The 72089-nt window shown below is 34.6% G+C and overlaps 5 protein-coding genes, 1 long non-coding RNA gene and 1 pseudogene across 6 annotated transcripts in view; 4 read left to right on the top strand and 3 right to left on the bottom strand.

Moving 5' to 3' along the window:
- Window positions 1-195, bottom strand: part of LOC115957088 — a 3129-nt gene extending 2934 nt beyond the window's left edge. Inside the window, exon 1 of the long non-coding RNA XR_004084320.1 lies at window positions 1-195. This exon is cut by the window's left edge and continues 84 nt beyond it. This is a non-coding gene — a long non-coding RNA (uncharacterized LOC115957088).
- Window positions 196-23007: 22812 nt separating this feature from the next.
- LOC115978065 (pathogen-related protein-like) lies at window positions 23008-24355 on the top strand. The gene is made up of 4 exons (XM_031100090.1): window positions 23008-23205; window positions 23285-23417; window positions 23541-23842; window positions 23955-24355. The coding sequence occupies exons 1-4, from the start codon at window positions 23083-23085 to the stop codon at window positions 24096-24098; spliced, it is 702 nt and encodes a 233-aa protein (XP_030955950.1). The 5' UTR covers window positions 23008-23082; the 3' UTR covers window positions 24099-24355.
- Window positions 24356-35676: 11321 nt separating this feature from the next.
- On the top strand, window positions 35677-37040 carry LOC115978082 (pathogen-related protein-like). The gene is made up of 4 exons (XM_031100106.1): window positions 35677-35868; window positions 35948-36080; window positions 36214-36515; window positions 36628-37040. The coding sequence occupies exons 1-4, from the start codon at window positions 35746-35748 to the stop codon at window positions 36769-36771; spliced, it is 702 nt and encodes a 233-aa protein (XP_030955966.1). The 5' UTR covers window positions 35677-35745; the 3' UTR covers window positions 36772-37040.
- A 1049-nt stretch (window positions 37041-38089) lies between these two features.
- Window positions 38090-43429, bottom strand: LOC115975060 (uncharacterized protein C57A10.07). The gene is made up of 3 exons (XM_031095699.1): window positions 42270-43429; window positions 39842-39966; window positions 38090-38707 (listed from the first exon to the last, which is right to left on the bottom strand). The coding sequence occupies exons 1-3, from the start codon at window positions 42874-42876 to the stop codon at window positions 38378-38380; spliced, it is 1062 nt and encodes a 353-aa protein (XP_030951559.1). The 5' UTR covers window positions 42877-43429; the 3' UTR covers window positions 38090-38377.
- Window positions 43430-45951: 2522 nt separating this feature from the next.
- On the top strand, window positions 45952-48281 carry LOC115961895 (annotated as a pseudogene).
- A 5763-nt stretch (window positions 48282-54044) lies between these two features.
- LOC115977885 (glycolipid transfer protein 3) lies at window positions 54045-57186 on the bottom strand. The gene is made up of 6 exons (XM_031099913.1): window positions 56783-57186; window positions 56626-56681; window positions 56238-56368; window positions 54800-54935; window positions 54368-54511; window positions 54045-54276 (listed from the first exon to the last, which is right to left on the bottom strand). The coding sequence occupies exons 1-6, from the start codon at window positions 56943-56945 to the stop codon at window positions 54241-54243; spliced, it is 666 nt and encodes a 221-aa protein (XP_030955773.1). The 5' UTR covers window positions 56946-57186; the 3' UTR covers window positions 54045-54240.
- Window positions 57187-63933: 6747 nt separating this feature from the next.
- On the top strand, window positions 63934-65973 carry LOC115961886. Its single transcript, XM_031080790.1, has 3 exons — window positions 63934-64245; window positions 64721-65194; window positions 65281-65973. Exons 1-3 carry the CDS (start codon window positions 63934-63936, stop codon window positions 65971-65973), a joined length of 1479 nt encoding a protein of 492 aa, XP_030936650.1.
- Window positions 65974-72089: the final 6116 nt, after the last annotated feature.

Raw genomic sequence — 72089 nt, 5'->3', positions numbered from 1 at the left:
ATATTTCTTGCCATGAAAAGTAAGAAAATAAGATCCATTGGAAGAAGAAGACATGTTGGTGCAAAGAAAAGATGGATTTGAAAATGGGTTTCACCAAAAATGGGTGTGTGGCAAAAGTGCTCAAGAACACAAGGATCTAAAGAAATATTGAGGGAGATGAGTGAAGAAAGGTTGAGAAGCTTAGAAAAGTTTTTTTTTTCGGAGAAGAAATGGTGAGGTGAAGAAGAAAAATCAAGATGAAGATGAGGTGAATAGTGTTAATGGTGGAAGAAAAGATTATGGAGGAAGAGAAAGCAAAGAGAGAGAGAGAGAGAGAGAGAGAGAAGGAAAGTGGGGGGTCAAAATTCGGTCCCCACACTTAAACTCAGCAAGTTGCTGAGTCAAATCAGTCAAAAAGAGAGAGAGAGAGAGAGAGAGAGAATATTCTTGGAGCAGATTAAGGATAAAAGATTCAAGTTCAAATTCCAAAATATTCAAATCCCAAACCCCAAATTTTTAATTCAAAATATTCCTTCCCAAGTTTAAAATTCAAATTTTCAAAATCTCAAGTTTCAATTTTCAGAATCGCAAGTTGCAAATTTTCAAAATCTCAAATTTCCAAAATCTCTAGTTTCAAAATTTCAAAATTCAATTTCAAAATCTCATGTTCAAAATTTCAAGTCACAAATTTTCAAAAATTTCAAAATCTCAAATTTCAATCCAAAGTTTCGAGTCTTAAAATTCCGAAGTTTCAATTTTTAAAGTTTCAAAATTCATAATTTGTAGTTTCCAATTCCAAGCTTTCAAGCTTCAAAAATCAAATCTTTTTCAAAGAACCACAAAAAATCAATCAAAGTTTTCTTGATAAAAGTGAAATCAAGAAGGGACAAATGAAAATCACACATTTCAAAAACAAGGGAGCAACAAAGCACTCATCATTTAAAGTCTAATCCCAATTTTTTACTTTTTGCAGGCGGTAATTCAGATCAAAGTTGAAAAGCTCTTTGATCGACAATTTAGCAACCTAGGTCAAAGTTAAAAAGCCCTTTGATCAACATGCCAGAAACTCAGATCAAAGTTGAAAATCCCTTTGATCAACATTCTAGCAATCCAGCAATTTGATCAACATTCCAGCAATCCAGATCGAGGTTGAAAATCCCCTTGGTCGCCACAGCTTCGGTTTCAAGGTTGAAAAGACCCTAGGTTCCCTTTCATCAAGATTGAGGTTGAAAAGTCCCTTGGTTGCCACAGCTCTGATTCTAAGGTTGAAAAACCCCTTGGTTGCCTTTCATCAAGATCGAGGTTGAAAAGCCACTTGGTCGCCATAGCTTCAGTTTCAAGGTTGAAAATCCCTTTGGTTTCCTTTCATCAAGATTGAGGTTGAAAAGCCCCTTGGTCGTCACAACTCCGATTCCAAGGTTGAAAAGCCCCTTGGTCATTACAGCTCCGGTTCCAAGGTTGAAAAGCCCCTTGGTTACCCTTCATCAAGATCGAGGTTAAGAAGCCCCTTGGTCACCACAACTCTGGTTCTGAGATTGAAGAGCCCCTTGGTTCTCTTTTGTCAAGATCGAGGTTGAAAAGCCCCTTGGTCACCACAATTCAAGATCAGGATTGAAGAGCCTCTTGGTCACCTCAATTACCACCCATTCAAGATCAGGATTGAAAAGCCTCTTGGTCACCTCAATTACCTTTCATTCAAGATCAGGATTGAAAAGCCTCTTGGTCACAACAATTATCAAGAATCATTTCAAAGTTCATCAGCTATCAGCTCGGCCAAGATTTCTTTTTTTTTTTTTTTTTTTTTTTTTTTTTTTTTTTTTTTTTTTGTCAAAGGCAAGACACTAGTTCTATGTTCCAAAGTTTTAGGTTCAAGGGCCAGGTAATCTTTGAAAATTCAACCTCAATTAAATCATGGCTGCCAAAATCAATGTTTTTGTTTTACATTGACATTCGTTTTCCAAACTCCGTCAATAAGGGGCATTCTGTAGACACTCGATTTTACTCCCATAATTTAATCAAAGAGAATGACTAGAATGACCATTCATATACTCCAAAAAACATGATTTCATTACATGCATTAACTTGTTCATTGCATATCATAAAAATGATCTTGAGATTCTAATGGTCACGACAGTATGCTTGGTTTCCAAATCAGACTGTCGGATTGAAAGATATTGCATGATCAAGTTTGCATGGTCAGCATGCATGGTGTTTAGGTAGAGTCAACCACACATGATTAATTTAAATTAATTCCGATTGGTCAAACAATTAAAATTAATTTAATAATTTTGTGATTGGTTGATAATTAGTGTATAAAATAGGATTGCTTGCATGGGAATAAAGGGGATAATTGGATAACAATAAAATTGTGGATAATCTAAACTTTATCAAGATTTATTTTAGAATATTTATCTACAAGATAATTGTTGCTGAAAAGACCTAAATTATCCAGAAAAGAGATAAAAATCTTAGAATACAGATTGAAAACACGTCTAAGTGCAAGGCCCGACTCAAGAAAACCCAAAAAAGGAGTCTAAAACACACCCAAACACGAAAGTGTGATTGGCATCCAAGAGTGCCATTCAGCACTTTTGGAGTGCCGAATGTCACCTATAAGGGCTTTGGCCCGACGCTCTTCGAGTGACGATAAAACACATCTTTTTCGCAAAAGGACGCGTCCTGTTTCACATTCTAATTGTCGTTGCTTATTTTTTAAGCATTCCAGCCTCTATAAATAGAGACTGGATCTCAAAATTCAGGACTCTTTTACACTCTAGGGGAGACATTTTCTCACACTCTCAAATTTCTCATATTTCTAATCTCCCTTTCTGATATTCTCTCTTAAGCTAGGATTTTTAGGTTTCAAAGATAATTGCATAAATTTCTTTGAACCCTAAATTGTCCCCTCAAGAAGAAGAGTGCTCCATGCAAGAGGCTGTTTCTTATTAACCTTTTTTTTTTTTTAATTTTTTTTTTTTATGTTTCTCTTGTTGTGATGATGCATGTTTATTTATTTTTTCAGTTAGTTGTTTCAAATATTTATATCATGAATTGTTGATTTATTTTGTTGAAACATGTTCTTGATTCTTTTTATTACTGTTATGATCTATTTCTTAGTTTCAAAAATCTACATGTTATTACTTCTTTTTCTTAAATCAAAAATAGATCTGCATCTTCATTAGATGTAGATATGAATTTTTCTCAAAATAAAAACGGATCTGCATCTTCATTAGATGCAGACCTGAATTTTTCTCAAAATAAAAATGGATTTGCATCTTCATTAGATGCAGATTTGAATTTTTATCAAATCAAAAACTGATTTGCATCTTCCTTAGATGTAGGTCTAAATTCTTCTCAAATAAAAAATTGATCTGCATCTTCATTATATGTAGATCTGAATTTCTCCTAGATTAAAAACAGATCTGCATCTTCATTAAATGCAGATTTGAATTTTTCTCAAAATCAAAATGGATTTGCATCTTCATTAGATGCAGATTTGAATTTTTCTTGAATAAAAAACGGATTTGCATCTTCATTAGATGCAGATCTGAAATTTTTGTAAATAAAAACTGATTTGTATCTTTCTTAGATACATATTTGATTTTTCTTAACATAGCAGATTTTGAAATAAAAAAGATAATGAATGGTTGTGTTTGTTTTATTTAGTGCATGTAGCACAAATTTATTTTATGAATGTGTTAGGACATATGTGATTCACTTGTTAGGAAAATATGTCATTATTTTATGTAATTGGCTAATCATTTGATAAAACGCACTTTACTTGTATTTGGGTAGATCTAGGATGTGTTTAATACTTCAAGAAACCTTGTTTCAAGATCAAATGTTAAAGCCATGCAAGTCTGTTTAAGATTCAAGTGTGAAAAGTGTTGTTCATTAAAGCTCGACAGCTAGCTATCTATCAAGACCTGAAGAGTTGTTGAAGCCCATGGCTCGACAGCAGCTCAACAGATAGGGTATTTGTCGAGGTTTATGAAGTGCAGTTTTTCAGGACTGTTTTGACTGCAATCTGTGATTGCATGTTTGGGCTTTCTTTTCTTACAACCCTAGACATATAAAAGGATTATTTTAAGGGCCGTCAAAGGTGACATAAGTTGCACAAGTGTTGAGTAAGTTTGTTCAAGCAAATTGTGACCGGAGACAGAATTTGCCCTAGTTCATCATTCTTGTGAAGAAGTTACTGTGTTTGTGCATCGTTGGGTTTTGTGACCAAGCATCTTCTTGATCTTCATCGTTTGGATGAACTGAAGAACTTTGCAGCCAACAACCTTCTTTAGTTGGTGATTGAAGTCGCGTACTGGGATTCGCGTAATTGGTTAGTCACGTACTGGGAGTCGTGCATTACAAGGAGAGATTGTCACTACAAAATAAGTCCAATTGGGTATTGGGGTAAGGGTTCAACTGTAGGTTGGTATAAGGTACTAGGATTCCTTTACTTGTAATCGCTTATTTTGATAATAGTGGATTCTTAGGAGTGGTGACCTTAAAATTACTCGATGGGGTTTTTGCTGTGTTGATTTTCCCCATTCGTAAACAAATCACCATGTCAATTTATTTTCCTTTGCATACTTAGTTTAATTGGTGATTTGTTTGTGCTACCATGCGTTTGCATGTTAATTTGATTAATTATTAAACTAGGCTAATTAATCAATTAATTCATCACAAGGGGTCAATACATTTTTGGCCTATCAGAATAAAATCCTCTTCTCAAGAAATCTTTTTCATATTTTTTTGTACTTATAAAAAAATAGATCTTATTTTTCTTTCATGAAAACACCAATTTTTCTATTTCCTAAAAACAGATCTGATTTTCTTTCATCAAAAAACCACTTTTTTTAGTTCTTAAAAACGTATATGATTTTTCTAAACCCAATTCAATTTTTTTATCACAACAACATATATGAATTTTTTTTAACAAAGAGGAGGATGCATTCATAAACAAACTTGTGTGATTTTTTTTTTTTTTTTTTTTTTTTTTTTCATGTGTGTAACATATCATTCATGTCATACATAAAGGGGTACATTGGTCATAAGAGTCTAGAAGACCAGACTTTGTTTGAGCGAAATGGATGTCTAACACCTTCCCATTCCGTAACCTAGCCTCCGAATTTAGTGTCTTTGGATAGGTAGACCTAGGCTTTATCTTTATTTTTATTTTTGGTAGATTGTAACTAGGACAAAAAGCCATGTAATTATTTGGTAGTTTATAACTAGGACCCAAAGCCATGTAATGCTCAATTTATCAAATATGTATTCTTTTTTATTCAAGCAATGAGAATGGAACAATTTAGTCATGTATTCTGTATTTGGTTTTTTCTTTTTTCTTTTTGTATAAAAAATAAGTGGCGACTCCACACCACTTACCCAAAAAGAGAGATATCTTTCAAAGCACTCAAAACTCTCTCTTTTTTTGAGCGGCACTTTTGCGGTCTCTCACAACGAACTGGGATCCATGCAAAAGGGTGGCGTTCATATATTGAAGAGTTCAGAGATTCTAAAGTGGTAGAAAGTTTCTGTTGTAAGTTCATCTATGGGGATTGTAGAATCTAGGGACAAAGGTTTTGTACTAGATCTGAAACTTCTCTTTACTATAGTAAATTGCTTTTCGAGAAGGTTTTCCCCTAGGTTTTTTTTACTGTGGAACTAGTTTGTTTCATTGGTTTTCCTGAGTCATCATATCTTGTCTTATTTACTATTCTGTTGTGTATGATATTGACATGATATTGATGTTTTTTTTTCAAGGTTTGTTCATAATAAATCTAATTAACAACTTGGGTTTAAAACTTGTTAATTCTTTCAATTGGAGTCTAAATTTCCCAACAATATTATTATATTTTTATGGTTTATTTATATTGGACTCCTTATTTTCTACACTAAATTAACTCATTTGGCACCAAAAGGACACGTGATACAAAATTAAATTTTAATTGAAATCCAATTTCTACACTGAATTAACTCACTTGACACAAAAATTTAAAACTTAGATTAGATGGAACACATAGTGCAAAATTAGACTCTAATTGAATTCTAATTTGAAACCTAATTGGATTTTCTCTCAGCTTTGCCTATTAATATACACTAGTATGTAGCCCATGCATATGCACGGGTACAATTAAAAACAATCACAATTATATGGTTCAAATTAAACATTTTTTTAGAAGAGTTTCAAATTATATATGATATTAGTTTACACATTTTTTAAACCATACATTTAAAAAATATATAATGGTTTCTCATATTATATAAATATTATATAATTATATAATTATATAAATATTATATAATTATATAATTTAAAATTTAATTGGTTTTAGACTCTTTGGTTTTTGCACCCAATAATTCACTTGCCATAAGAATTAAAAACTTAGATGAACACGTTGCGAAAAATTGGACTCTAATTGAAATCTAATTTAGAATCTAATTGGATATGGACTTTTTGATTTTTACACTCAATAATTCACTTGGCACAAAATTAAAAATTAAATGGGACACATGGAGCAAAATTGAGAATCCAATTAAAATCTAATTGGATCTTCTCTGAGCTTTGACTATTAATGTATAAATATAGATTACGATTTTTCCCTTATGAGAATTCCTAATTATAAAATCGGTTGTTTACAAAATGCCCCTCATTGGGGGTAGCATGGAAAGTGAATGCCAATGTTTGATAAAGGACAACGCAATTTGCGACTGGTTTGGCTAGTAAATGTACAATTACATCTCATATACTCTTTTGCCCTATCCATTGTCTTGTCAAAAGTGGTTAGTAAAGTTTTGTTTGGAGAGATTTCTTAAGGTTAACAAAACACTAATCCAAACTTGAACAACCAAGTTAGCAAAAACAATTGTTAGAAAGAATCACACTTTGTGATTTGAGATTATCTTAGTTGTTATGACCATAAATTCCTTTGAATATTATATAAGCAAGAATCCCGTGTGTGACAAAATGAGATTATGCCATGTAGGATATTCTTTTATAATTCCATTATTTAGCCTTCCACCTCATCTTTTAATCATTATCATGTCTCACTTTTCTTTGAATGGAAATAGGTACTATTCGTTGAACCTTTTAGATAAACAAAAATTTTAACGAATTGATTCATTGAAAATTCCACCTTTACTAGAGTTTTAATGAATTGCTTATTTATATTAAACATTAAATAATTTTATTTCCTAGAGCTTAAATTGTAATAAAATTTTGAGCAGCCACTTGGTAGGATTTATATAAATTTCAACTACAAAGTTACCAAAAAGACATAATTAGAAAGGACAGTGCTTTGTGATTGAGATTACCTTACTTGTTATGACCACAAATACATTTTGCTACTATACTATTTTTCTGACTTTTAGGGTATGTTTGGTAGACTGTAATAGGTACTGTAATATAAAAGTGATTCCTATGGTTTAGTTATTCAATAATTTGGTTATGTTTTTATTACAGAGAATGGTCATTCCTTATAAATAGGTATTCTTTAAAATGAGGAATAAGTATTCCTCTCTAAAAATGTTGTAATAGCTATTCTTTAGTAGGTGTGATAATTTCTAATATTAATATGTTTCCAAATAAACAAACTTTAAATTTTCATATCCATGTAACAATTATGGAAATAAAAAATTATCAAAAAATAAATCATCTCTCTCAAATTTAAACTATGTTATTTTCTAAGAAATATAATTGTATGAGTGAAATATTTTCTAAAATAAATCTTGAGTATATTCTAATGTTACAACTTATGACCAAACTAATTAATATGTTTAGTTATTCCATTACAACATATTTTATTCCCAGTAATATAGATTACCATTCTTGTTGTAATCCACATTTAATGTACCAAACGTATCTTTATTAAATAATAAAATCATGTTTTCTATGTTAAATTTTTTTAAGACATAACATTGGTCATGAGAACAATTATGATATTATAGTTTGATAGTACATGGATATACACTAATGTCAATCTAACAATAACAAGGAAAAAAAATGCTAGATTTGCAACAATAAACTTACCTTTAAAATCAACTTTTTGAATTGAATAAATAAAGTTACCTTTAATATTTAAATTTAGGGCTTATAAATAAGGTTTTTTTAACAAAGTTGTGCACTTCAATCCAACAACCACTTCGTTAAATCAACAATATGTTTGACTCGACAATTAAAAAGATGTTTGTTGTCATGTTATTTTTTGCCTTCACGCTTTTTTTCATAAGCTCAAATGCTAGAATAACTCAAGGGGGACTAGATCCTTTGCACAACGTCCAGTTATCAGAGGATAGTTCAAAACGCGCAGTACCGACAGGACCAAATCCTCTACATAATGACTACCCCCCACTACCAGGACCACCCAATCTTAAACAAAATCTAGTCTCTAGAATAACTCAAGGGAGACTAGATCCTCTGCACAACATCCAGTTATCAGAGGATAGTTCAAAACGTGCGGTACCGACAGGACCGAATCCTCTACATAATGACTACCTACCACTACCAGGACCACCCCATCTTAAACAAAATCTAGTCTCTAGAATAACTCAACGGGGACTAGATCCTTTGCCCAACGTCCAGTTGTCAGAGGAAAGTTTAAAACGCGCGGTACCGACAGGACCGAATCCTTTACATAATGACTACCCACCACTACCAGGACCACCCCATCTTAAACAAAATCTAGTCTCTAGAATAACTCAACGGGGACTAGGTCCTTTGCACATCATCCAATTATCAGAAGAAGGTTCAAAACGTGCGGTACCGACAGGACCCAATCATCTACATAATTAATGAGCAAGAATCAACAAGAAGGAGTTGATCTTATAAATAATCTAGTCTCTGGAAAATTATGTTGCCAAATAAAATATTTTTTTTTGAAACCAAACGATAGAACCAAATAAAATATTTTGGTTAAAGTAACTTTGCGAGACTTTATATTCAGTTTCCAATAATCCTATCATCTCTTTCGTAATTATGTTCAATTTTTATTTTAGGTGTGTTTGGATAGAATTTATTTTGCTAAAATTGAAAACTGAAAACTGAAAACACTGTAGCAAAATAATTTTTAAATGTGTGAATAGTATCATGGGACCCATTTTTAATGAAAAAGTTGCTGAAAAGTGTAATTTGTGGGTCCATGAACAGTGCACAAATACACTGTTCACGGACAAAAAGTCAACAAGTGCGGCTAAAAAAAAAAAAAAAAAAATTGAAACGCAGGAAATGCAAAACGTAGACGCAAAAGCTCAATACAAACACACACTTTATTTTGGGTAAATTTCACGAACTTACCATGAAATTTGTCATAATACCATCTAGGTCCAAAACATTTTAAAACTCACCAATTTAATCCTCAAAAGACAACTTTGCCCCTAAACATACAAACACTCTTCTCTCTCTCACTCTCAGAACATTTTAAAACTCACCGTGTGTTACTTAACTTAAATATATTTAGTTTTTATGTTTATTAACATATTCTTTGTGTTGGTGTTAGTTTAATTATTCATGTGTTATATTTAAGTTAAGAATCAACCACTTGGCTAAGCTAAGCTTTGCTATTCATGTGTTATATTCATTTGACGTATGTTAATCTAACCATGATGTAATTATTCATTAATTGTAATAATGGTGGAGAAGGATTAGACACTGTAGCATGCCTAACCGTAAATATGACAAATAGTTGATGAATGGTGTAAGAGCCCCTGGTTGTAATTATGGTGGGTGAGTTAATCTAAACAATCTTGATATGTTACATTCAACAATATAATATTTATTTAAAAAAAATAAGCGCGATAACATTTTTTTTTTTTTTTTTTGAGAATGAATAAGCGTGATAACTTTATAGATAATATTCAACAACAGAGCCCTTAAAATAAATAGAATAACTAGACAAGAAATACGATATCCATTAATAATATCGTTACACAACGCAAAACATTATTCTTTAAAACAAGAGACATTTGGAAATCGTCATGTAGCAAGTATAATTCTTTCTCAAAAAAACAAAAAAACAAAAATCCTAAGATTCTTCCAATTTAACCTGAAACCATAGTAAATTCAAAATGATATTTAATGTAAGCAGCTAGATTAATAGTTGTATAAAACATGATGTTTAATGCAAAAAGAGAGAAATAAAATATAAAGGTTTTTCATGCTTGTGTTACCATGGCTATTGAATAATCTTTGTTGTTAAGTCATCGTTTGTGTTAAGAAGCTTTCCACAATAACCTATAATTGGTAATATTACCATATACTAAATTGAAAATCTCTCTCTCTCTCTCTCTCTCTCTCTCTCTCTCTCTCTCTCTCTCTCTCTCTTCTCTCTCTCTCTTCTCTCTCTCTCTCTCTCTCTCTCTCTCTCTCTCTCTCTCTCTCTCTCTCTCTCTCTCTCTCTCTCTCTCAAAGTCGTCCTAATGCGAAAGTGTTCATGCATGTTTGATAGTATATGTTTTCGAAGTTCTATTTTACTAGTTATTTTGACCACACTAGGAAAATAGATATAAGATGTAATTTTAATTTTAATTTATGAAGACTTTCTTGAGCTATTTGAAAAAATAAGATCAATGGAAATTTAAGCTGATTATGTGTAATCATCAAGATTCCTTAGTCTTAGAAGATTCACATTTATAATTGTATTTCTCTTACCCATTCAACTATATATATATATATATTCATATTGTGAAATACAAAGGTTATCAAAATATTGTCAGAAATGAGACGATTTTTGTAAAAGCGCCCTGATGTTAGTAATAATATGAGGCAAAACTCTTTTAAACCTATTTGCCACAACATGGAATGTTTTTACGATAATCAAAGCACAGCTGAAGAGAAAAGAGATACTAAAGTTGAAGAAATTTTTTTTTTTTTTTTTTTTTTTTTGGGGCGAAAGGTGACTGGCTGGCCGCTGGTGAGCTTTGATTTGTTTGCCTTTACCTTTATGGAGTTCCTTTCGGTCAGACTCCAAGTCCAACTTTTGATCCTAAGTAGTAGAAGGCGGCTATACCATGACAAAATAAAAAGTCGAAGCATAAAGACACGCTACAAAAACGTGAAATTATTAAACGCCGTCTATGGGCCCACATGTCACTAAAACATAAGTATTATATATTAGGTGTATGAGATACCATCTCAAATCACATAAATTTTTTGGCCTCATGCATGAATTATTGGAAATAAATTTAGGGTTGTGTTAACGGGTAACTTACTAGTACCCATTAATACCTAGCTTTTTTGCGGTCTTTATGTAGTTTTATGTTGTCTTTTTACCATGTGTGGGTCAGCTTTATAGGAAAAAAAGAAAAATAAATAAAGAGACCAAAATACCATTTTTTACGTCCCTCACCAACTCAAGCCTTAGTCAAGTGTCTCACACAAAAATTTGAAAATTCATGTGTCTCTCACAGGAAAACAACATCAAATATCTTACAAAAGAAAAAAAAAAATGAAATCACAATCCTCTCAGAGGAAACAACACATAAAAAAATAAAACTAAAATCACAGTCATTAAGAAACAACCAACATTAGTAGATCCCCCCACAAAAAAAAAAAAAAAAAAAAAAAAAAAAAAAAAAAAAAAAACCATCTCACAAGAAACAATTAACATCAATACATCCAAAAAAAAAACCATCTCACAGAAAAACAACCAACACTAGTACATAAAAAATAAATAAAATAAAATAAGAACATATGGGAGAACATAAAATTTTTTTGAGGGAGACAAACTGGGTTGATGGTGGGGAAATCAAGGAGGAGCTAGACGAACTGAGTTAGAAAAGAAAGCTATGAAAAAAAAAATAGAAGATAGGGAAGTTGAGCCAAGAGTTTCATATGCGAGAACATAAAAATTTAAAAAAAAAAAAGAAAAAGAAAGAAAAGAGAAGCAGGTGGATGGGAGAAGATAAATGTAAGGGTGAAACAAAAAGTGTGGTTGAGAAAAAAAAAAGAAAAAAAGAGAAGTAAAAATAAATTAAAGTAAAATGTGGTTTGATGGGATACGTGTCTATCATAGAAGGAATTTTACAAAATAAAAATTACAAATTGTATTACAACACAACAAATTTTCACAAAAGTTGAGGTATCAAATCTTTCACATGTGAAAAAAAAAAAATTAATTAATAAAATATTAGATTAGGATTGACCACAACTAAAAACAAAAAATATTATGAAAATATTGTCACATTTTATTGTAAGACAAAGTTTAGTTACAAAATTAGTTGTAACTTTAGACTACAACCTTACTCAATATCTTTTTATTGGAGATGAATTTTGACAAATCTACTATTGGATTACATCTTCTTCTTGTATCCTTCATAGTTAATAATTTCTAGAAAATTAAAAATCAATAACTATGTCATCAATAAATTTTTTAAATTACAAGTTTTTGTGGTTTAAAATTATGCATAATATATGCACTTTATTTCATCAAAAACAATTATGCATAATATATAAGTTTATAGATCATATAATAAATAATATCTAATTAACACAAAATTTGGCATGTGTATTAAAAGCACGTAGCACATGCAATTCAACGATTAGATTTTCAAAATGTATAGTAATGCTTCTTTTACTGAGTAAAGTTGTTGCCTTAAACTACAATCAGTTTTTCAGCTAAACTTTGTCCTTTATTGTATCTCCAAACTTTTTAAATTAGTACTATTTTTCTTTAGGAAAAAAAAATAGTGCTATTTACACAGTATTATTTTCATAACAATTTCATAATAAAGTTTACACAATAAGTTGTTATTGGTTCTCATCTGGACCTACTAGTGACATTAATATTTTTTTATCTACCATTAATGAAAAAGAAAAACTAATGAAAACTAATGAGAAAAAGAGAGGAAGATCAATTAAGAAATTAAAAGATGAAAAAAGAAGACGAAGATTTGTAACTAAACAAATAAGGAAGGATAAGAGAACATAAATTCACAAGTGCATTAGAGGAAACTCAAATCTTAAATTTTCTTTTTCAACTCTTTACCCTTCATTTATTCTACAATAAGAGGCTAGGGGTGTGCAACCAATTCATTAATCCGCCAAAACCGATCCTACCCAACCTAACCTATCAGTTTAAGTCAATTTTTAGAGGTTGGTGGGTCAGCAAATTCGCCTAACCCAATCCACCTATATTTAATATATTTTTTTTAAAAATATTATATAATTTTATTATTTATTCTTTTATTTATCAACCGTGTTAGGATAGAGTTATACGATATCCTACTAACTTTGAAGCACTAATAAAATAGTTTGTGTTAGTTTGGTAGTAGGCTCAGGTTTATTAGGTTATAAATTTGCTCTTATTTGTATCGGTGTTGTTTGTATTGGTATTGTTTAAATGCTTAATTAATTTATTTATTTTAATTCCAACTTGATCTAGGTGGGTAGAATTGAAAATACTCCTCAACCCAAAGAAAAATATTAATTTTGATTGAATTGTTTATGCTATGGGTACACCAAAAAAGAAAGTTAAAACAATAACAAATACATTAAGTTGTCAAAGTTGATACTTTAAAGACCAATAACATTCACTTGATGCTTTAGGGACTAAAGCACTGGTAGATAAATATTAGGGACTAAGAATGTAATATCACCATGGATTAGAGTTTAGGTTTGAATCCCTTATAAATGGGAAATTTAAGCATGATTTAAATTTCTTCAAGAATATTTAATTTAAATTAGTATCTATTGAGTCCCTTATAAAAATTTAAGTAAATTCATTATAAAAATAAAAATAAAAAAAGGTAGGAAGAAGTGTTTTAGTACAATGACATAATATTGAAAATAATAATGTGAATATTCACTAGCATATGTCAAAATGGAAATGTAAAATAAATAAATTAAAAAAAAAAGTGTCAAAATTAACAAAGGCATTATATTGTCAAAATTAACAAACACAATATTATCATAATTTTTTTCTTTTACAAGCTCAAGAGTTTATGCCTAACATTTCAAAGAAAATATTGGATTCAATCCAATTTCACTTGAAGTACATTTTTTTCTTTTTTCCGCACCATTTGAGGAAGTACAATTATCTTTCTCCGAACATATTGAAATGTTATGGTCAACATGCTTGCAAAAGCCACAAGGCTTCTTTTTCTTTCCAAATTCTCTTCTACCTTTCATTCGTTTTTGCTTTGGATGAACTTTTATCTTTGAGAGCAAAGGACAATTAATGAAGCAATCTCCAACAATCATATCATTAACATTAGCATCAACCATATTTTCCTTGTCCACTAAATTTTCATCATCCACCACTAGCAATTCTTTTTCACTTAATGATGCTTCATGACACCAACGTGGTGGTAAATACAAGGATGGAATTTGGTAACAATCTTTATGAAGGAATACACTAAGTACATGACGACAAAATATACCCACAAATTCAAAATTCTTGAAACTACGATATGTCATCTTACCATCCCATAATACTTTGAGCCTTTGACCAGTTTCATCTTTATAATATTGTAGCACAAATTGAATACCATTTTCTTGAAGCACCGAATATTGTGTTGCTCTTCTAAATTCCTCTTGAAAAATCTTGAAAGCATAGGGCATCAAAACACTATGTGCTTGGTCTTCCAACGATGACATTGATCTTAAAGAAGAACCTCTATATGTCTCTAATATCATATCATGTGATTGTGTTTGCTCAATATCTTCAATGGCAAGATCAACCTAAAATTACAAATAGTAAAATAATTTAAAAACTTTTGTATGACACATGAAGACTACAAATATTAACAAAAAAAAAACAAAAATTATACAACAAAAGAAATCAATGGTAAATAATGACTTACTTGTTTGATGAGTTGGATCAAGTTTGTGTGAGAACTAACAAACCATTTAATAAATGCATTTATACTTTCTGATCTTCCGATTGTTGTCATTCCACCAAAAAAATGCCCACAGAGGTAACATGATACCCAAAAGTGCTTGATTTGATATAAACCAATTACATGTTTGTTAGAGAGCATGTTATATTTTGTCATAACTTGAAGCCATTGATTGTCAAAATCTTCACATGACTCTAACTTGAATAACTTATAGAAGTCCATACACCAATTTGAATATTGATTACAAAGAATTGATGAAAACCAACCGCTAAATTTAGCGGTAATATGCCATATACAAAAGGCATGCTTTGTAGCCGGCAATTCTTTTGATATTGCCTCTGTAATCCATGGATCTTGGTTCGTTAAAATTGCCTTGGGTTGATTCTTCATTAAGCATGCAAAAGTCTGCTAATCAAATACAAATTTACTAAAGCATGAAAATATTTCAAAAGATATATGTTATTATTCTACTAATTAATCCAATAAAATTTAAAAAATAATTGTACAAATTTATAAGACAAAGAACGTACCTTCATTAACCATCTAAAGGTAGTTGTTGTTTCATTTTGAAGAGGTGCATAATCAAAGAGAATTTTCTTTCGATGATTATTGACACCAACAAAAATACTAAAAGACATATCATAAGCATTCACCTTATAAGTAGTATAAAAAACAACCACATCTCCATATTTTTTATACCAATCAAAACAATGAGTAGGTGACCAAAAATATGCTCCAATCTATTTTCTTCATCGATTGTAAATGCATATTGGAATCTAGAGTTCTCTTCTAACAACTTTACAAAATTGTAAAAGATCCATGACATCATTCTTTGCATTCTTCCTTCTCATAATCACATAAAGATTACGAATATCCCTTTGAAAAAATGGAAATTGTCCATGTTTCAAATGCCTCTCAAGTTCCATAACATGCATTACCCCTCTAATTGAAAGTCCAACTTCTTTCAATAAGAAAATGTGTATTTCATCATGTATAGTGATAACTTGATTGGCTGGAAGAAATTGCACTTCTGAAAGGGAGAACAAATCATGATTGTGGTCTACAACAAACTTAGTGACATGCCATTCTCGAGGAAAAATATCAAATGACTTTTGCAAAATGATACTTAAATGAGCTTTACATCCACATTTTAAAGACTTCCTATTTCGTTGCTCCTTAGATGGATCCACTATTTTTAGTGGTTGTTTACCTTGTCGATGACGAAAGAAATCACATCTTACTATTTTTCCTTTTTTTTTCCTTAGTATGACCTTTTTGAATAGTAAAACCATAACGATTTGCATAATTTTTATAGAAAATGAAAGCTTCTTCTTCACTAGGGAAACATTGACCAACAAAAGGCTCAAATTCATTTTCTATTGAATTTATATCTTCATGTTCTTCAATAACTCCCATTTTATCTATTGGACATTCATTCCAATCAATTATTTCATCTCCATAAGTATTATGATTTTTTCCATCATTTGGAAGCTCATTTAATTCAACACAATTCTTTGAAACACTTCTATGAACCTCACTTGCAATCAAATCATCATCAACTTGTGCTATATTAAAACAAAAATTTAAAAAACAATCAACATCATATTATATGATATATGAATTATATATTACAAATAAAATGAAAATAATGATACCTTCTTGAGACAATTCATTTAAGTCAAAACAATCCATTGGAACAAATTGATGAGTCTCACTTGCATCTACATTGTCATCCATTGGTGCTATATTAAAACAAGAGTTTAAAATATAAACATCATATTCTATGATAAATGAAACGTAAATTTACAAATAAAACAGAATTATAATACCTTCTTGAAGGGGTTCATTTAAGTCAAAACAATTTTTTGGAGTAAAGTAGTGACTCTCACTTGCAACTACATTCCCATCCATTGATGCTATAATACATGTATTAGAAATAAAAATTAACATCATATTAATTTTGGTGCTATATAAAAACAAGAATTTAAAAATATTCTATGATAAATGAGATGTAAATCACAAATAAAATAAAATTATAATACCTTCTTGAAGTGGTTCATTTAGGTCAAAGCAACCTTTTGCAACTACATCCCCATCCATTAGTGCTACAGTATATATGTATCAATAATAAAAACTAACATATTAATTTTAACCTATTTTTTAAAAAAATAACTATGAATCAAATGAAATACAATAGTGGTACCTTGTTTAATTATTCCTCAATCCTTTATTGACATTTCTTCATCTCTTCTTCTCTTTGATATTGGTAAAGGGGAAGAAATTGAGTTTGATATTGGTAAAGTGAAAGAAAGTGGACAGTAAAAAAAAAAAAGATTTGGTGGGAAACAAAAAGTGAAAGAGAGGGAAATGTGTTAAGAAGGCAATTTTGTAGAAAGGAAAAAAATGCCCCCTGCCAGTGCCAACCGTGTCCCACATTAAGAGGGCAAATTTGTCCGATTTTTACTTACAAGCCATGTCATGCTTTTTCTTTAATTTACTCAATTTTTTTATTAATGTGGGACCCACATTGGTAAACCTTAACAAGCACCGTCTGGTGCTTGTTAACATTCTCCATAAATTTATAATGCAGGAACCAAATTTAGTAAAGAAATAAGGCAAATATTATTTGGTTGTAAAAGAAACTCAAACTAGGGGTTGGAATAAAATTATGAACACAAAATTTTTACAAAAATTCCATAACAAAACTTAGGTGGCAAACTGTTAATGGTAGACTAGGAAACATGGACATGGATACGAGCACAGGTATAATACAAAGATATGACAATTTTTGAAAAATTAGGACACGGGTATGGCAAAATATATAAATTAATTAATTATATATATATATATATATATATATATATATATACACACTAGCCACATCACACGTGCTTTGCGCGTGCAATGAGGCTTTTTTTTTTAATTAATTTTTTGGTCTAGTGTCATAATTTCCCTTTTTTTTTTTAAATTTAAAAAAAAAAAAAAACAGGTTTTTTGAATAAGTTTGTTTTGAAGACATGGATTAGTAGGAGAATGTCCTATTTTGTAGGCATTTTAAGTAGAGTTGGATATATATTTTTAGGTTGTCCTCAAGTTATTTTCTCGGTTAAACGTAATGTTTAGGGGTATTTCTGAACCACATAAAAATCCAGTCTAAAGAGGGGAATGCTTTATATATATATATATATATATATTTCAAAGCTTATGAATTTTTTTATAAAAAAATTATTACATGTTTTTATATAACTATTAAAAATTCTTTTAAAGGCATATTAAAGCCTAGCCACTGATAATATATATAGGTGTCTACTGTCTACCTAGATAATGAAAAAGTATTGTAAAAAGTCGATTACTTGGCTTGATAGATAGTGGACTTTAACTTATAAACATATCTGTTGTTAACATGGGTGGTTAGAGATAAAAGAGCTCTTCATGTGTGAGTGTGTGATAATGTGAGGCAGAAAAAACAATTAAAAGGCAAACACAGACAAAAGAAGGAAAAAGGGCAAAGGGGTAAAATTGTAGAAGAGAAATAGATCTAAGAGCAACAAAAGAAGAAGAAGTGATCAACATGGGAGGAGAAGAAGAAAAAGATTGGTGGGGGAGGAGATTGGCGTGAGAGGTAGTGTGTTTAACTTTTGTTTGTTTTTTGTTTTTGTTTTTTTTTTTTTTTTGGGGGGGGGGGGGGGCGGGTGTGGGGCACAAGCTCTTTCTAGCCATGTCAATCTTATAAAAATAAAATAAATAAATAAATAAAACACAACTGGGACATGCATGCAACCATGTTCAATGTGTTTCCTGTGTTCTGTACATGCCATACATACACATGATAGCCTAAGTGTTGTGTTCGTTCTTTTGCAAAAACGTGATGTTAGTGGTGGGTTTAAATGAGAACTAGTAATAAATTGCCACCTAAACCTTGTTGTAAAATTATTGTGAAAATGTTGTAAATATAGTACTCCTAAGGATTTTGATAAAATAGCAGCTACATATCTTTAAACCTACCTCGCAACCAAAATCACATGCCCAATTGACAACATGTCAACTGGATTTTTTTTTTTTTTTTTTTTTTTAACTAAGACTAGATATTGCTAACATGCTGAGCTTTTGCATTTCCCTTTGCTTTTAATAGTGCAAAACACATGACCCTTTTATTCCTTGGGGATATTGGGCTTTTGCCCTTATTTTGTAAAAATAACAGCAATATGGTCCTGTTTTGAAACTATTTAGGTTTATGTTCCTGTTTTTGAAACTCGATTTTAATAAAATCGAATTCGGTATAAAACTCGATATTCTCAAAATCGAGTTATATGTAAATTTTTAATTAAAACTCGACTTTAGCAAAGTTGAGTTTCACTTAAATTTTTTTAAAAAAATTAAGTGGCATAATATGCATAAGACTCGACATTGCAAATGTCGAGTTCCACTTGTAACTCAAATTTTTTTTTAAATTGAGTACTAAAACAAGGACGTGGACCTAAATAGTTTCAAAATAGGGATATTGTGCTAGAATTTTTATAAAATAAGGGCAAAAGCCCAATATCCTCTTTATTCCTTCATAATCTCTATACACCTTGTGTTGTCTGAAAGGGCCCAATCAAATCCGCACTCACAATAAAACCCAACCATAACTCAGCATTGATTTGATATTACCAAAAAATAAATGAGTAATATATAATGGACACAATAGTTTCACAACAAAGTTTAGGTGATAAGATGTTATTAGTTCTCATTTTCATAATGATATAATGTGATCAACATATTTGTATGATCATGTTCATAATCTGTCACTAATTCTCGTTTTTCTAACTTACCAAAATAATAATAATAATAATAATAATAACTAGTCGCTAACCCGTGCGATGCACGAAATAGTTATATAAAATATGCAATATCAATAACTGTTCTAAATTCATAAAAACGAAAATTAAACTAAAATGTAAGTTAAGATATTACTTCCCCATATATATATTTAACTATTAATAAGACCACACATTACATATGCTAACTTATCATTATTAGCAATTATGCTGCAAAGAAAGCATGCATGATAGGAATAACAATTAGATCAATATAAATTCAAAATATGAAGATGCACCAACAGGGGGTGGTTGAATGAAAATTTTAAAAAATGTCTCTCTTCACTTGAGACAATCATAATCCTAATGCATTTGGAATTCAAGAAAGTATTCAACATTGACGAAAATAACTACAAGTGAAAAAATCAAATCAAATCAAATCACATGCAAGCCTATTTCAGCTATATAGTAAAATTAAATTTAATGCGATTACCTATGTTGGGTAACTTTTCTTTCCTTTCTCAACTAAGAATAATATCAACACAAATTATAAATAAGAAGAACCATTAGGTGAGGTGGTTATGATCACATATGTGGGTTTTGAAGGTGCTAAAAGCTTCTGCCAATCAATGTAATCCACAAATCCACCGAAGTACTTGTAAATTCCAATTGCAAAAACAAAAACAGTTTTATAAATAAGCAAGGGAGCCATAGTTACTACATTAAAGTAGAATTCCAATTAACAATTATTAACAAAAATTAAAAATTATTAAGAAAGTTGCTATGGAGGCGTAGTTGCAACCAAATTCATACAGTATGTTATAATTGTTGACATCACCTCATAAGATTGATTCCGTCCCCCACGCTACCAATAACTAAGCCTTCACTCAGCAAACGAAAATCCATAGTAAAAAGGTCATTGGTGAAATCCATAGAGATTTGCAAAATTGAATCTATAACAAAGGGCACAAATCAATGATTAATAAAAATGAATTATCGATTTATAATCACAGAAATTTTCATCATGTAACGATATTAATATAATCAAGTCATGGTAAACAAGTATCTAAACTTGATTGCAAGATTTAGAACTGTACGCTATCATTGAAGGTTGAAAAATCAGCAATCAAGTATTATTCAACACGTGCACCACTCATAAACATGTATTGTCGGTTGCACAGATTTGTAAAAATCAGCAATCAAATATTAGTCAACACGTGCACCACTTATAAATATGTATTGTCGGTTGCACAGATTTGTAAATTGCTAATGTTTATTGAACTAAACCCTAGAAATCAATATAAAAAAAATTTAATAAATAGAAAAAGCCTAACCTTGATTTGACTTTTCAGATGTAGCAACTGGAAAGGGAGTGCTAAAGAAGGAGAAAAGTATGAATGGCTGAAACCCTAGCTCAAGAAGGAGAAACATGGCTAGTTAGGTTTTTGTTTTGAAAAAGGAACGTGTGTTATTTATTTTTAAAAAGTCAAATAATTTTATTTAAATATTGTACTGACGTGGAAAATTATGAGAGATTTAGAAGTTTCGGTTATATATATATATATATATATATATAGATAATAATAATAATAACTGGCAGAAATATATAACGCCTCCTAAACAATGAGTTCATGTTCTTAAAAATTTTCCCCCCTGCATTTCATGTGTACATATTCACTTATTCATGCATTTTAATGATGCTAATGCATATTAAGGTAAGATGCGTTGTATGTTTTCATTTATTTTACTTTTCCTTCAGATATTTTATTGTGAGTCTTGTGACTAGTCTCCATTTTGTTTATTTTCCAAAAGAAAAAAAGAAAAAAAAAGGATCATATACTCATACGCTTCTTTTTGTTTTATTTTATTTATATGATCAAAACCTTGACTCATGGTTGCGGGAAGATTGGAGTCTCAGACTATTCTAAGCGTGTTAGGTAACTATTTTTTTTTTTTAATTTTATATTATTACTATTATTATTATTATTATTATTATCCAGGGGCGGACTCACTTGGCTCCTTGGCCCCCCAAAATTTTTCAAATTTCCATTAGAGTATATAAAAAATGACATGACCCCCCCAAAAATAAATATCTCCCCAGACTATTTCAACAATTCTTCTAGAGTCCTAGTCCAATACAACTTGAAATAAAATAAAAATCTTGGCCCACATCCAGCCCCACCAACCACCCCCAAATCCCTAATAAAACAAAAAAATTTCTCCTCTAAATTAAACACACTTCCAGCCTAGCCCAACCCCAAATCTAAAATGCCTAATCAAACAAAACAAAAGCATCTTCAATCCTCACCGTTAGAAAAAAGGAGAAAACAATCTGACTGTCACGCCTATGTGTGCATTTGGATTGAAATAAAAAATTAAAATTATTTCACTATTCAGCTTATTTTTGCTACTATTCATAAGTCCCACTGCACTTTTCGGTACTATTCATGAGTCTCATTGTATTATTTCAACTAACTTTTACCTTTATTTATAATACTTTCAATAATAATTTTTTAGTTTCATCAAAATAAGCGGTATCCAAACACACCATATGCCTTGAATTTTTTCCCTTCTCAGTTCTCAATTCACGCCTCCATAGTGTCATGCCTCCATCAATAAGCAATTTATGCTTATTTGACTTTGTCTTTTTGTGTTTATTGTTATTGTATTCTTTATTCTTGATCCACTAATTCTATGACTTAGCATTTTGGCTTTTGTGTTTGTTTGTCTCTTCAGTGGGGCTTGCATTGTGTAGTTGGGTAATAAACTATGTAAATTATAAATAAATAAATAATCATCTATGAAAGGCAATTGGGGTGAGGGTCGTGAGTCTATGTATTTTGTTTATGTTGTTTGTTTATACTTTTGATTGATTTGTTTATTTAATTTTTTTATCCTAAAAGGTCATTACTTAACTATAGGTGTATTTATATTATAATTCATGTAAGAATGAATTTTATATGATAATTTATTATAATGGATGATAATTTATTATAATGAATTTTATATGATAATTCATTGCAGGGAATTTCACTATAGAGATGATAATGAATGAATTTTATTTCATGAAAAAGCGTCGTCAGGTATGATTTGATGTGAATTTTCTTTTTTGTATGTCTACATTAAACTAGACATTTTTTCATGTTCATTAATGTACAAGAATATGATGATATATGAAAGTTGATAATTTTCTATTTAATAAACTTATGAATTATATTTAGTATATCTCTACTACAACCCGGCCCCCTAAGTAATTATTAATGGCTACGCCCCTGCTGTTGTTGTTATTGTTGTTGTTGTTGTTATTATTATTATTATTATTATTATTACTTTTCTAAAGGTATTAGGTATTCATCAAAAATAACTAAAGGTCTTAGGTAAATTTTTGCCCATATAAAGTCTTCTCAAACACAAAATTCTAGTTCAAGGTTAAGCAAAACTTAAATCTTCTTGTTCACTAAAGGTGTAAGTAGAAATGGATCACGACAAATATCGTTCCCACTTAAATGATGAAGGGGAGAAGAACACCATATGGAGGTTTGGTGCTCCTCCTAATTATGATGCTGTTAACAAGCTTTTTGAAGAAGGCAGAACTAAGGTCTCTCTCTTGTATATTAAGAGATACGATAATTATATTTGTATGATCTATCTGATAACCAATAATTGATTAATGGCAGGTATGGCCTCCTGGCTCACTTGAAGAAAAAGTGCAAAACCTTGTAAAGACATGGGAAATGGAGATATTCCACAAGAAAAGCTTTGATGACAATAAATCAATTGATCCAAAAAAGTATACTGTCAGTCTAAATGGTAACAGTTTTAACTCCACACACACACACACACATATATATATATAGATTTACTTCATTGTTGTTTTGTGTATAAGCATCTCTAATCTCTTTGACCATATGTATACTGATGCAAAACATGCAGGAAGGCAGGCAGTGAATTTGGAAGAAAAGCGTAAGCTTGGGGGAGGCTACAACTTCTTGCTACAAACCTCTTTGCCACAGAAGCTTCGTGTGTACAACCCAGCAGAAGAAACAGCTGATTCATCTCATATAGCTTTCACAACAGCTTTCCCTCGTGGGTTTGCTGTGGAGATTCTCCAAGTTTATTCAGGGCCACCAGTGATTGTTTACAAGTTCAGGCACTGGGGTTACATGGAGGGTCCTTTCAAAGGCCATGCACCAACTGGGGAAATGGTTGAACTCTTTGGGATTGGAATTTTCGAGGTATCCTCCTGCAATTTTTTATTTTTTATTTTTTAATCAGGAGCTTAGCATCATCATGATTCATGATCATCTGTCCTTTTCCATATGGAATTTATTCTCTTGTTTGAAACAGTTGGATGAACAAGAGAAAATCATCAAGATTGAGTTCTTCTATGACCGTGGAGAACTGCTAGGAGGTCTTCTGCGAGGTGCTAGTCTTGATAGTTCCACTGAAGCGGCGGTTTCAACCTGCCCTATCTTGAGGAGCACAGGGTAGCTTTATAGCTTACCAAGTACTTAATGAATAAGGTGCCCAGCGTTTTGTAACTCAATTGGCAAATTCTGAAATTACTAAGGGAAACTTTTAAGTCGGTATGTTCAGTTGAAAGAAGCAGGGTCTTTTGTTTTCATTTTCAAAATTTAGTGGTTCCACCACTAAAAAATTGGTTTGATTTTAGCATTTGTATTCAGTTTTCATTTTCAATACCTTAAAATTTGGATTTGAATACAAAAAATAAATATAACTTTTCAGCATTTTCGTTTCCTATGAATATGAATACAATGGCATATTCGTCAATATTGTGAAAACAAAATGTTGCTTTTTTTATTTTATTTTATTTTTTTTTTAGTGATGTACGTGAGTGAGAAAAATTACTTTTTTTTTAAATAAAAAATAATGACCAAATCCGGGTATGATATATTCTATACCCAAATTGTGTATTCAAAACAACTTACCAAACACTATTAAATGTGAAAATAGGTGTTTTTATCTATATTCAAATTCAGGTTCTGAATATAAAATAAAGAAAATGAAAAGTGGATACACTACCTTTTTGAAACCAAGCAAGCCAAAGTTCAAATTCCCTCGAATTATATATTATGAATAAAGCATTGTACTCTTGTTTCCATCACTAGTTTTATCTACACAATAATAGGATTTTTAAACTTTGAAAAACTTTTTCCTTTGTTAATTTCAATACATCCACTTGAGTTTGATTAAATTCTCCGCAAATGTGTACATCATTGCCCAACAGAAAATTATTGGGTACTTAGTACTCTCATAATATAACGATATAATATTATTTCCTCTCACATAAATAATGGATCCTGTCATAAATCTCATTAACGAGACTCATTATTGTGTGAAAGAAGCAAGTACCGTCACTGTACTCCCATATTACAAAATTATTACTCACGTCCAACATGCTTTGCCCTACAACAATATAGGACACTTGCAGAATCAAAAAATTGACTGACGCCAAAATCTTCCGCCACTAACTTTATGTGCAAAAGGATTCCTTCAAAATTGGGAACCATTGAAATTTAAGAATTTCCATGCTTCCCAAAACGAGAATTTGTTCCTCTCTTTTCGTTCATATTCTGAGTCTATTTGTTCCACTCCTTTCATGTATAAATAAATTCTTTAGTGCGAATGTATAATTCTTTTGTATTCAGAGTGAAGTTTGCTAGAAGATATCCTTCCTTCAATTCTTAATCTAACGAAATGTTTTGAGAATTTGATTAGGACAGTTACTGCAAGGGCAGTAAGAAGATTAATGACCGGTTTTATTTCAAGGACAAAGGTCATTTTGTTGTTAACATATAGTTTTTGACAGATTTAAAGGTATACAAGTAATCGATTTAAAATGAAAGTGATACCATATAAACCTTTCAACATGCGAAAATTAATATCACAATAAAATGATATTTGTCAATTTCAAGAGCAAATACAATGCACACCATGGAGGCAATGAATATAATTAGTGTCTTGAGATCCACAACCAAACAGAGCATACACTTACCCAACATACTTTTACATATTTTCTCCAAGCAACCACAATAATTTTCTCTTTTCATTTTTCAACAAATTGATTATAATACGTTTATTACAAAGAATTACATTATTGTCAGGCTAAGCACCTCTTTCTGGCTGTATTGGTGGATTCATCCTATGTTACATATCAAGGTAGAAAAAAATTCTAACTAATTTCACTAACCCGAGGAAGGGAACCTGGAAAGGGACCTGAACCAATTTGAATATTGATTACAAAGAATTGATGCAAACCAACCTCTAAATTTAGCGGTAATATGCCATATACAAAAGGCATGCTTTGTAGCCGGCAATTCTTTTGATATTGTCTCTATAATCCATGGATCTTGGTTCGTCAAAATTGCCTTGGGTTGATTCTTCATTAAGCATGCAAAAGTCTGCTAATCAAATACAAATTTACTAAAGCATGAAAATATTTCAAACGATATACGTTATTATTCTACGAATTAATCAAATAAAATTTAAAAAATAATTGTACAAATTTATAAGACAAAGAACGTACCTTCATTAACCATCTAAAGGCAGTTGTTGTTTCATTTTGAAGAGGTGCACAATCAAAGAGAATTTTCTTTCGATGATTATTGACACCAACAAAAATACTGAAAGACATATCATAAGCATTCACCTTATAAGCAGTATAAAAAACAACCACATCTCCATATTTTTTATACCAATCAAAACAATGAGTAGGTGACCAAAAATATGCTCCAATCTATTTTCTTCATCGATTGTAAATGCATATTGGAATCTAGAGTTCTCTTCTAACAACTTTACAAAATTGTAAAATGTTAGGTTCTAAATGTTTAGAACAATTGGCAAATCGTGAACACAAACTTGTCTAGATATAGATCTTAGAGTCTATAAGTATTGTTAGACAACGCTCAAGATAATTCAAGTCAAGATTCAAGAACACACAAGCTGTAGGAAGAAGATTTCATAATCTGTCTGATTCAATCGATCAAAAGACAGGCTCGATCGATCGAAAGTCGTATTTGCAGAATTTTAATTAAGCCCAAACAGCAGTTCAAGCCCATTTAGGATTAAGGTTTCTAATCTACTTCTCCCAATATATAAAGGAAACCCTAAGCACGTTTTTATAAGGCTTTTCAGAGAGAAAAGAGTGTGCCTCTTTTGTATTTAGGGTTTTATTCCTAAAAAGCTCTCTTATGTCTTCTACCGGTGCTATTCCTTGAAGAATCTCAAGATCCGATATTGTAGAAGTTGCTGCCTTCTCTTGTCTTCAAAGGTGTTGATGATCTAAACCATCAAGGGTGGTCTTGGAGTCACAAACAAGAGAGTTTGTGTTGCTAAACCTTTGAGTGGGATCTCAAAGTCACAAACAAGGGTGTTTGTGTTTTGCAAAGGCCAAAGAAAGAAGGAGTCCGTGGATTCAGAGTTTACACGTGGTTGTGTCAGTAAGTTCTACTAGTGGGTAGCAATAAGAAGTCGAGCGTGGGGGCTTGTAAGTCTTATTGTATGAATTTCGATTCTTTCTAGTGGATTTGCTTTTTACCTTGAGGATAGCTAGGTTAAATCCTCCCTAGGTTTTTTTACCGGTTTGGTTTTCCCGGGTTATCATATCGTTGTGTTATTTATCTTTCCGCTTCTATGCATGATGTGATTATTTGATTGTGATAACCTAGACTTGTAATTTGGACTAAGTAATCACTTAGCTAATTACCTAGGTTAATCGGATTGTGGTTTTAAGGGGTCTAAAAACTAACACAAAAGATCCATGACATCATTCTTTGCATTCTTCCTCCTCATAATCACATAAAGATTACGAATATCCCTTTGAAAAAATGGAAGTTGTCCATGTTTCAAATGCCTCTCAAATTCCATAACATGCATTACCTTTCTAATTGAAAGTCCAGCTTCTTTCAATAAGAAAATGTGTTTTTCACCATATATAGTGATAACTTGATTGGCTGGAAGAAATTGCACTTCTGAAAGGGAAAACAAATCATGATTGTGGACTACAACAAACTTAGTGACATGCCATTCTTGAGGAAAAATATCAAATGACTTTTGCAAAATGATACTTAAATGAGCTTTACATCCACATTTTAAAGACTTCCTATTTCGTTGCTCCTTAGATGGATCCACTATTTTTAGTGGTTGTTTACCTTGTCGATGACGAAAGAAATCACATCTTACTATTTCTCCTTTTTTTTTTTTTTTTCCTTATTATGACCTTTTCGAATAGTAAAACCATATCAATTTGCATAATTTTTATAGAAAATGAAAGCTTCTTCTTCACTAGGGAAACATTGACCAACAAAAGGCTCAAATTCATTTTCTATTGAATTTATATCTTCATGTTCTTCAATAACTCCCACTTTATCTATTGGACATTCATTCCAATCAATTATTTCATCTCCATAAGTATTATGATTTTTTCCGTCATTTGGAAGCTCATTTAATTCAACACAATTCTTTGAAACACTTCTATGAACCTCACTTGCAATCAAATCATCATCAACTTGTGCTATATTAAAACAAAAATTAAAAAAACAATCAACATCATATTATATGATATATGAATTATATATTACAAATAAAATGAAAATAATTATACCTTCTTGAGACAATTCATTTAAGTCAAAACAACCCATTGGAACAAATTGATGAGTCTCACTTGCATCTACATTGTCATCCATTGGTGCTATATTAAAACAAGAGTTTAAAATATAAACATCATATTCTATGATAAATGAAATGTAAATTTACAAATAAAATAGAATTATAATACCTTCTTGAAGGGGTTCATTTAAGTCAAAACAATTTTTTGGAGTAAAGTAGTGACTCTCACTTGCACCTAGATTCCCATCCATTGATGCTATAATACATGTATTAGAAATAAAAATTAACATCATATTAATTTTGGTGCTATATAAAAACAAGAGTTTAAAAATATTCTATGATGAATGAAATGTAAATCACAAATAAAATAAAATTATAATACCTTCTTGAAGTGGTTCATTTAGGTCAAAGCAACCTTTTGCAACTACATCCCCATCCATTAGTGCTATAGTATACATGTATCAAAAATAAAAACTAACAACATATTAATTTTAACCTATTTTTTTTAAAAAATAACTATGAATCAAATGAAATACAATAGTGGTACCTTGTTTAATTATTCCTCAATCCTTTATTGACATTTCTTCATCTCTTCTTCTCTTTGATATTGGTAAAGGGGAAGAAATTGAGTTTGATATTGGTAAAGTGAAAGAATGTGGATAGTAAAATAATGGTAAAATAAGATTTGGTGGGAAACAAAAAGTGAAAGAAAGGGAAATGTGTTAAGACGGCAATTTTGTCGAAGGAAAAAAATGCCCTCTGCTAGTGCCAACAGTGTCCCACATTAAGAGGCCAAATTTGTCTGATTTTTTCTTACAAGCCATGTCATGCTTTTTCTCTAATTTACTCAATTTTTTTATTAATGTGGGACCCACATTGGCAAACCTTAACAAGCACTCTCTGGTGCTTGTTAACATTCTCCATAAATTTATAATGTAGGAACCAAATTTAGTGAAGAAATAAGGCAAATATTATTTGGTTGTAAAAGAAACTCAAACTAGGGGTTGGAATAAAATTATAAACACAAAATTTTTACAAAAATTTCATAACAAAACTTAGGTGGCAAACTATTAATGGTAGACTAGGAAACATGGACATGGATACGGGCACAGGTATAATACAAAGATATGACAATTTTTGAAAAATTAGGACATGGGTATGGCAAAATATATAAATATATATAAAAATTAATTAATTAATTTTTTATATATATATATATATATATATATATACTAGCCACATCACACGTGCTTTGCGCGTGCAATGAGGCTTTTTTTTTAATTAATTTTTTGGTCTAGTGTCATAATTTCCTTTTTTTAAAAAAATTAAAAAAAAAAAGGTTTTTTGTATAAGTTTTTTTTGAAGACATGGATTAGTAGGAGAATGTCCTATTTTGTAGGCATTTTAAGTGGAGTTGGATATATATTTTTAGGTTATCCTCAAGTTTTTTCCCGGTTAAACGTAATGTTTAGGGGTAATTCTGAACCACATAAAAATCCAGTCTAAGGAGGGGAATGCTTTATATATATATATATATATATATATATATATTTGAAAGCTTATGAATTTTTTTATAAAAAAATTATTACATGTTTTTATATAACTATTAAAAATTCTTTTAAAGGCATATTAAAGCCTAGCCACTGATAATATATACAGGTGTCTACTGTCTACCTAGATAATGAAAAAGTATTGTAAAAAGTCGATTACTTGGCTTGATAGATAGTGGACTTTAACTTATAAACATATTTGTTGTTAACATGGGTGGCTAGAGATAAAAGAGCTCTTCATGTGTGAGTGTGTGATAATGTGAGGCAGAAAAAACAATTGAAAGGCACACACAAACAAAAGAAGGAAAAAGGGCAAAGGGGTAAAATTGTAGAAGAGAAATAGATCTAAGAGCAACAAAAGAAGAAGAAGTGATCGACATGGGAGGAGAAGAAGAAAAAGATTGGTGGGGGAGGAGATTGGCATGAGAGGTAGTGTGTTTAACTTTTGTTTGTTTGTTTGTTTTTGTTTTTTTTTTTTTTTTTTTTTTTTTTTTTTTTTTTGTGTGTGTGGGGGGGGAGGGGCACATGCTCTTTCTAGCCATGTCAATCATATAAAAATAAAATAAATAAATAAATAAAACACAACTGGGACATACATGCAACCATGTTCAATGTGTTTCCTATGTTCTGTACATGCCATACATAGACATGACAGCCTAAGTGTTGTGTTCGTTCTTTTGCAAAAACGTGATGTTAGTGGTGGGTTTAAACGAGAACTAGTAATAAATTGCCACCTAAACCTTGTTGTAAAATTATTATGAAAATGTTGTAAATATAGTACTCCTAAGGATTTTGATAAAATAGTAGCTGCATATCTTTAAACCTACCTTGCAACCAAAATCACATGCCCAACTGGCAACATGTCTACTGGATTTTTTTTTTTTTTTTTTTTTTTTTTTTTTTTTTTTTTTTAACTAAGACTAGATATTGCTAACATGCTGAGCTTTTGCATTTCCCTTTGCTTTTAATAGTGCAAAACACATGACCCTTTTATTCCTTGGGGATATTGGGCTTTTGCCCTTATTTTGTAAAAATAACAGCAATATGGTCCTGTTTTGAAACTATTTAGGTTTATGTTCCTGTTTTTGAAACTCGATTTTAACAAAATCGAGTTCGGTATAAAACTCGATATCCTCAAAATCGAGTTATATGTAAATTTTTAATTAAAACTCGACTTTAGCAAAGTTGAGATTCACTTAAATTTTTTTAAAAAAATTAAGTGGCATAATATGCATAAAACTCGACACTGCTAATGTCGAGTTCCGCTTGTAACTCAAATTTTTTTTTTTTTTTTAAATCGAGTACTAAAACAAGGATGTGGACCTAAATAGTTTCAAAATAGGGATATTGTGCTAGATTTTTTTACAAAATAAGGGCAAAAGCCCAATATCCTCTTTATTTCTTCATAATCTCTATACACCTTGTGTTATCTGAAAGGGCCCAATCAAATCCGCACTCACAATAAAACCCAACCATAACTCAGCATTGATTTGATATTACCAAAAAATAAATGAGTAATATATAATGGACACAACAGTTTCACAATAAAGTTTAGGTGATAAGATGTTATTTGTTCTCATTTTCTTAATGATATAATGTGATCAACATATTTGTATGATCATGTTCATAATCTGTCACTAATTCTCGTTTTTCTAACATACCAAAATAATAATAATAATAATAATAATAACTAGTCGCTAACCCGTGTGATGCACGGAATAGTTATATAAAATATGCAATATCAATAACTGTTCTAAATTCATAAAAACGAAAATTAAACTAAAATGTAAGTTAAGATATATACTTCCCCATATATATTTAACTATTAATAAGAGCACACATTACATATGCTAACTTATCATTATTAGCAATTATGCTGCAAAGAAAGCGTGCATGATAGGAATAACAATTAGATCAATATAAATTCAAAATATGAAGATGCACCAACAGGGGGTGGTTGAATGAAAATTTTAAAAAATGTCTCTCTTCACTTGAGACAATCATAATCCTAATGCATTTGGAATTCAAGAAAGTATTCAATGTTGACGAAAATAACTACAAGTGAAAAAATCAAATCAAATGCAAACCTATTTCAGCTATATAGTAAAATTAAATTTAATGCGATTACCTATGTTGGGTAACTTTTCTTTCCTTTCTCAACTAACACAAATTATAAATAAGAAGAACCATTAGGTGAGGTGGCTATGATCGCATATGTGGGTTTTGAAGGTGCTAAAAGTTTCTGCCAATCAATGTAATCCACAAATCCACCAAAGTACTTGTAAATTCCAATTGCAAAAACAAAAATAGTTTTATAAATAAGCAAGGGAGCCATAGTTACTAGATTAAAGTTGAATTCCAATTAACAATTATTAACAGAAATTAAAAATGATTAAGAAAGTTGCTATGGAGGTGAAGTTGTACCAAAATTCATACAGTATGTTATAATTGTTGACATCACCTCATAAGATTGATTCCCTCCCCCACGCTACCAATAACTAAGCCTTCACTCAGCAAACGAAAATTCATAGTAAAAAGGTCATTGGTGAAATCCATAGAGATTTGCAAAATTGAATCTATAACAAAGGGCACAAATCAATGATTAATAAAAATGAATTATTGATTTATAATCACAGAAATTTTCATCATGTAACGATATTAATATAATCAGGTCATGGTAAACAAATATCTAAACTTGATTGCAAGATTTAGAACTGTACGCTATCATTGAAGGTTGAAAAATCAGCAATCAAGTATTATTCAACATGTGCACCACTCATAAACATGTATTGTCAGTTGCACAGATTTGTAAAAATCAGCAATCAAATAATACTCAACACTTGCACCACTTATAAATATGTATTGTCGGTTGCACAGATTTGTAAATTGCTAATGTTTATTGAACTAAACCCTAGAAATCAATATATAAAAAATTTAGCAAATAGAAAAAGCCTAACCTTGATTTGATTTTTCGGATGTAGCAACTAGAAAGGGAGTGCTAAAGAAGGAGAAAAGTATGAATGGCTGAAACCCTAGCTCAAGAAGGAGAAGCATGGCTAGTTAGGTTTTTGTTTTGAAAAAGGAACGTGTGTTATTTATTTTTAAAAAGTCAAATAATTTTATTTAAATATTGTGCTGACGTGAAAAATTGTTAGAGCTTTAGAGGTTTCGGTTATATATATATATATATATATATATATATATATAGATAATAATAATAACTGGCAGAAATATATAACGCCTCCTGAACAACGTGTTCATGTTCTTAAAAATTTTCCCCCCTGCATTTCATGTGTACATATTCACTTATTCATGCATTTTAATGATGCTAATGCATATTAAGGTAAGATGCCTTGTATGTTTTCATTTATTTTACTTTTCCTTCAGATATTTTATTGTGAGTCTTGTGACTAGTCTCCATTTTGTTTATTTTCCAAAAAATAAAAATAAAAAAGGATCATATACTCATACGCTTCTTTTTGTTTTATTTCATTTATATGATCAAAACCTTGACTCATGGTTGCGGGAAGATTGGAGTCTCAGACTATTCTAAGCGTGTTAGGTAACTATTTTCTTTTTCTTTTTTTTTTTATATTATTACTATTGTTAGAGATATATTAGCCCATTAGTATAGGTCCAAGCCTAATTCTATTTTGTGTACAAGTCAAGTCTCGTACTTGTACTAGAAGTCTATTAGTCTAAGGTTTAGTCTACTATATATACACATGTTATAATTCATTGCAACAAAGGATTTGTACTACACTTTATTATATTATTGATGTAGCCCTTTAGGGTTTCCTTCGTAGATGTAGGCCGTTAGGCTAAACCATGTAACCCTCATGTGTTATTTTGCTTTCATTTCTGCATCTATACTAGCATATTCAACATAGTGTATGAATGCTAATATTTAACATGGTATCAGAGCCACCTTCCTGTAGCCATGATTTTCTGTCTTTACGGTATATTTAAGAGCAATCTTTGTCTTCCTCGGTGTTTTTCTTTGTTGCATTCATCTTCTTTGGCTTCGTACTGCTGCCGTTAAAACTCTCTGGTATAGTCAAGCCATCATTAAAAGTCGCATCAACACTGCAAGACCATTGCCTTCCTCAAACTACCGTCACAGAGCCAAATTTTATTCAAGGGATTTTCTCAACCTTATCAAATCTCAAGATTTCATCAAACTTCCATCTTGAGTTTGTGAGGGGGTGTTAGAGATATATTAGCCTATTAGTATAGGCCCAAGCCTAATTCTACTTTGTGTGCAAGCCAAGTCTCCTACTTGTACTAGAAGTCTATTAGTCTAGGGTTTAGTCTACTTTATATAAACATGTTATAATTCATTGTAACACAGGATTTGTACTACACTTTAATATATTATTGATGTAGCCCTTTAAGGTTTTCTCCGTGGATGTAAGCCGTTAGGCTAAACCACGTAACTCTCGTGTATTATTTTATTTTATATTTTATACTTTCGCTTCCACATCTATACTAGCATATTCAACATGGTGCATGAATGCTAATATTTAACAACTATTATTATTATTATTATTATTATTATTATCCAGAGGCGGAGCCACTTGGCTCCTTGGCCCCCCAAAATTTTTCATATTCCATTAGAGTATATAAAAAATGACATGGGCCCCCACAAAAATAAATATCCCCCCAGACTATTTCAACAATTCTTCTAGAGACCTAGTCCAATACAACTTCAAATAAAAGAAAAATCTTGGCCCACATCCAGCCCCACCAACCACCCCCAAATCCCTAATATAACAAAAAAATTTCTCCTCTAAATTAAACACACTTCCAGCCTAGCCCAACCCCAAATCTAAAATGCCTAATCAAACAAAACAAAAGCATCTTCAATCCTCACCCTTAGAGAAAAGGAGAAAACAATCTGACTGTCACGCCTATGTGTGCATTTGGATTGAAATAAAAAATTAAAATTATTTCACTATTCAGCTTATTTTTGCTAGCTCCACTACACTTTTTGGTACATTTTATGAGCCTCATTGTATTATTTCAACTAATTTTTACCTTTATTTATAGTACTTTCAATAATAATTTTTTTGTTTCATCAAAATAAGCGGTATCCAAACACACCATATGTCTTGGATTTTTTCCCTTCTCAGTTCTCAATTCACACCTCCATAGTGTCATGCCTCCATCAATAAGCAATTTATGCTTATTTGACTTTGTCTTTTTGTGTTTATTGTTATTGTATTCTTTATTCTTGACCCACTAACTCTGTGACTTAGCATTTTGGCTTTTGTGTTGTTTGTCTCTTCAGTAGGGCTTGTATTGTGTTGTTGGGTAGTAAGCTAAGTAAATTATAAATAAATAAATAATAATCTATGAAAGGAAATTGGGGTGAGGGTCGTGAGTCTGTGTATTTTGTTTATGTTGTTTGTTTATACTTTTGATTGATTTGTTTATTTAATTTTTTTATACTAAAAGGTGGATGATAATTTATTATAATGAATTTTATATGATAATTCATTGCAGGGAATTTCACTATAGAGATGATAATGGATGAATTTTATTCCATGAAAAATCGTCGTCAGGTATGATTTGATGTGAATTTTCTTTTTTGTATGTCTACATTAAACTAGACATTTTTTCATGTTCATTAATGTACAAGAATATGATGATATATGAAAGTTGATAATTTTGTATTCAATAAACTTATGAATTATATTTAGTATATCTCTACTATAACCCGGCCCCCTAAGTAATTATTAATGGCTACGCCCTTGTTGTTGTTGTTGTTGTTGTTATTATTATTATTATTATTATTATTATTATTACTACTTTTCTAAAGGTATTAGGTATTCATCAAAAATAAATAAATAAAGGTGTTAGGTAAAATTTTGCCCATATAAAGTCTTCTCAAACACAAAATTCTAGTTCAAGGTTAAGCAAAACTTAAATCTTCTTGTTTACTAAAGGTGTAAGTAGAAATGGATCACGACAAATATCGTTCCCACTTATATGATGAAGGGGAGAAGAACACCATATGGAGGTTTGGTGCTCCTCCTAATTATGATGCTGTTAACAAGCTTTTTGAAGAAGGCAGAACTAAGGTCTCTCTCTTGTATATTAAGAGATACGATAATTATATTTGTATGATCTGTCTGATAACCAATAATTGATTAATGGCAGGTATGGCCTCCTGGCTCACTTGAAGAAAAAGTGCAAAACCTTGTAAAGACATGGGAAATGGAGATATTCCACAAGAAAAGCTTTGATGACAATAAATCAATTGATCCAAAAAAGTATACTGTCAGTCTAAATGGTAACAGTTTTAACTCCACACACACACACACACATATATATATATATATATATATAGATTTACTTCATTGTTGTTTTGTGTATAAGCATCTCTAATCTCTTTGACCATATGTATACTGACGCAAAACATGCAGGAAGGCAGGCAGTGAATTTGGAAGGAAAGCGTAAGCTTGGGGGAGGCTACAACTTCTTCCTACAAACCTCTTTGCCAGAGAAGCTTCGTGTGTACAACCCAGCAGAAGAAACAGCTGATTCATCTCATATAGCTTTCACAACAGCTTTCCCTCGTGGGTTTGCTGTGGAGATTCTCCAAGTTTATTCAGGACCACCAGTGATTGTATACAAGTTCAGGCACTGGGGTTACATGGAGGGTCCTTTCAAAGGCCATGCACCAACTGGGGAAATGGTTGAACTCTTTGGGATTGGAATTTTCGAGGTATCCTCCTGCAATTTTTTATTTTTTATTTTTTAATCAGGAGCTTAGCATCATCATGATTCATGATCATCTGTCCTTTTCCATATGGAATTTATTCTCTTGTTTGAAACAGTTGGATGAACAAGAGAAAATCATCAAGATTGAGTTCTTCTTTGACCGTGGAGAACTGCTAGGAGGTCTTCTGCGAGGTGCTAGTCTTGATAGTTCCACTGGAGCGGCGGTTTCAACCTGCCCTATCTTGAGGAGCACAGGGTAGCTTTATAGCTTACCAAGTACTTAATGAATAAGGTGCCTAGCGTTTTGTAACTCAGTTGGCAAATTCTGAAATTACTAAGGGAAACTTTTAAGTCGGTATCTTCAACTGAAAGAAGCACGGTCTTTTGTTTTCATTTTCAAAATTTAGTGGTTCCACCACTAAAAAACTGGTTTAATTTTAGCATTTGTATTCAGTTTCATTTTCAATGCCTTAAATTTTGTATTTGAATACAAAAAATAAATATGACTTTTCAGCATTTTCGTTTTCTATGAATACGAATACTGTGGCATATTCGTAAATATTGTGAAAATAAAAGTTGCTTTTTTATTTATTTATTAGTGATGTGATGTATGTGAGTGAGAAAAATTACTTTTTTTTTAATAGAAAATAATGACCAAATTCGGATATGATGTATTCTATACCCAAATTGTATATTCAAAACAACTTACCAAATACTATTAAATGTAAAAATAAGTGTTTTTATCTATGTTCAAATTCAGGTTTCAAATTCCCTCAAATTATATATTATGAATAAAGCATTATACTCTTGTTTCCATCGCTAGTTTAATTTACATAATAATAGGATTTTTAAACTTTGAAAAACTTTTTCCTTTATTAATTTCAATACATCCACTTGAGTTGATTAAATTCTCTGCAAATGTGTACATCATTGCCCAACAGAAAATTATTGGGTATAACGATATAGTATTCCTTCTTCTCACATAAATAATAGATCATGTCATGAATCTCATTAACGAGACTCATTATTGTCTGAAAAGAGCGAGTACCGTCACTATACTCCCATAATACAAAATTATTACTCACATCCAACATGCTTTGCCCAACAACAATATAGGACACTTGCAGTATCAAAAATTTGACTGACGCCAAAATCTTCCGCCACTAACTTTATGTGCAAAAGGATTCCTTCAAAATTGGGAATCATTGAAATTTAAGAATTTCCATGCTTCTCAAAACGAGACTTTGTTCCTCTCTTTTTGTTCATATTCTGAGTCTATTTGTTCCACTCCTTTCATGTATATAAATTCTTTAGTGCGAATGTATAATTCTTTTGTATTCAGAGTGAAATTTGCTATAAGATATCCTTCCTTCAATTCTTAATCTAACGAAATGTTTTGAGAATTTGATTAAGACAGTTACTGCAAGGTCAGTAAGAAGATTAATGACCGGTTTTATTTCAAGGACAAAGGTCATTTTGTTGTTAACATATAGTTTTTGACAGATTTAAAGGTATACAAGTAATCGATTTAAAATGAAAGTGACACCATATAAACCTTTCAACATGTGAAAATTAATATCACAATAAAAAGATATTTGTCAATTTCAAGAGCAAATACAATGCACATCATGGAGGCAATGAATATAATTAGTGTCTTGAGATCCACAACCAAACAGAGCATACACTTACCCAACATACTTCTACATATTTTCTCCAAGCAACCACACTAATTTTCTCTTTTCATTTTTCAACAAATTGATTATAATACGTTTATTACAAAGAATTACATTATTGTCAGGCTAAGCACCTCTTTCTGGCTGTATTGGTGGATTCATCCTATGTTACATATCAAAGTAGAAAAAAATTCTAACTAATTTTACTAACCCATGGAAGGGAACCTGGAAAGGGACCTGCCCCACAATATCTGAACAGATCTTTAATCTCAGGGCACCCATTAGGATAAGGTATCGACCGGTGAAAAGGATCACGACCAAGTCTTTTCCGATGGAGTGAACCTTGACAGCCATATGGATCTCCTAGGAATTGAGCCCGCACCAATGCCTCACCTTTCAGAGCTGCTTCTTTTGAAGTAGATGAAGCTGGGGTGCCTAAGTAGAAGAATCTTGACTCTGGAAATCCAATTGCAGTCCGATGTAGATGTGCAAATCTCTCTTCCTTAAAATCATAACTTACAACCTGATCCCAATGTACAAAGAAATCAATATGAAAGTCAGAACCCTGAAAGGTGAAAAGGGGTGGTGGGGGGTATAAAGCTGCTGTGGTGAAAAAGACTGAGTTGGGAGTCTTTACTAAAGTATCATAATGGAAGACAAATGTCTTTCATCTCTCTGCAGTCTGCACTCACATCTGATATTATCAAGATCATGTGCATTACTTTGGCGAACAGACAAGGTTGTCGCATCACTCAAGGAGAAAAAAGTTGTTTCAATTCAAATATAACTTGCAGAAATTTTCAAGCAACAATTAAAAATTAATAAAATACCTAACTTGTAGTAGGCATGATTTGAATAAGAAAAAAAATAATAATAATAAAGGACATGATACATTATCGAGAAAAGTGGTTGTACATGGCTGAATGCATCAACGAGGTCATAATTTTGACAAGTAAATTGGGTATAAACTTCAGAGGAAAAAAAAAAAAAGCGTGTTCTCTTACAGTATGACAGAACTTTTACACAATAAATATCAGCATTTTAGACACTTATTTAGTAACCTTTACCACCAATTTAAAAAATGTTCTGAAGAATGAGTCTCACTTCGTTGACACAATGTGTACATTTCAGCAACTGATACCCAGTGATACAAGTCAAAAGTATTTACAATATTAGTGTACATTTGATTTGATGATCATGGGGAACTCCAATCACACAAAAACAAAGTAAAAAACTTGAATAATTGACTTTATTATAGTTTTCATAGAATCATAAGTTATTTATATTTCATAATCCCCTAAATCTAAATTTGGGGGAATGATCATGCCCCCTCTCAACCCCCTGCCCCTCCTCTCTTTTTTCTTTTCTTCTTCTGGCCCAAAGGAAATGCTTATGTTATGTCTGAAACCTTTATTGATGTACAGAAATTATACGGATTTATAGTCACTATTCTCTACTGTGATCCCATCTATTATAAGAGGGAATGAAAACTTAGACAAAAGTGTCTAATGATTCTTTTTTTTTTTTTTTTTGGTTTTTTTTTTTCTCAACTTTATCCAATCTCATGTACATACACATATTTAGCCCCAAAAGAAAACACTAGAAAAGAGAATAAATAAAAATAATAATAATAAAGCTTCCAGTAGAAGGGGCTTACGGTTATGTTGTAAGGATATGTCCCAGTAAGCTCTCGGAAACGACACACACTAAAGAGAAGATTCTCGAAACTGTCCCTTGCATGCTCTTCTGTGAGTGCCCTCCATCTCACATTTTCTTCACTGCCTATAAAAGCAGTCATAGCATAAGTTGCATATCAATAGCTTAAGAATCAGATAGTTTACAGCTTTCATGTACCAGAAAAAACTCTACCATACAAATAAACAATGTTTAATCTATCGAGTTTCCATTGTTATAAAACAACAATCAACAACTCAAGGCTAACAGAAAACCATTCAATGGAGATGTTGTTCTGTCATCCATTGCAGTTATCCAGACTATTTATTAGCAACATGAAAATTCAGCTTAACCCAATTTAGCAAGAACTACACCCGTAACAAACATGAAATTTTGCTGGCAATCCAAAGCTCAAACCCATTTGACAGGTATGTTGCCCCACTTGAAGGGGCGTGTTGGTAGTAAAACAAAGAGCACAATGGTACAAGCACCATTAGTTATGGCTTCAAATAGTACTTACAAGAAGCAACAAAAGCAAACTAATTGTCTTTCTGATCTTCACTGTAAGAAATGAAGGAAAAACATCCTCACTTCCTAGCAAAAGGAAAAGAAGCCATTTAAGCAAATTATCACTCAAAAACTAATGCAATAGTATTTCTAGATTTGGACCAAAGATTTTGATGACCACAGCACTGGGAGTGGTGGTACAGTGGTAAACACTGTAGGGGGTTGCTAACATTACTAGCAATGAGGGTAATTATGGTAGGAGTGATTAGGGTAGATTTGGAAACATTAGATGGAAATACTGGAGGTGACAGTGGCAGTAGGGTCAGCAAAAATAATATCCGTAGAGGTGTTGGTGATTTTAGATATAGTGGAGGTGGCAGAGCAGCAGTGTTCACCATGTTATGTTCATCTGAAATCAACTCAAATACCAACTTTGATGCTGAATTTGATTATTCATTTGAGCTATATGCTAAATTTGACGACACAACCAGATCATATGCAACAGCTCCAATTGTAACAAGAAGTTGCTAACCAGATTCTCTAGTGCACACAGATTGTTATAAGGATCCACAGGAATGCATGACATATGCGACCCTATCGCAACTAAACTAAAGGAATTTGTATATACTTTATGGAATATCAAGCTATTGAACACCTATTTAGATCTGCGCTGAGGATGGACTTAAAGAGCTTTAAGGACCCTTAAAGCTCTTTAGCAAAATTTACCACATTTATGGGAATTTTACTGAAGAGCTATAAGGACCCCCTTAAACTTGAAAAGAGAGAGAGAGATGATAATAATAATAAAAATAAAAAACAATAATATCAATATTAATAAAAGAAATGTTGTACCCAATGCACAAAGCTCACACTTCTGCAGGATTTAGAAGAAGTGATTGGTAGTTTGCCAATTGAACTAATTGGGTTCAAGAATACAGAACACTTTTATTATGTCCTCTTTTGCTATTTTCTCAAATTTAAAAGCTCTTTATCAATTTGCTTACCAAACAAAGTAACAACTTTATAGGCTAGAGCACTTTATCATTGTAGTTTGCTTAGCTATAAATGCTATAACTCGTTTCTGTTAAAGATCTTTATTACAAAAGCTCTACTAAAACACTATAGCTAAAGCTCTACTTCCTTCAGCAATACCAAACAAGCACTTATTCAACAGTTACATCAGTTTATACCCAAAATACACTTAAGCCGATCTCATATCAGATATCCAACAACTGCTTACTTATTCACAGATGGAAACTGAGATCAATGGTCAATAAGACAGCATTCTCAAATTACTCCAGGAGGTGCAATTTTTTCCTAATCTTCATTTATCACCGTTGTAAAATATATTAGTACTACATAAATTTGGTTAATTTCATAACATAATAGTTATTAAATACATTATGATTATACTTCTTTATTTTTTTTATAGATAATGAAATTTTATTGAAAAAAAAGAGTCACTCAAGTATAAAGGATGTATACAATTGGGGACAATACAATCAAACACACAAATTACATTATGATGATACTAAGCAACTGCAAATTAATACAATCAAATCAAATGCCATGGAAGTTTTACTTTGCTTTGTACTGTATGCACTTTGTTCTTGATTAATACTATATTGATCAAAATTCGAGCATCTTTTTTCAGCAGATCATTACAGCCATTCCACTAAAAGGTAAGAAACTTTTTTGAACATAACCATGAACTCTGGTACGTCTAACTCTAAATTTAGGCAAATATGTATATAGATAAATGAGCAGGTATAATCTATATTCTATCCAACAGACAAAAATTAGAAACATTTCTTTAGCAATCAACAATAAATAAGTTCTTAGTTTATAAATATTTTCTATTTAAGATCAGGCATGCCAAGTACTAAGATAACACATGCACTCACCAAACCATCCTTCTGATTCAGCAACACTCCAATAACTTTGTGCCTCACTACGAGGACCGGCATCTTTCCGAGTCTCCCCACCACTAAACAAAAGCAAAGCTGCATCATCTTTGGCTGCAATATCAACTCCCTCTTTTATATGTCTCACAAAGGTAGAAGCTTGGCCTGGATTCTTCTGATAAGACTCCAAAAACCATGAATCCTCCTTATCAACTTTCCCACAGCTACTACTCGTATAAACCGAATGTCCAGCAACCATTACAAGATTCTGAAGCTTTGAAAATGGATAAGTATCGGAACCCGCATCGAGTTTTTGATAACTATTAATCACCATCCGGTAATGACTCTCATACAGAGACAATACGATGAGAATTGTGAGCCCAAGTGACAAGGAGATGATGAAAACTAAAAGTGGGTGCAGCTTAGAGAAATACTGAATACGGGTTCCGAAAGATTTAAGCATTTTGATGGGATGAAAGGGTGAATTCTTAGGCTTTCGGATACGTCTACTAGTTCCTGATTCTAAATCAAAAAAGTCACCACCTTTTTTGGGGTATGCAAGGAAGGACTTTGGACTCCCAGAAGACCCAAATGAATAATTTTTCATGATAGTATGAATCCAGCTTATGGGTTTGGAAAGGGAGTGAAATTAAGCATACCCAGATGGTAATTTAGACAAATTAAGCAATGGGGTCATGGATTTTTCTGATTCTTTTTTGGGTACAAAAACACACACAACTCTGAACAAAAAAGCAAGAGATATCATATCATACATCAAAGAATGGTTTGTAAAATTTTGATAGCTTTGGAAAGGGAAAATGAAAATCAATCCATCAAGTTGCAGGTATGAATTAATGAAGCAGAATCAAATGGATCTCTGATCTGAGTAATAATGATAATTTGATAATTAAGCAAAGAAAGAGAACTCACTAAAAACACAATGCAGAATTCTGGGGTTTCTTAGTTCTGACAAGATTCAGGTTTCGAGAGGATCTTGTTTGCTTCTACGTACTGTTTAATCTTTAACTCAGATTGTGATTTGTGCTAACTCTGGCTGTTGACTTGACAAACACAAAAAAGAAGATACCCCTCATTTCCATTTCCAGAGAAGGATTGTTCTTCGAGGTGATCAGTCCTTTTATTTTTTTGATCTCCGTTAGAACTTAGAACCTAGAAGGCCCAAAAGTGTGGCTTCTCTTTAATGTCCACTAACACTAAATTGAGAAATTTTTTTGGGCCCATCAAGACAAGGGCCCTAACCAGATTTGACGGGTACATCAATTACAGTATTCAGGGCAAAAATGGCCCATTAGCATTAATTTTTGAAATATTTATCAACAGAGCACTGTTTCGGAAATAATTAGGGAAATACCACTTTTTCCGAAAACGCCGCTATAGGACCCGAAAACGTCACTATAGGGCTTAAAAAACGCCACTATAGGGCCCCTTGAACCTGTTATGGGGACTTATAAAAAAAATTTTGCAGGAAAACGCCGCTATAGGGTCCAAAAACGTCACTATAGGGCTTAAAAACGCCACTATAGGGCCCCTTGAAACTGTTATGGGACTTACAAAAAAATTTTGCAGGAAAACGCCGCTATAGTGCCCAAAAACGTCACTATAGGGCTTAAAAACGCCACTATAGGGCCCCTTGAAACTGTTATGGGACTAAAAAAAATTTTGCAGGAAAATGCCGCTATAGGGCCCAAAAACGTCACTATAGGGCTTAAAAACGCCACTATAGGGCCCCTTGAACCTGTTATGGGACTTATAAAAAAAATTTTCAGGAAAACGCCGCTATAGGCCCGAAAAAGTGGTAGATTACTATATAGTTCGGAAACAGTGTTTCTGAGCAAATTATTTCCAAAATTGATGGTAATGGGCCATTTTTGCCCAGTATTCAGCATTTCTACTGTTCTGTTTTCTTTGTGTTTAGTGTCTGTAAATTATGTGGCCCATTAACGTTATGGGTTGGGCTTTGTTCTGTTATTCCTTTGGGCCCATTCCATCTCCAGTCCACCTTTTTGGGTCTTCTCCCTGGTAAATAGTGATTGTCCATGCAATTGTAGTTGTAAAGTTAATTTAAATAACTATAACTCCTTATGATCAAAAAAAAATAACTATAACTCCATATAAGTCTACAGCACTCTGTTTATTTTAAAAATAAATAGAAAAAAAAAAATAAAAATTAACAGATTAGCACATCTAATATAAGTGTCATAGACCAAATCAAGGGTTCCTCAATATTTTATGGTAATTATTGTTATCCAAAAATTTAATTCAATATAGAATATCTATCATTAAAAATCTGTAACAAGTTTTAAAACAATTAATCTAAACGGTGGTGCAGTTTTTTATAGTATACAGGTCAGAATGAGAAAACGCGAATAGCCAAAAGGGCATTCAACGGGGCTTTAATTCTAAAATATGGGTTGTGCTTAGTGTCCAAGGGTGTGTAATCTCTTGGATCATAGTATGTGGATCTCCGTAGTATCTTATGCAACGCTTCTCTCAGCTGGATTTTACATATAAGTGAAATAATGTTACATATAGCCATGCACAACAAAGCATCTTTGCATCACTGTGTGCGCCTTAGACAGAAGTCAAGGAAGTGCAACACTACAAGTTGACTGGCTGAGTTACAAAATGAGAGACGGTTAAGATAGTTTTAAATTGTAATAGAAAAGATGCTTTCCTTCCTGGTTTTTTTTAATGTAAATTGCAAAGGCCACTAGGCAGCGAAGTGTCTCTATATATCTCTCAAACACTATACTCCAAGGCACAACAGACAGAGACTGCATTGAGATGATCGTTGAACTTGAGACGGCTTTTCTTGGGGGTTTTCAAGAATTCCACCCATCCACAAAGCATCTCTTAGTATGTCCATAATATCCAAATTCCTTGGAATCTTATCAATTAGAAATCATGAATATGTATTTTTAGCTAAGAAGCACGGTATGGGAATGGACATGGGTACGATATGGTGACATAAGTAATTTATAAAAAATTATAACATAAAACGACCGATATAACACTGATATGATATGAGTACGACAAGAATACAACATGGATACGGCACCTTAAATAAAGGGTCTGTACTTCCTAAATTTTTAGTCTTTGAATTCATACCACTAACGAGCTTATGTATTTTGCATTCATTATTATTATTTTGGAAATATTCACGTGTGAGTGACATAATTAGTTAAGTGAACCACATTTTATTTTTATTTTTTTGATAGGATGAACTCTTGCATTGGATACTAACTACAAGAGTAGGTGGTTGATTTAAAAAAATTGGTCCCAACCCTATTGGTTAAACTTTTGTGTCAACTGATATCCCTATATGATACATTAACGATTATGTCCCCAACATTAAATGGCTGCTGATATGAAACTGTAAGTTTTTTGTAGGCTACCATAATTCTTTTCAGCAGCAACTGTTAATACATACATAGACAAGCTAGCATTATGGCTCTTGTTTTATCAGGAATTAATAATATAAAACCTTCTTTAAAAAATGGTTTCAATTGTAATTATCGATGGACCTTATTGTTTATAGAGTTATCCGGTAAGTGAAAGAAAAGGACTTAGAAGAAGACCATCTAGCTATCACAACTATTTTGCATTGAATCTCTTTCTTCTTCATGTTTTCTTTTCTCTCCTGATACCATATTCGTAAACCATGTCTTCCTCTGATATAGAAAGGCCCACTGTAAGGTTTGTTCATACAATATAAGAGTCTGGTCGCCTTCTCCCTTCATCAAGCCAGTGGAATTTTATAGAGATCAACTAGAACCTCATCCCTAAGTCTGAAACTGCTTATGATTCACTTCCTTCTTCATATTCAAAATACATTGAGTTTCATCTCATTATCACAGACAAAAAAATATTTCAAACGTTTTATTTACATTTCAGGCTTCGCAATTTTGCTAGTCCTAGCCCTTATCTTTTTGATACACTTTTTGCCTCACAAACATGCCCACCATGGAACTTCAAGGAATCTCACACTTGCAATAAGCCAAGCTCTTAACATTTTTTGATGCTCAAAGTGTAATATATATCATAGCATTTCATTTAATATAAGATTTTTTTCTTTTTCTTTTTTGATACAACTTGATTGTTTTCATGTGACTCACTGAAGAGTTGTTCTTTTCAGCTGGAAATTACCCGAGTAACAGTCCTGTAAAATTTCGAGGAGATTCAGGATTGCAAGATGGGAACTCAACTGGTACACATGACCTTGTGGGTGGTTTTTATGATTCAGGAAACAATATAAAATTCAGTTTCCCTACAGCTTATACTGTTACTCTCTTGAGTTGGACCGTGATCGAATATCATCAAAAGTATACTGATATAGGTGAGCTTGACCATGTTAAGGACATCATCAAATGGGGCAGTGACTACTTGCTTAAGCATTTTGTTCCTCCAAATGCAACTTTTGCTGCACCCATCTTGTATTCTCAGGCAAGCATACATAACTATTGTACCTTCGTCCTTTTTCCTAGAGTCTGGCATTGGAGATTTAATTTTGTGCATTGTGATTTTAGGTTGGAAGTGCTAATAGTGATTCCAAGAATCCTAATGATATAAACTGTTGGGAAAGGCCAGAAGACATGACTTATCAAAGACCTGCTTCTACATGTGATATCACAGCTTCAGATTTAGCTGGGGAAATCGTTGCAGCATTATCAGCTGCATCATTGGTATTTAAAGATGATCAGGCTTACTCCAAAGATTTAGTCGATGCAGCAGAGAAGTTATTTGAGCTTGCAACTAACGTAGACTCTACGAAGCAGGGTACTTACACCACGGTTGATGCCTGTGGAGGAGAAGCAAGAAATTTCTATAACTCATCTGGCTACCTAGATGAATTGATTTGGGGAGGAACTTGGTTGTTCTTTGCAACTGGGAACACTTCTTACCTAGAAGATGCCACCAGAAGATATGACGATGCTGAGAAGGATAAAATTCCTTTTGACGAAGGAATTTTTTATTGGAACAACAAGTTTACAGCTAATTCGGTAATTCTTATATGAAAATTTTAGAAGATAATACATAAGTTGGGTGTGGATCACAGAGCAATTTCTTAACTTGTGCATTCTTTCAGGTTTTGCTAACACGACTTCGATTCTTCCATGATGTTGGTTACCCATATGAAGATGCTTTATTATCATCTTCAAACTTGACTGACTCTGTAATGTGTTCTTATCTTTCTGATCAGAACTTCGATAAAACACAAGATAAAAGTCTGTTCAACTGCATTCCATATTTGAATATACACGTATGTAAATATTGAAACTCACTAATAAAAATCCTTCCTATTCTGAGTGCTCCACTTTATATTCCAACAATCAGAACTTATCACACTTCCTTCTTTTTTTTCTTAAAGTAACCAAAGTTTAAAATGAAAAAAAAAAAAAAAAAAAAAAAAAAAAAAAAAAAAAAAAAAAAAAACTCATTACATAATGTAATTGGTGGGGCATAAAGTGAACACAAGAATTAAAAATATCACAATATTTAGCCTTGCTGCTTGATAGAATGGATGGAATTTAATTCATAAAGCTCATATATTTGAATAGGCAGTAATTTTCCTTCATTTTAATTGTACTCTTTCAGGTTAATTACATACTAGGAGATAATCCAATGAAGATGAGCTACATGCTGGGCTTTGGCGACCATTTCCCGACTCAAGTTCACCACAGGAGTTCCTCTATCCCTTGGGATAATCAACATTACTCTTGTGCAGAGGGGGATAGATGGCTAAACTCTGTGGATCCAAATCCAAATGTTCTTTTGGGAGCCATGGTAGCAGGACCAGACCAAAATGACAGTTTCATAGATCAAAGGGATAAACCAAAGTTTACTGAACAACTATTTCGAGCACTGCTGATTTAGTGGCAGCACTAATTGCACTCCATGATCATCCCAGCATTTCTTATGACAAATGGCTTTAATTTCGGCATAGACCAACTGGGTATCTTTGAGAATATCGGTATTCCAACAGCTCCTTGAGATTTCAATATATTGCTAACCTTGATATGGAATTAGATGTACCAGAAAAGAGAGGAGGAAAAGTACTGATTGATAATAAAACGATTAAGTTAATAAATTGAATTTGAACAGTATTCCCTTGAGGGTAATTCTTAATATAAGATATCAACTTCTGTATAATTCAGATTGACTAATGGATTATGGGAATAAGAGTGCTCCTAATGTCCAATTTAAATTTTCTGTTCCATTCAGATGTTGGCAAGAGCATGTTGCAGGTGAGCTAATGCTAAGTCATAACTAGTAAGTGCCCGTTTGTTTCAACTTTTTCAGCCTAAAAGTCACGTTTTGAAAAAAGCCAGCCCAAAAATAGCATTTGGTTAGTATAAAATGCGAACTTTTTGGAAAAAGTTACGTTTTATACTTGTGAAGAGAATGTGCATCCCAAATTTGGAGCTCTTCAAGTCCATTTTGCCAAAAGTCCATGGGCATTTTGATATATCCATTGGGGTGAGTAGGGTAATTACCAAATTGCCCTTCAATAAAGGATGCTCATGTCTTCAGAGTCTCACGCATAATACCTCATTCCTCTCATCTCATCTCTTTACTCTGCGCAAAGCCAACTCCCTCACGTCTCTCTTCTCTATTGTCATCCGTTGAATCTTCCACCCAACACCGTCCAACACCACCCAACCACCACCACCATCACTCGTTAAAACCACCCCCACCAAAACTCGTTAAAACAACGGAAATCCAAAATACAACAAAAATCAAACATGATCTACCCAAAATCCACAAAAAATAACTTAAAATTAAACCATCAACTGAAAACCCATAACCCAAACCCAAACCCAAACCCAAAATCAAAATCAAAATACAAACTCAATAGTAGCAGAACACACGAAATTAGATGAGAGAGATTCAACCATGCAAGCTTTGACAGAGAGGGATTTCTCTGAGGTGCATTTTGGTCTGTAGCTAGAAAGTCACGGCTTCCTCTTGACTGATCCGGATCAATCTTCTTCGTCTTCTTCTTCTTTCTTCTTCGTCTTCTTCCCAAATTGCCCACTGTGTTTCAAAAAATAGAGTTAAAGTGTGGGTACTGGGTACTTGAAGTGTGGTTACTAGTCTTCTTAAAGTGTGGGTACTGGGTACTGCCAGTAATATGTGAAGGAAGTGGTAGGGAGGTTCTATGTGGCAAGAGAAAAGGGAGAAAGGAGGAAAGAAAAAAGAGGCTCTGTGTGGAATGTTTTGGAGCGTGGAGGAAGTGATAGGGAAAAAAAAAAAGAAAAAAAGGAAGGGTACATGTGTGGAGGAGAAAAAAAAAAGAAGGAAAAAAAATAAGGAAATACGAATGAAAAGAAAAAAAAATAATAAATAAAGAATAAGAAATTAAAATTGAGAAATGCTATCACAATATTTTTACAATATTTTCACAATAATCTTAAGTGGTAGGTTATTATTAGCTAATATTGGTGAGAAAAAAATAATTGTAGTAGTACGTTTAAATTAAAATCAGTATAAATTATTACAATACTTTCACAATAAATCTTAAGTGGTAGGTTATTATTAGCTAATATTGGTGAGAAAAAAAATAATTTCACAATATTTATTTAAGTATGAAATAAACTTCCTTATATATACATTGTCCTTTTTGGTAATTTACCCCTCAAATTTTTATAAGTGCTAGCCAAATACTCAGCTTTTTCAAAAAGCACTTTTTAACAGTTTTTACCAAACACTCAACTTTTTGAAAAAACACTTTTTCATTATACACTTTTTGAAAACTCAACTTTTTCAAAAAGCCAAACTTTAAAAAGCTGAACTAAACTCACCTTAAGTTTGTTACTCTGGAGTTACATTTTCAGATTTAGATTGTATACATAGCCAAGGCATGAGATTAATAGAAACCATGAGTGTCTAGCTCTCATGACTATTTTGCTAGCACTAGTAGTTGCCTCAAACACTATTGATCTCAACTTTGAGCCGTGCAAATTTTATAAGCATTTAAGAAAACCAGGATCCAAATCGGTAATAATAAATACCAAAAAAAAAAGAACAACAACAACAATAAGCATACACATAAAAAACACAATAATTTATCTGGTTCTACGAGATGCCTACATCCACGAGCAGTCAATTTCAAGGTACTAACTTTGCACATTTTGGTTTGAGGCCTTCCCAAACTAAAATTTGCATGTACTTGGTATCATCAGGTCCTTTCCAAATGTTCCAGCTTTATGCAAGTTTGGGTAAAATGTGCAAAAAGTTTTTTAGGGGCTGTTTGGTATGGTAGTTTAAGCAACACTTTTCAGTTTTTAAATAACATTACACGTATTTTTACACACTTTTTTACTCACACGTATTCTCAAAAAATACAAATAACGTTACTAAAACAACATTACCAAACGGTCCCCAATTATGAAGTAGGGTGGTTCAAATAGGAAAAAGTCTCCAAGTTTATTTTTGTAGTTTTCCACAAGTCATTTCTAGCCATCTGGATGCAATCTTGAGACGATGTTTTTTTTTTTTTGCTTGATGTAGATAATCACTTCCAGGTTTAGAAAGTACCAACTTTTTGGACTAATGTTGTGTGAGCGATGAGAAATTTGTGTGCAAAGAAGGTACCAAAACCTGATTTTGGACAATTTTGTGGGTTTCGCATGATTTTTCCAATTTTTGAGAACTAATTTTTTGGCCTTTCCAACCTTTGTTTGTCTCAAACGAGGTAAGTTGGAGAGTTTGTGTCCTCTACTTTTAAAAGATATCGTGCATGGGTGCAACAACCATACATGACGACAAAGGAACATACTCCCACGCACAAGGAATGGAGCACCATAAGAGCATTCTCATCAAGAATTCTAAAATATTTAGCATTTAACACTTCAAAAATCTACTTTATTTATTATACCATCTCACTTTAAGATATATCAAACATCAAAACTTCTATATTTTTTACTATTTCATTTAAATAATATAAACTACTCATTAAAATAATAATAAAACAACTCCACACAAACCACCAGCCAACCCTCTCAGAATAAAAAACTATTTCTTTTTAACAATTCAAGCTACAGTGAGCTTGTATTAATACAAGCTCACTGTAGCAGTATGCCAAAACTTTTACAATTTGAAAGCTTTGATGGAGTTGTTTTTTTGTGTTTTGATGCTAAAATTTAGCATATATCCCTTTTAGAGCATCCGTAGCTGGGCATGGATATGCCAAATGTAAGATGGGTTTAGCATAAAAGCCTCAAAAACACCCAGCATTTGGACTTGTATACATTCAGAATTGTAAAAATTTTTACAATTGTGCTACAGTAGCATCTTACTAATAAGATGCTACTGTAGCACAATCGTATTTCTAAAAATTATTTTTTAATTGTCTCTCTCCTCTCTCTCTCTCTCATTATTTCCTTTTCTTTTCTCTATCTTCCTTCTCTCTCATTCAGCTCTCCTCTCTTCAAACTTAACCCCATAGCCACCACACCATGGCCTGACCCACTATCACTGGCCATGGCAAGCCACCACCTAGTCATTATTTCTCTTCTCCCTCTCGTTGCAGATCAGTGTGGTGGCGTAGAGATCAGCGTTTGGGGTTTGGCGCAGTGATCAGTGTTTGGGTGTGGTGTGGAGATCGGCGTTGGGCGTAGAGATAGGCATTGGGCGTGGGATGTGGAGATCGTCGTTGGGCGTTGGGTGTGGAGATCGGCGCAGAGATCAGTTTATGGGTTTTGTTCATTTATGGTGCGAGTTGTTCATTTATGGATCTGATTTTGCTGGGTTTTTGTTGGTCATTTGTGGGTTTTGTTTTGGCGGTTCAGTGTGGTGGCATAGAGATCAGCGTTTTGGGTTTGGCGCAGTGATCGGTGTTTGGGTGTGATGTGGAGATCGCCGTTGGGCGTGGGATGTGGAGATCGCCGTTGGGCGTTGGGTGTGGAGATCAGCGTAGAGATCGGTTTATGGGTTTTGTTCATTTATGGTGCGAGTTGTTCATTTATGGGTCTGATTTTGCTGGGTTTTTGTTGGTCATTTGTGGGTTTTGTTTTGGCAGTGGTGGGGTGATGGGTAGTGAAGCAGGGGTAGTTTGTTTGAGTTTTGTAGCCTTTTTGGACGGTGGAGGTGGTGGTGGTTTCAGTGGAAGAGAGACAGAGGAAGAGAGTTAAAAATCAAAGAGAGGAGAGAGATGGGAGAGAATAGATATAGATTTGGGATATATTATTTTATTGGGTAGATATATTATTTTAAAGAGTAGAATAGGAAAATAAAAGTTGGGATGTTGAGTATGTTATAAAATTATATGGTATAATTGATAAAGTTACTTTTTGAGATGGTAAAATAAGATAGGATAGGATTTCTGGCTGCGGATGCTCTTAGCATCCTTAATGGGAATGCTCTAACCCAATTTCATTGGCTAAAGGACTTTGCTACAATACTAGTGCTAGCCCATTCGCTCATTTCAAAAGAGTAGTAGTCTGGTAGGGAAGAAAAGCTCAAGAGCAGTAGGCTAATAGGTAGGAGAGAGGGGTCTTCTAAAAAATTAGACATTTTTCTCTATAAAGAAACAGTTCCAGGAGAGAGAATTTAACCTTTGCTCCACCCTTGGTTTTTCATACCAGATTAATGTGTGCATTTGACATTGATTATTTTTGCCAGCTTATTTTACTATTTAACTTATTTTTGTTACTATTTATGGGTCTCACTACACTTTTTGGTACTATACATGAGTCTCACTTTACTATTTCAGCTAACTTTTACCTTTATCTATAGTACTTTTAACAAAAAAAATTTAATTTCAACTAAATAATATGTTCCCAAACTAACACATACATGGGATTTTCCCCGTAAATTTTTGTTTCTTTGCATGTTTTTCATTTGCATTTTCTCAAACATAGAACCCAACCTTCAAAATCAACCATTAATTTACCCTAATGGTGCCTAAATATGCTTGTATTGATAGTCAAACAATCATGCTTCCCAAATCACCTTTTAGAAATCTAACTACCATGCACAGCGCTCCATTTTTTCTAATTTGGCAAACTCCAGGCTTTGATTGGCAGTACCAAACCCAAGTTTTTTTTATTAAAGATCTCACTTTGCTATTTTCAAAAATCCTTTTTGTTCAAGTGGGATTTATGGTGAACAGAGCTTACCAAATAGAAACTTGTTATGAGACTTTTCCAACGATTATTTATTTGTACAAAACGAAGGTCGTTCGATAATAATTTAATTAAGATTAAATCATAATCAAACTTTGGGACACTCTTTGATTAAATCATCTTCTCGTGCTTCTTTGATTTCCCAAGCAAAGCCTTATGAATTACTTGCTAGATTAAGAGATGGTTCATTCACCTTCACCTATGTCAAAGAGAAAATTTTCTCTTATCATAAACTTCTCTACCTCATCCTCATACTTGGTGTTTGCCATCTTTAGTGTAACTTAGAAATTGAGTCCTAATTAACATTCTTCTAATGCTACCCTGTAGAAACCCCCAAAAGAAGCATAAACTGGTTAGGGTCAAAGGACATGTGCTGCTCACAAAGAGAATGGTTTTACTCAAATTTGGTCGATATGACCAACAGTGACATATATATATATATATATATATATATGTGTGTGTGTGTGTGTGTGTGTGTGTGGTCGTTAATAATTGGAAGGAATTCAAAGAACGTATTGTGGGAAGTTTTGGGATTTAGTAGTATTCTTTAGCTAGCTTTATCCAAGAGTGCTTGTACTAAACATAGGAGATGATATATATTATATACATCATAAAAGTTTACACGGGTGAATAGTAGTTGCTTTATACCAAATTTTTCTTAAAGAGCTATCTACATATATATATATATATATATATATATATATATTTTACATGACGGAAGAGAGGAAAAGAGGGCAGGGGGATTCATTGTTATTCAAAATAACCAAACTCTGTATATATATATATGTATGTGTGCGTGCCTCTTTTCTTTCTGTGATATCTTCTTAGGTAGACTTTAACCTGTCCAAGTTATACACCCTCTGCAAACAAAAACAAACAAAAAAAAAAAATGATAAATTAAAAAAGAAGAATGCATGCATGTAGTGCTAGCAATCATGAACTTAAGCGTACCAGGATAGAGTGGATTTCCTCTAGAAAAGGCAAAAGTAATGAAATAAAGGTGTGCATTTGCTCTTTAAGGGTCTCATAGTTATCATCTTTTCCCATTAGGAGATTGGTGAAGGTTTTGTTATCAGGCACTAGTTTTAGAGCTACCTGCAAACACTATACTTGTTAGTTGAATGAGAAGTTGAAAAAGGCTGATGCAGCATATTGTCGCATGATCATGCTTTAATGCTTGACAAAGCTTATCACTAAGACAATACCTAGAAGAAAACGAAGCAGTACTCATGAAGATAAACAAGACATGAAGAGCCTTGATGGCCTAGGCCAGACAGACATTAATTCCCAGCTCAAACATAGTCAATTTGACTCACCCACTTAGATGAAAAAGAAGTGATGAAGACAAAAGGAACGGATACATAGGGAGGGAGGTATTATTACTTTCAAAGCAGCTGATGATATCCATCCATGCCATGGCTTCAAAGTGAGGTTGTAAGACTCTTCTACTGCTTCTACCATGCTCTGCTCAGGATCTCTTGCTAAGTTTTGTAATAATGCCACAGTAAAATCCATGGATCTGGAGAGAGAAACGAAATTATTTGTATATATAACTAAATACCTAGACCTATATAGCCATTAGATTTTGAAATTGAGATGAGAATAGTTCGTCAAAAGGATGAAGAAGAAATAAAAATAAAATAAAAAAGAATTTGACTCAGCTATTAGCCTACTTACAGCCTTAATTCTTACGATGTATTCAGTAGTTTAGAGTGAGAGAAGAGGAGAGTAGAGAGTAAGGGGGAAAGAGAGTAGACAAGAGAGGAATGTTTACACTTTCCTCTTACTTGAATATTTTAATAATTAAGTACTGAAAACAGGAATAAATATTCATCCCCTTGTTTGGATACTTTAAAAATCATTATTATTAATATTATTAGCTAATGAGGGTATCCATAACTCTTGGAGCACTTGATTATTTTTCCAGATGTGTGTATTTCTACCATACTAAGTAATTATAAGGAAGAATCCCTTGAAGTGATCCCAAGATGCTAGTTAGAAATTTCAAGCCTTAAGTCCTCATGAATCATGATTCTAATGAGGCATTTGGAATCACTAGGCCAACCATTTGGATAGGAATAGTCATAAGTTGACAATTATGATCTATTTGCTAATTTTAAAGAAATAAATATAAATTTATATCATAAGGGCAAAATTAAAAAAATTATTATTATTATTTTTTAATATAAGTGAAACCTTTCCCCTTCTCTCCCCTGCCTCCAAATCCTCTCAATTTCGAGAATTAAAAAATTTCAAACTCATCTCACATGATCCAAACTAAACCAAAAAAAAAAAAGGCACGATCTTTTGTGATCCAATCGGATTAGAATTAAAAGGTTTTTTCTTTTCTTTTCTTTTTTTGGGTGTGGGGCCGGGGAGGGGAATAATCTTTTTGTTTATTGGATCATGCAGTGACAAATAGATGAGGCTTGTGGAAACCATAAACAGATAGATGAGGCTTGTGGAAACCACAAACAAGATGGCATGGACAGGACAAGAGACTAACGACCATTAGCTTTCGTAACTTTGTTTAACACGTCATTGGCAAACTGAAGACAAAAAATTTGCCATGCTACAGACTTTTAGGTAAACACATTTATTTCTTTATCGCATTTAAAGTTATTACTTACTGCGCTAAGTTGTAGTCTAATAGTAATATTTATTTACAATAAAGAAAGGTTGCTCCCCGTTAAGCTACATAAACATTCTCAGAAAAAGTTGCTTGATTCCCAGGATTATATTGGATTCGAAACATCACCATACCTTTTATTTCTAATAAAATTTTTAGTGTTAAAAAAGACAAAGATATAGATATGTTTACCTGGTAAGCCAAAGAAAGGCTTTACTACAGCTTTTAGCTTTTCTTGCATTGCCTTCACTGGCCTCTTTCTTCAATATCTCAACCAAATTTGAATTCAGTAAAGGATCGGATTCATGCACCATTTCCAATCTCTATAACACGAGAAAGAACATGAAAATGAACTTAATTAAGGATAAATAAGCAAATATTTCTCAATCATTAATTTCTGGTTAGAAAATAACCAATTTTAATAAAGCCAGAGAAGCATGGTGCTCCAAAAATCATGACTACTCTATTCATAGAAGAAATTCTAAGAGAGATACTTATAAGGAGAGTAATACTGCCCAAAAATTTAAAAGAAGAATAAAAGGGAGATTCTTGGTATGCCTTGATGTTCTTTTCGAATTACCTGAATATTCTGATTTATGTCATGTCTCAGAACAGCCATTGTTGGTCCAATCTTATCTGCCAAAGGATTTATTCCACAGAAGGATTATGTGAGTTTCTACATGTACAAGTAGAAGAGCTACTGTGAGATAGAGAAAAGAGAGAGAGAGAAGACCTACCAAGAACTTGAACAAACAAGTTGCAGACATAAAGAAAAGGCTTTGTGGGGATGTGAGCAGCAGCATCATGATTATCACTAGGTTTAAGTTTGACCATCATAGAGAGCTCTTCAATGGCAGACTTTATCTCTGATCCCTTCTCCATCTCTCTTCTCCTCTTCATTCCAAACTCCTATCTTTTCTTTCTCTCCCTCTTCAATCTTCTCTAATTCTTGATTATTATTGTTTCAATAAATAGCCCTTAAACCACTTGGTATATTTAATTTCCTATAAATTGCACTTCCAAGTTCTAACTTCTAACATTTAAAAAGAGGGAGGGGGAGCCTTTTGAATTTGCATTGATGAGTGATGACTGTCACACTGATAGAGACTAGCAACCCAAATGTTACTTTTTAAAGTTTTAGATGAGAGACAGTAGCTTCTCTGGTTGAAACTCCTAACCTTTTTTTTATGGGAACATTTTTTTTCAAATTTTTTAATAGTTTTTTTCTATAAGCCATTGATGGAGACATTAAATTTGACCTTGGAGTAATCGCCTCTCTTAATTGCAATTTTATATTTAAGACTATACTTTGATATGTGGGGCATATAAGTTTGGCTAGATTGCCGCTAACACTCTTATCATTGTCCTGAGTCTTTGCTATCAGGACTCTCACTTTATCCTTTACCAGTTGAGGGAATATTTATCATAATGTTGGCCATGTGCAAGGTGAAAAGGGATAAAAAGAGGCTAGCTTTTGAAATTTGAGAAAAGGTTGATATTACGTCTTCAATAAAAATCCTAGCCGTGACTACAATTTTGGGGGCTGAAGCCAAACTCTACATCTTAGCTGGAAAAAGTTTACCTCCATACTGGTGCACAAGAAAATCCCATGAAATGATAATATCATCTAGTGTATATTTAATCATATAACGTATTTAACGAGTTATATGACTTGTTTAAATTTAAATAATATACACGAATAATTTTATTAATTGTCATAAAATAAGTTAGAAGAAATTTTTTCAAACTGGTTTGGAGAAAAATTATGTACAACCTAATTTTGTCTCTTACTCTTTTTCATATTACTTTATGAGTTTCTGTCATATTAAATGACAAACAAATTTTAGCTACAAGCTTAATTGTATCCAATGACTACAATTCTACTCATTATTTGTTTATTGGATGTGAGTTTTGAAAAATCTTCCATTAAATTACATTTTCTTCTTATATTATCTATACTTGTAAAATTTCCAAAAAATTAAAGATCAATAATTATGTCATCAACCAAACATTTAAATTTCAAGTTTTTGTAGTTCATAATTATGTATAAAAAATAAGTTTATCAATCAAACATTAAACTATTTTCGATTGACATGAAATTTGATTTTCTTACTAAGAATGTAAAGAATATGCAATCCAATTATTAGATTTTTAAAATATGTTGTTATATTAAAAAAAATTTAATAGGAGTTGTAACTATTGGTTATAACCAAGTTCGTAACCAAATTTTGTCCTTAAATGACTTACCCTTACCACGCTACTATACTCTTTAGAACATCTAATAATTTTCCACTTTTGTGATCACTTTGTGTTCGGTTATATCCGGAAATTTTGATCAATATAAAGAAATAGATCCAAAACTTTTCTTCATAGCTAATCCCTAGAGAATACAAATTCTCTTTAGAGTAATGCTAAAGATACAGATTTTTTTACAAAATTTTTTATAAACTACTAATGTGGTGAGTGATTATTGGTAAATAAAAAAGTGATGTTAATAGGGGTCAAGATGTAAACCAATAAGAAATTGGTCACATCACCAGTTTGTAAAAATGTTGTAAAATAGTTTGTGGCTGTAGCATTACTTTTTTCTATACCATTTTTTGTGTATCACTCTATATTCCATCAATTACAACTTGCCATGTATTGATTTTACTTTCTTTATAAAATAACTAAAGTTAAAAATGCAAAAAAATCATACACATAACAAGTTGTAATTAATAAAACGTAAAGTAGTATACAAAAAATGGCATAGGAGATTTGTATTAAATCCCTAGAACTGAATTTTTTTTTTTTTTTTTTGCCTTTCTACCGTGCCTGTACATCTTTAAAGAGTTAAAAGTCCGACTAGCTAGGTCTAAATGTAGAAAGTCACTGTCACGGTAGTCACTAGTCAGTGTGTTGCTGTGTTTCCAAGTCTCCTTTTAGTGTTTATCCACACAAAAAAGAGGTCCCCTTTTAGTTTGACATGGTCTTAGTACATTTGTGCATGCCAAGTCGAATCTTAGTGTCCCTTTGGAAACCTGCACATAGTTTTCAATAACTTATCTGCATAATTTTTATTAAAAGATATAATTGTTGGTAGTATTTTAGGACAAAAAGCTAAAAACTAACTTATTTTCAAAATCTTTTTGCCAAAATAAAGTTGTCAAGGTTGAGTCAAGAGCTTGGTCAATCTGGGCATTAGATTTTATAGTGTTAGCACCATGAATTAGGAAGCACCCAACAGTACAATTCCCTTTTGGAGTGCATCCATTTGTACCTCTTATTCTTCTTGGAAATTCTTTTTGCATTTCCTTTGAAAACTCAATATTCATGTTGTTATTGGTAGTTACAGACAGCATCCAATGTTAGTCAAACCACCAAACAGGCAACGTGGGACGGCACGCTAGAGAACCTCTAGAGCATATGCTTACCTCAGTGACTCAGTGATGTCCTCCAAACATTTTTAATTGTCGAATTTTAGATTGTTTATTGGCGTTTGCTTCAAGGACCTAAATAATTTTCTAAGCCTTATTCTTTTTTTATTTTTATATTTTATGGACAATTATTATTTGTTTAGTCTCTCTAATACTGGATATATTGTATAACATTATAGAATCTCAACTTACATCACAAACTAGATATTATACTTGAAAGTCTACTGATCATGCGAATTACTTAATACCATTATTGGAGTAAAATTCCTTTTAATCTTTTTTATTTCTATGTTGGATCAAAATTTGTGAAATGATAAAGAAAACGGGATCTTCGAAGACTTCTAGCTTTCACACAGACCACAAGTTGATAAAGACATATTGTAACTAAAAGTGACAAGACTTGAAGCATCCAGCACCATTTTATGAAATGATCAAACGGTTGAGTTATGGTTGTAAGTTGCAACTGAACGCGCATGTGATATAAATAATTTTCAAATTCATACCGAACCCACTGTCTTATTAACACAAGAAAGAACTCACTCTAAATAAATGTGAAACTCACAATAATGTTTGGAGCACACCCACACCAACAGTGACTTGTACCAGTACTGTTATGTACTGTGGGTTAGTTAGGATTTTAAGAAAATAAAAGGCGTGGATATGTATAGAAATTTTGAAATTTCTTACTTTGGATCAAAAGTTTTGCCATTTTGGTTTACTAAAAACAACGTTAGGCATAAGAAATATTTGTCATCAGTGAGGGCCAAACTAAACCGAATTTGCTTTGCGTATCAGTGTATTGATGAAGGCAATAGATCACTCGAGCTGAAATGGGCTAGCTCGAAATGTAACACTCAAGAAACAGTCATATAGATTAAAGTCAAAGGATTAGATGAGAATGCAAATGGATTATTCCTTGGGGATCCCAAAAAAGGATAAGAGAATTATAGAAAAAAAAAATGGTGTGAATGCATGGATTCCTTCGGGAACCAAGATCGCTTTAAGCAATTGTAACCTTTAAAAGTACACCTCTTTTAATTGAATAGCGAAAACAAAAGTCAATTGTAATTAAGTTCTAGATCAAGTAGCTTCTTGTATGACATGGCAGATATGACACTTCCAAGAAATAGGATCACAATCTGTATTTAACTAATCATATAGATGATAATGTTTAACAAGAAATAGGATCACAATCTGTATTTAACTAATCATAGATGATAATGAGTGAGAGAGAGAAGAGAAGAAAAGAAAAGAAAAAAGAATAGAGATTCAAGGTGTAAATAGAAATGAACAAAGTAATTAGAAATTACAAGTTGTAGACCCGCGCGTTTCGCGTAATAATATTACTGTTTTAGTTATTATTGGTTAATAGTTGGTTTTTCATTTTCTTTCAAGTTAAGATATTGACTTTAAAAAAATATACAATCTAATATATTAATTCAACAACAACAACAACAACAATAATAATAATAATGTGTATATATATATATATATATATATATATAACAATAAACACCCAATTACCCAAATTATGTTATGTAATAGAATAATATATATTATATTCTTATATATTATCTGTAAGGGTAAAATTCTCAAGTCAAACAACGAGCCTTGGGCCCTATACAAAGTCCAACTACGACCAAATGGAAAATGGCCCGCCAAAACAACTGCCAACCCAACCCTAATAAGTCCAAACTTATTTAAAGAAGACGTCCAAGGAGGAGTGTCTCCTCGGACGCGCCAAATATGAGCCCAACATGCACCCTATCCATAGTAAAAGGTCATTCCAAACAAATATTGGTAGTTAGGATAAGCCTCACAAAGCAGGGAGAAGAACAAAAGCATAGGATGTCCAGGGAGAGGCCTCAACTGCCGCATTAAATGCCAGGAAACTACTTTTCTGGCCGCATTAATGTGGAGAGGACAGGCGAACAGTGTTACCTTGGCCACTACAACTCACAAAGAGGTAGGGAGGATGCCCGATGGGACAGGCACTCAAGTGAAGGTCCAGATAATCAACAAGTGTAGGGCTCCTATTACTTTAAGGAGTCTATATAAGAGAAAGGCATCCCCATGAAGAAGGGATCAGAAAAAAGTGAGAAGAAAGAGTAAAAGATTATATCCTTTAAATCAGAAACAGAGGTGAACCCACATGTCTTCTCGGACTGAGTATCTAGTAGAGATAAAGGAGGTGTTCTTATGTCCAAACCGTTGCCTGGCCTAGAATTAACTAACGTTCACTTCGCCAAGTCCTAGTTCTGTAACCTGCTCTTTACAAATTCACTATCTAAGGTCCTTTGGGCCAAAACCACCTACTTTTGGGCCTGGGCCCCAAAAACTGACTTTACAATTGGCACCGTCTGTGGGAAGAACTTGTGTCTCGACAAGTGAAACCGTAAGAAATGGAAGGATCAAGTCCACGCCAAACCAGACGTGCAGATTCCCAATGGCAAGACAATTTTTTGAATCTCGAATGAGAGAAAGACCAAGACAAGCAGCGAGAGGGCAATGTGAACACCTCTCACACGAGCAGGAGCCACTCGAAAGGGAAAGGTCATGCATCCCATAAGCGAAACGATCGAAAGGCTTTACAACAAGAAATTGATGACTTGAAGAAAAAACTGTGCCGAGCACAGCGAAAACGACCTTCACCCGGCTCGGACACCAGTAATGATGAGGACAATGAATACAGGCGAAGATCAAGAACCCCTCCAAGCGAGACTTTTTCCTATGAGGAAGAGCAGCCTCTTAAACGTGGCCACAAGAGCCCATCATACCAAGGCCTGGCCAATGATGCCATGAGTAAGGCCCTGGACCGCATCTCTCAGTTGCCTTTCACACGCAGAATAGAGGAAGCAGAACATCCTTGGCGGTTCCATCAACCCGCCTTTTCCATATATAATGGTCGGATAGACCCAGTAGAGCATGTAAGTCAGTTTAATCAGAGGATGGTCGTCCATTCCAAAGACGAGGCCTTAATGTGCAAGGTGTTTCCGTCCAGCTTGGGACTTATGGCGATGAGGTGGTTTGATGGCCTTAAGCCAAATTCCATACATTCCTTTAAACAGCTGACATAGGCTTTTGGCTCCCGCTTCATTACCAGTAGCAGAGTCTCTCGGCCCCTAGATTCCCTCCTGTCCTTATCCATGCGAGAAGGAGAGACACTGAAGGCCTATTCATACAGGTATTGGGAAATGTACAATGAGATAGAGAGAAACTACTACGACGTTGCCATTAGCACATTCAAGAGGGGCCTGCCGACAGAGCATGGTTTAAGAAAATCCCTGACTGGGAAGCCGGTCACTAGCGTGCGCCAACTCATGGATAAAATTGACAAGTACAAAAGGGTCGAGGAGGACCAGCAGACGGGGAAGGGCAAAGCAAAGGTTGTCCCTCAGGAGATGAGGGACTTCAGGTCGGACCACTTTAACAGCAGTAACAGGCCGAAAAGAGACTACGCGGAACAGTCTGGATCCACTGGGGCACAGGCAGTCCATGCTGTGTTCCAAGAACCATTACACAAGATCCTAGAGAAGGTTAAGTGCGAACCATTTTTTCAATGGCCAAGCAGGATGGCAGGCGACCCCACGAAACGTAACCAGAATCTGTATTGCGCATACCACCGAGAGCCGAGTCAATTCACCGATGATTGTAGGAATCTGAAAAACCACTTGAACCGGCTAGTCCGAGAGGGGAAGTTGAGACATCTATTACATCAACCTGTGGGATGGCAGGAATAATCAAACATCGAAACCAGGCAAAGTGCATTAAGGCCGCTCATTGGCACAATAAATGTCATTCTTGCCGCACCTGGAAGGACCGGATCCAATCCTCTCAGAGTAATGTCAGTGGGCAGGCTCCCGCCTGAAGCCGATGACAGGGAACCTAAAAAGGCTAGAGCAAGTCCCACGCCCTTCATCGGATTCTCGGATGAGGACAAACTGGGAACCCTTCAGCCCCACGACGACGCCCTAGTCGTTATGCTCAGAATTTGGGGTTATGACGTGAAGAGGGTGCTAGTTGACCAAGCCAGCGCCGTGGAAGTAATGTATCCCGACTTGTATAAAGGATTGAACCTGAAGCCAGAGGACTTGTCAGCATACGACTCCCCTTTAGTCAGCTTTGAAGGAAAATCCGTCACCCCAAAAGGCATGATCAGGCTGCCTGTACAAACAGATTCAAACATGGTGGAGGTGAACTTTATTGTGGTAGATGCATACTCCCCCTACACAGCTATCGTGGCCCGACCATGGCTTTATGCACTAGGGGCCGTGTCATCAACTTTACACCAAAAAGTGAAGTATCCGTCAGGAGGTCAAGTGAAAGAAATAATAGGGAACCAAGCAATGGCCAAGCAATGCATGGTGTCCGCAATCTCACGACGACCAAATAGTGAACCTTCCACCTCAACTGAGAACGACTTATAGCAATTAACGACCCCGGTCCCAGCTTCGGATGGTGGAGGACCAGCCATGGAGGTGAGCTGTGAGGATCTGGAGAAAGTACTCATCGGGTCAGACCCCGAGAGGTTTTTTCAGGTCGGCTCAGAATTACCGCCCCAAGAGAAGTCAACACTAATTGATTTTCTTAGACAGAATGTGGACGTATTCGTCTGGGACACCTACGAGGCCCCTGGGGTTGACCCAGATTTCATCTGCCATCACCTTAACGTTAACCTGGCTGTAACACCTAAGAAACAGCCTCATTGGCGACCATCGAAAGAACATGCCGATGTTGTGAGAGAAGAGGTCACAAAGTTGAAAAAAGCGGGGGCTATCAAGGAGGTATTCTACCCCGAATGGTTAGCCAACACAGTCATGGTAAAAAAGAAGAATGGGAAATGGCGGGTCTGCGTAGATTTCACGGACCTAAACAAGGCCTGCCCGAAGGATCCCTTCCCCATGCCGCGAATAGACCGATTGGTAGATTCGACCGTCGGACATACCTAAATGAGTTTTTTGGATGCCTTCTAAGGCTACCACCAGATACCCCTGGCCGTTGAGGACCAAGAAAAAACTGCTTTTGTCACCCCCTGTCGGAAATTATCATTATAAGGTGATGCCCTTTGGCTTAAAAAATGTCGGATCGACCTACCAAAGGATGATGACCAGGATGTTTGAACAGCAGATGGGTAAGAGCATTGAAGTTTATATAGACGACATGATGGTAAAAAGCAAAGTAGTGGCCAACCACGTCAGAGACCTCGGCGACATCTTCCAAATTCTGAGAAAGTACAAGCTACGACTTAACGCATCCAAGTGTTCATTTGGAGTGGGATCATGGAAATTCTTAGGTTACATGGTAACCCACAGAGGCATCGAAGTCAACCCTGACCAAATTAGAGCTATCCATAGCCTACAACCCCCTCGGAATCCCAAAGAGGTCCAAAATCTCACCGGCATGATCGCCGCTTTAAACCGTTTCATTTCCCGCTCAGCGAACAGATACAGACCTTTCTTCCTCCTATTAAACAAGTGGAAGGGTTTTGAGTGGACCGAGGAGTGTGCTTTAGCTTTCCAACAACTTAAGGAGTACCTCGCCCGACCACCAATTATGTCTAGTCCTGAAGCCGATGAGGTGCTATTCGCCTATGTTGCTGTGGCCTTTCATGCAGTAAGCTTAGTGCTGATCCGAGAAGACAATGGCAAGCAACGGCCCGTCTACTACGTAAGCAAATCGCTGCACGAGGCAGAGATCCGCTACCTCCCCCTTGAAAATGCCGTCTTGGCAATCGTACAAGCCACGCGAAAGCTCCCCCCTATTTCCAGGCACACACTGTGGTTGTACTAACTCAGCTTCCGCTAAAGTCCATTCTCTAGAGTGCCGACTACATGGGAAGAATTGCAAAATGGGGAACGATCCTGGGCGCCTTTGACATTAGGTACATGCCTCGCACTGCTGTGAAGGGTCAGGTCCTCGCAGATTTAGTAGCCGAATTTGCGGAGCCCATACTAGAAGGAGGGGGAGGGTCACTAAGCCCAGACGGGAAATTGATAAATGCAATCACTCAGCAAGAGCCCAGTTGGTGGAAAGCACACGTCGACAGCGCTGCCAACCAAAGGGGCTCAGGTGTGGGGCTCGTTCTGGTCTCCCCCGAAGGTATCACCATCGAAAAATCTTTAAGGCTTGGTTTCTCGGCCACGAATAACGAGGCAGAGTATGAGGCACTATTGGAAGGAATGTCAATGATCCAGAAACTGGGTGGAAAATCCGCGAACATATTTTCAGACTCGAGACTCATCGTCGGACAAGTAAATGGGGAGTTGGAGGCGAAGGATGAAAGAATGCAAGAGTACTTGGCCCAGGTTAAACGCCTACAGACCCATTTTTGTCACTTCTATCTGGCGCATGTGTCAAGAAGCGGGAACACCCATACTGATTCTCTTGCAACGCTAGCTACCTCCTCGGCTCAGCCATTTCCCTGGGTTATTCTAGTAGAAGATTTCTACCGCCCAACGACGACAAGGGCCAACAAAATACAAGTCCACAACGTCAGGGCTGGGCCTAGTTAGATGGATCCTCTAATGTTATTCTTAAAGCACGACACCTTACCAGACGATAAGAATAAGGCCGACAAGATTAGAAGGAAGGCCTCTCGATTCTGGTTATCTGGGGACTCGAAACTGTACAGGCGCTCATTCTCAGGGCCATACTTGTTGTGTGTGCACCCAGAGGCCACTGAACTCATCCTGGAGGAATAACACGAAGGAATTTATTGAAGTCATACGGGGGGTAGGTCCCTGTCCCATAGGGCCATAACGCAGGGTTACTAGTGGTCGAACATGCAGAAAGAGGCGCTGGAGTACGTGAAGAAGTGCGATCAGTGCCAAAGGTTCGCCCCGAATATACACCAGCCGGGCGAAAAACTTAACCCGCTGTCCAGCCCTTGGCCATTCGTACAATGGGGCCTAGACATCCTAGGACCATTCCCCAAAGCAGCAGGAAACAAGAGATTTCTTTTCGTCGGCACGGATTATTTCACCAAATGGGTCGAAGCTGAAGCACTGGCGAACATTAGGGATGTTGATGCCAAGAAATTTATTTGGAAAAATATCGTCACTAGATTCGGGATCCCTCACACACTGATCTCGGACAACGGCCTCCAGTTTGACAGTAAAGCTTTCAGAAAGTACTGTAGTGAGCTGGGAATTACCAACAGATACTCCACACCGGCTTACCCATAGGGTAATGGGCAGGCAGAGGCCGTCAACAAAACTATAGTGAATAGGCTGAAAAAGAGGTTAGACGACGCGAAAGGGAGGTGGGTTGAAGAGTTGGCCCACGTCTTGTGGACATACCGCACCACACCTCGCAGATCTACAGAGGAAACCCTTTTTCGATGACCTACGGGGCCGAGGCTGTCATTCCACTGGAGGTAAACTTCCCAACACAAAGGACCACTGCATTCTGCTCCAGTGCCAACAACGGACTTCTGGAAAAAAGCTTGAACCTCATCGAGGAAAGAAGGGAAAGCGCAATGGTCCAGCTTGCCCACTATCAACAAAAGCTCAAGCAAGACTATGATGCCAAGGTGAAGCTAAGGCCCTTGGCACCTGGGGATCTGGTACTGAGGAAAGTCCTGGGCACTGCGAGAAACCCTGCGTGGGGAAAACTCGGACCAAATTAGGAAGGCCCATATCGTATCACCTCCATAGTCGGCATAGAAGCCTACTTTTTGGAAGATTTGGATGAACATGTAGTGCCACGACCTTGGAATGTAAATAACCTGAAAAGGTACTGTTATTAATGAAAAATATAATTCATGGCACCACATTACTGTATAGCTACTTGGACTAAGTGTTAAACAGAACCCAAGTCCTGCCTGGCTCCTCGGACCACAGTCTTGGGGGAAATTAACCTCGAAACCATTTTCACTAAGTGTTAAACAGAACCCAAGTCCTGCCTGGCTCCTCGGACCACAGACTTGGGGGAAATTAACCTCGAAGCCATTTTCACTAAGTGTTAAACAGAACCCAAGTCCTGCCTGGCTCCTCGGACCACAGACTTGGGGGAAATTAAACTCGAAGCCATTTTCACTAAGTGTTAAACAGAACCCAAGTCCTGCCTGGCTCCTCGGACCACAGACTTGGGAGAAATTAACCTCGAAGCCATTTTTCACTAAGTGTTAAACAAGACCCAAGTCCTGCCTGGCTCCTCGGACCACAGACTTGGGGGAAATTAACCTCGAAGCCATTTTCACTAAGTGTTAAACAGAACCCAAGTCCTGCCTGGCTCTTCGGACCACAGACTTAGGGGAAATTAACCTCGAAGCCATTTTCACTAAGTGTTAAACAGAACCCAAGTCTTGCCTGGTTCCTCGACCACAGACTTGGGAGAAATTAACCTCGAAGCCATTTTCACTAAGTGTTAAACAGAACCCAAGTTCTGCCTGACCCCTCGGACCACAGGCTTGGGGGAAATTAACCTCGAATCAATCTTATCTAATTACTATCTATCATTTTCTACATATTCATTCATTCATGCTTGGTTTTCAACAGTTAGTGGCAAAATAGACATTTATTCATGATGAAAAGCAGAAAAGACAGTAAAACAACATGATTTATTGAAAAACGACACATTTCATTGAAATCCAAAAGCGTTGTTTTACAAACATTAACAGAACAGAATATAAAGGGGCAGCTACAAATAAGATCCTACACTACTACACTACTTTCCTAAGTCTAAACCCTGAGTAGGCTCGGGTCGACCATCTGCTGCCTAGGGTCCCGAAACAGCCTCCTTAGCCTGTGCGACAACATCCCTGATTGAGAGACTATCCTCGGGTGACTTGTCCTTCGTGGCAGGCTGCGCATCCTCAGCTTCAGGCATAGGGGAGTCCGAGACTAAGGCCATCATTGAGAGAGGCTCCTCAGGGGCAACCGCGTTCGGAATCTCACGAATATCCTCCAGAAAAAAGATATTCTCAACTTTCTGGAGATCGGAGTCCGTTGGAACTGCTACCCGATCCAAGGCTACACCACAAGACATAGTGATGTAATCCCTGCATACGGCGGCCACCTCCTCAGTCAACCTAATCTCAGTGTCCCTGACTCTGCGATCATATGAGGTCGCCACTGCTTTCTCGGCCGCCTCCCTGGCCAAGCGGGCCTCCTCCTTGACCTTTGCAAGCTCGGCCTTGAGATCTGAGGCCGCTTGCTTCTCTGTCGCGAGTTTTTCCTCGGACTGGCGGAGCTGTTGGTGCAAATCCTCAGCCTGCTTAGTGGCATTTTTAAGGCCAGCCTCCGCGCTCGCGCGACCCTTTTTTGCCTCTTTTACTTCACTGCTCAGGCGATCATTTTCTTGCCTGAGGTCGCCGGCAGTCTTCTCGGCAGCAAAGCGAGACTGAGCCTCACTGTGAAGGTCCTCGCGAGCCTTCTTGGCCCATTCCTCAGCAACAAAGATTTGTTGAGCGACCTGCGCCAGAAAAGTAAAGGCCTAATTAAAAGAGAATGACGAATAAATAGATACGTAATAAGAAGACTAGATAGGAGAAGTCTTCACTTACCATAGCCATGTCCTTCTTCAGCGACATGAAAAGGTCTGGTTGCCGAGTAGCCCGGAGACCCTCCATATCGCGAGGCGGCTGTTGCAGGGCCTCAGCCAGGAATGACGCTTGCCCTCGTTGGGACTCCCACAGAGTCACATCCCAAGAAATTGGGGCTCCGTCCAACTCAAGCCGTGGCGACCATGTCCGCTGTTCCCTCCGAATAGCCGCCTCGTCTCGACTATCAACGGACCTGGTCCTCTTCTCCTTAGGCTTTTTAATCTCTTTGCCCTTCTTCTGGGGCTTGGCCTTTTCACGGCCAACCTCGCCCTCCTCCAATTCTTCCACAGGCCTTTTTCGCCTCAAATTGGGTATAGGTTGTAGTGCTACATCCGATGTGGGAGGAAGAGGAGGAGGAGCCTTGGAGGTAGGTTGTTCCTTTGGGGCATCTTTGGAGGACTGCCCCTTGTTTCTGTTGAAAAGGAGGCCCTTGAAACCAGACCTTGGTTTCAAATCCATTCCTTCTTCCTCGATCTCTTGGCTGGTATCAACTTATGCAATTACCAAACCAAGATTGGGGGCTGCCGAGGCGCAGTATAAGTCTGAATCAGAGTCCAAGAGCTTTACTGGCCTGGCCGACACCTCTCCCTCCTCGATGAAATGGAACTGGTCTATCTGATCTTCCAAGGACGAGTGCAAGGAACCAGCTTCTTCCCCTGGGACAACTACAGTGGGAAGAGCACACTGAGCAAGCAGTTGGACGGGAGGTAAATCTCTCGAAGCGAGAAATCCTAATATGGAGACTTCGATGTGTGCTAACCGCGAACTACCAGCCCTGATTGCTTGACCAGCGTCCACTAGAGCACGTGAAAGGGGCTCATAGTCCAAGATCAGAGGTGCAGCCCGCAGTTGCCCGTTTGCACTCACGTAAATTTCAAACCTCAGAAGGAAATTTAGTGTCAGGACGTTGACCAAACTTAGCCGAGGAGTCGTACGCTCCTTGTCTGCAAAGCCCAAAGAAAGGGTCACGTTAGTCCGAGGAGACAAATAAGCAAAACCAAAACTAAAACAAAGGAAAGAAAGATCAAGACTAAGGTCCCCTCCAAGGGATCTAATTCTATGGTGCCCCACCTGGTGTTCCTGCCCTGACCGGGCAGTGAATACCATCGTGCCATGGTCTGGAGATGGTCAAAAGGTCATCCTTTAAGCCTTTGTTGGACTTGGGAAGGCAGGATATCAACCTCACCTCTTCGAACCTGGATTTCAGGTAATATGACTCACCGAGGCTATGGCATTCATATAGATGAACCACGTTATGCCATGAAAGGCCGAGGTTCATCTGATCGTTCAAGATGTCTATGCACCCCAGGATCCGGAACATGTTCGCGACGCATTGGTGAGGGGCCAACCTATGACCACACAAATAATCCCTAGTTATCCTCCCCATAAGTATGGTCATTCCTCCTTCCACAAAGGCTATCATTGGAATGGCGACCTGCCCCGTCCTTCTCTTGATTAAGATTTCCTCCAAAGAGCAATACTCTAGACCTACTTCCGGCGGAACACGGTACTTAACCCTGAAGCTTTCCATACCGGCCGGGGAATCTACCATTTTCTCAAGCTTACCCGTCCCCCTAATCCTAGGTGACGTGAAGATGATTTACTTAAGGAAAAACGCCGGGAATGACAACGGAAAGGAAATGGGCACTTACGGGTGAGGAAGTCGCTGGGAATCTTCAAGGGAATGTCTGCGAAGGTTTGAACGCTTTGAAAGAGAAGGTGCTGGAGTGCTCGAGTGCTTTTCCAAAAAATGGGAATAAGTTCCTTTAAAAATCTTATATATCCTGGAAAAGCTGAACGGACTTACTCCCGCCCAGAGAAATGGAGAGAATATCAGTCGTTGATCTGGCGCCCCACCATTGGATCGAAAGGATATGAAGCTGCTAAGCGCAATAATTAGCGCCTTGTGGGTTGCAAAATGCCTTTAGCAGTAATGAGGCACGTGGGGAGCATGCCTCCGCACGGGTGAAGCAGGAATCCACAATAAATGACCCTGTGAGTGTCAAAATCCCGCCTTTTCTCCTCGGCTAAGAGGGAAAGAATCGGAATTTTGAGGGGCTATAATATTGTAAAGGTAAAATTCTCAAGTCAAACAACGGGCCTTAGGCCCTATACAAAGTCCAACTACGACCAAATGGAAAATGGGCCGCCAAAACAACTGCCAGCCCAACCCTAATAAGTCTAAACTTATTTAAAGAAGACGTTCGAGGAAGAGTGTCTCCTTGGACGCGCCAAATATGAGCCCAACATGCACTCTATCCATAGTAAGGAGTCATTCCAAACAAATATTGGTAGTAAGGATAAGCCTCACAAAGCAGGGAGAAGAACAAAAGCATAGGATGTCCAGGGAGAGGCCTCAACTGCCGCATTAAATGCCAGGAAACTACTTTTCTGGCCGCATTAATGTGGAGAGGGTAGGCGAACAGTGTTACCTTGGCCACTACAACTCACAGAGTGGTAGGGAGGATGTCCGATGGGACAGGTACTCAAGTGAAGGTCCAGATAATCAACAAGTGTAGGGCTCCTATTACTTTAATGAATCTATATAAGAGAAAGGCATCCCCATGAAGAAGGGATCAGAAAAATGTGAGAAGAAAGAGTAAAAGATTATATCCTTTAAATCAAAAACAGAGGTGAACCCACATGTCTTCTCGGACTGAGTATCCAGTAGAGATAAAGGAGGTGTTCTTATGTCCAAACCGTTGCCTGGCCTAGAATTAACTAACGTTTACTTCGCCAAGTCCTAGTTCTGTAACCCACTCTCTACAAATTCATTGTCTAAGGTCCTTTGGGCTAGAACCACCTACTTTTGGGTCTGGGCCCCAAAAACTGACCTTACATTGTCTTTTTTAATTTTTTTTTTATAACGCAATTGTATAATATTTAACAATCAAAGAGAATTATAAAAAAAAAAAAAAAAATTAAAACACAAAAGTAAATCGTACCAACCCAACGTAGAGTTACAACAAACAAAAAAAAATTATCAACATAAGCAGAGATGCAGGAAAAAAAAATACTCCAAAAATTATTTTGTGTGTGTGTGTGTGTGTGAGAGAGAGAGAGAGAGAGAGAGAGGGAGAAACA

This window comes from Quercus lobata, chromosome 2 (assembly GCF_001633185.2).
Source record: "Quercus lobata isolate SW786 chromosome 2, ValleyOak3.0 Primary Assembly, whole genome shotgun sequence".
Taxonomy (NCBI): Eukaryota; Viridiplantae; Streptophyta; class Magnoliopsida; order Fagales; family Fagaceae; genus Quercus; species Quercus lobata.
This window is presented reverse-complemented; position numbering and strand designations above follow the sequence as displayed.

Bases quoted from the DNA above. Each gene is read 5' to 3' on its own strand.
- LOC115978065 (XM_031100090.1), top strand. From the start codon at position 23,083: ATGGATCACGACAAATATCGTTCCCACTTAAATGATGAAGGGGAGAAG. The intron at 23,418-23,540 runs GTAACAGTTTTA...CAAAACATGCAG, and splicing joins GTATACTGTCAGTCTAAATG to GAAGGCAGGCAGTGAATTTG. The intron at 23,843-23,954 runs GTATCCTCCTGC...TGTTTGAAACAG, and splicing joins TTGGGATTGGAATTTTCGAG to TTGGATGAACAAGAGAAAAT.
- LOC115978082 (XM_031100106.1), top strand. From the start codon at position 35,746: ATGGATCACGACAAATATCGTTCCCACTTATATGATGAAGGGGAGAAG. The intron at 35,869-35,947 runs GTCTCTCTCTTG...GATTAATGGCAG, and splicing joins TTGAAGAAGGCAGAACTAAG to GTATGGCCTCCTGGCTCACT. The intron at 36,081-36,213 runs GTAACAGTTTTA...CAAAACATGCAG, and splicing joins GTATACTGTCAGTCTAAATG to GAAGGCAGGCAGTGAATTTG.
- LOC115977885 (XM_031099913.1), bottom strand. From the start codon at position 56,945: ATGAAGAGGAGAAGAGAGATGGAGAAGGGATCAGAGATAAAGTCTGCC. The intron at 56,682-56,782 runs GTAGGTCTTCTC...ATCCTTTGGCAG, and splicing joins CTTGTTTGTTCAAGTTCTTG to ATAAGATTGGACCAACAATG. The intron at 54,936-56,237 runs GTAAACATATCT...TTCTCTCTCCAG, and splicing joins GCCTTTCTTTGGCTTACCAG to ATCCATGGATTTTACTGTGG.
- LOC115961886 (XM_031080790.1), top strand. From the start codon at position 63,934: ATGGAGGTGAGCTGTGAGGATCTGGAGAAAGTACTCATCGGGTCAGAC. The intron at 64,246-64,720 runs GTATTCTACCCC...AACGCATCCAAG, and splicing joins AAGCGGGGGCTATCAAGGAG to TGTTCATTTGGAGTGGGATC. The intron at 65,195-65,280 runs GTACAAGCCACG...TCCATTCTCTAG, and splicing joins AAAATGCCGTCTTGGCAATC to AGTGCCGACTACATGGGAAG.
- LOC115975060 (XM_031095699.1), bottom strand. From the start codon at position 42,876: ATGAAAAATTATTCATTTGGGTCTTCTGGGAGTCCAAAGTCCTTCCTT. The intron at 39,967-42,269 runs GTGAGTGCATGT...CTGCTTTTATAG, and splicing joins TGAATCAGAAGGATGGTTTG to GCAGTGAAGAAAATGTGAGA. The intron at 38,708-39,841 runs GTAAGCCCCTTC...CATTGGGATCAG, and splicing joins CATATCCTTACAACATAACC to GTTGTAAGTTATGATTTTAA.